Genomic DNA, 59,923 nt, shown 5'->3' with positions numbered 1-59,923 from the left:
CTTAAGTTCCAAGAGTGCACTGAAAATGTGCCCAACCTGAGGGTCAAACCTACCTGCTGACGTGGAATTTGTGTTTGTGAGAGCCTAGTGATTTTCCTCACATCTGAATGTCTTCATTGCAAAAGGAAACGTTTTTCTTTGCAAAAATACTTTACAATATTCTGACTTCAATTAAGTGCATTAAAATCAAATTTCTCAGTTGCATCCCTGAAATCCATCGAAAGCCCGGGAGAGAAAATCAAGTGCTTCAGGATCAAGAGCTAAGCGGGGGAGGACAAAGTGAGGCTTCTTCACTAGGAGTCAAGCCAAAGTCAACTGATTTGGTCTCCAATGGAGAACGGAACTCGGTTCACCAGCGATGTGAGGACGCGGCCCAGAGGAGGCGGACTTTCTCTTCATGGTGCCTTCAGATAGGAAATCTAGGATTTTCTTTCCCTTTAATCAACTTCCAACTCTCCCTTTCTATTTCTTCAAGACCTTTTTCGGATCCCTGGCTGCGAAGGACCTAAGGGGCCAGTGCCCTTCCCTACCGGTCCCTCCTTCACTAGGTGTCTTCAGAACCCAAACTCACCCAGAACATTACTGCCCGCTTCAGACAGCGAGAGGACCAAGGAGGGCTGTGGGTGGGGTGGGAACCACAGAGTCACGTGCGCCTGCGCTCGTGGGTTCCTAGCAAATTGAATAAATGCCCCCAGAAGCTTCTCTGCAGGTCAGAGGGAAGGGGAGGGTGGCTGCCGACCTGGCGGGAGAAGCTTCAAGAAGCGTCGGGATGACCTGGCCCTGTCCCTGGGCCTTGAAGACAGGCCTGGCCAGGCTGATTTTGACGGGTAGGCCCAAAGAAAAGGTTCAAGGGTGGCCCAAACCCTGACCCCGAGATTAAGGCTCTTAAATGTCTGACGGTTTTGAGAATCATCAGTAGAATCGATCCTGCCTGTATCAGGAGAGTCCATTGCCAAAATTCAGACACCAAGAAAGAGAAAGATTGGGCAGATCAAAATCTGTAATTAACCAAACAGGAAACATAAGTTTTCTGACAAATTGGATGTGTGCTGTGAGAAAAAGACTAGCCACAAGGAGAACCTGGTGTTTTGGCTTGAGTGTAGGGAAGAATGGAGTTGCCACCAACAATGGTGCGTTGAAACGGCAGGTGCATCAGGCTGTAGATGTGAAGGAATTAAAAATATTTTACCCCAAAATACACTTCTTGGACATATTTTGAGATGCCTCTTCAGAAAGCCAGCTGCAGAGGTAGCCTTGCAAAGTTGTCTTTTGTCGAGGAGATTTGCATCTGTAGGGAATCTGCATTGATACAGCCATGTCTTTCCTTGCGCAGATCTAGGAAAGATTAACAGAGAGTCTGACACCTGTAAAGGTCTGAAAGAAACTTTTAGGGTTTATTCGTTCTGAGAGCTGCTACCTGTAAGGCTTCATTTACATATTAAGACCACCTTCGCTAGCCGAGCCTCATTTTCTCTCCCTCCCATCACTTGTCTTGCCCACAATAATTGGATATACCTCTGACTCTGGTTTACCTGGTTTTAGCCATGCTTTGAGCCATCATTCATTCTGTTACCTCGAGATGGTATATAAGCTTCTGCATCCCATTGTGGGTAGGGGAGGGTAATCACTCTGTGACTCTCCCTATGCACATGTTGGTACATTTTATGCCTTTTCTCCAATTAATCTGCCTTTTGTGACTTGATTTTTGAGTGAAACTTCAGAGGGTTATGAGGGAGGGTTTCCATTGGCCCCTACAGTTTTGGAGCTGTAAGCAGGATAGGAAAGCTCTGCTCTTCTGGAAGCTGCAGTGAAGAACCCAGAATCTGATCAGCTGTCATAAGGGTAAGAGTTTTTTTTACCAGCCAGGCTCCCGGCCTCCTTCTCTGTGTGGAATCTCATCAAGTGGACAGTAAAAATCACTGTTTCTTTCTTTTCCCTCTCCAAAATCTTGATTAATTGGAGAAAAGGATTTGTGTGACTAGTCTTGGGTGTAGTGACTGTGGTGTGCTTTTTGGTACTTTGTGTACCAATTCTTATTGTTTAATCCCTTTCTTCCCTGAAATTGTCTGTTCCTTTGTCTTTGTCTCTATGTGTTATTCTGTCATAAAAGGGGGTACCGGTTGAGGTTCCTTCTCATCTTATTTTATGTGCTTGAGAGCTTGACTTGTGACCAAGTGGGTGCGCTTTCTCTCGGTTTCCACTATCTGGAAAGAGGTGGTAACTTTCAGGTCATACTAGGAGGCCTGTCTGAAAATGGCTGGGAACCCCAGCACCCTTTTTGTTCTGACCATGTCAAGATCTTGGGGTTTGTCTTAAGAAGTCCCATCCCTTTGAGGCTTTTGTCATCTCAACTCTTGTTGCCTGGTTCGTTCTAGGAAAGCTCAATCCCAAGATGGCCTACATGGTATTATAGATTCAAGGTCTGTGACTGGAAGCCCCCATAAATTTGTGGGTTACTGGAGGCAAACATCATCCTTACCCATCTGTGGTCTACTCTTTGCATTGAACTTTTTTCTTGCAGGGGAATCTTTGGGATTGCCTCTTCTATGCCCTTCCCAGGAAGTTAACCTGGAAAATGACATCCTGGGCTTTCCACAAAGGAGCTATTTGGTTGAATTGCTATTGCAATAATTACACCATTGGAAATTCTAATTGCCAATGTCCTGAAGATGAATCCCTTAAATTAGACACGTGAATTTAAAAAAAAAAGATTTTAGAGATCTCTTATTTTGACAGTTGATAGGAAGATCAAATTAAAACAAACACACATAGTAGTGTCATGGCTACCCTGAAAAATTCTCTTGACAATATTATGTGTGTTGTGTAGGGAAAAAATTTCTCTTGACTAAATTAAAGAGCAAAATTTGATCCAAAACAAAGTTAAAATTCTTCATAAGCTCAAACTGCCTGCTCTGGATCCCTTCCAGGATTCCCAGTAAAGTCTGCTCCACCTTGCAGTTCGGTACTGAACTTCTGTGGTTTGCTGCCATAGCCTGGGCTCCATTTCCAGTCAGGAACCCAGTTTATTTTGGCTTGATATTTCTGTGACTTTGGACTTTTTGGAATATCCATTTATTGATCCTTTTCCCTTTCACAGGCAGCTTTTGTTTGTTTGTTTATGAAGACAGAGTCTCACTCTATCACCCAGGCTGGAGTGCAATGGTGAGATCTTGGCTTACTGCAACCTCTGCCTCCCAGGTTCAAGTGATTCTCCCACCTCGGTCTCTCAAGTAGCTGGGATTACAGTCACCCACCACCACGCCTGGCTAATTTTTGTATTTTTAATAGAGACAGGGTTTTGCCATGTTGGCCAGGCTGATCTTGAGTTCCTGACCTCAAGTGATCTGCCTGCGTCAGTCACCCAAAGTGTTGGGATTATAGATATGAGCCACCCCTCCTGGTTGTTGGCAGCTTTTGATTTCCTGTCCATCCAGCTTCCAAGGTTTCTGATGAGAAATCTGTTGATAATCTTATTAAAGATTTCTTGCATGTGACCAGTTGCTTTTCTCTTACCAATTTAAAGATTCTCTGTCTTTGACTTTTGAAAGTTTGATTATAATGTGTTTTGGTGTAGGTCTCTTTAAGTGTATCTTACTTGGAGTTTGTTAGGCTACTGTGTTTGTATTCTTGTCTTTCATCAAATTTGGGAAGTTTTCAGCCATTATTTCTTCAAATATTCTCTTTTGTTCTTCTCTCCTTCTTCTTTAGATATTCCACAATGCGAGGCTGGGAGCGGTAACTCATGCCTGTAATCCCAGCATTTTGGGAGGCTGAAGTGGGAGGATCACCTGAGGTCAGGAGTTTGAGACCAGCCTGAACAACATGGAGAAACCCCATCTCTACTAAAAATACAAAATTAGCCAGGCATGGTGGTGCACGCCTGCAATCCCAGCTACTCGGGAGGCTGAGGTGGGAGAATTGCTTGAAACCAGGACGCAGAAGTTGCGGTGAGCTGTGATCATGCCATTGCATTCCAGTCTGGGTAGCAAAAATGAAACTCCATCCCCCCTCCCATCCCCCCAAAACAACAACAACAACAAAGAAATTCCACAATGCATATGTTGGTCCACTTGATTTTCACTTAGGCTCTGTTCACTTTTCTTCAATCTTTTTTTATTTCTGTTCCTCAGACTGGATGATTTCCATTGCCTTATCTAAAGGTTCACTGATTGTTTCTTCTGCCTGCTCAGCTTTCTTCAAATTTGACTTTGAATCCATCTAGTTAATATTTTATCGAAGCAGAAATTATTTCAGAAAAGCCTCCTTCACATTGCAGCCATTGGACATGATAATACATGTGATGTGCTGCCATTTGTTGAGAATCATGTGAAAATTAAGCTTCTGCCCCATCACAGTAAAGTTCCAGCCCTGAGTCCCCACGGTTTTCTCCCTAGGCTAAGATAGAAAGGAAGAACATGAAATGTGCAGAGAGCATTCTCTTAAGCAAACATATATAACCTGCCTAAATTGTAATTATTTCCTGGAACAGGATGCACCTCTAACTTCTACAGGCAGATCATAGATTTCATTGTCCAGCTGTATAATGAATTCCTCTTCTCAGAGAAGAATACCAGAGACTCCCCTCAGCTTGCCTGAATCAAAATTCCAGAGGTAAGCAGTGAAAGGCCACAATATGAAGTCACTCTCAGATGAGTTCCTTCTCTTGTCACACCCCACAGCAGAAACAAAAGAGGACGGGGAGGCCAGAGCTGCTCAAAGCCTTATAACCCACAATTCTCATAGTTATTCTCAACTTAGAGAGGGCTGCTTTCTAGATGCTCCCCCTCCAGGCCCGCAGACTGCTAGGCTCCAGGAATAAGTAGCTCTGAGAAATATACTATTTAGCTGCAAGCCACACTCCACTATTGCAAATTGGAGAAAAGAAGCACAAACGTAAAAGGTGAAAAGATTTAAGAGAACAACATGGGGAAATCCCATCTCTACTAAAAATACAAAAATTAGCCAGGCATGATGGCATGTGCCTATAGGCCCAGCTACTTAGGAGGCTGAGGCAGGAGAGTCATTTGAACCCAGGAGGTGGAGGTTGCAGTGAGCCAAGATTGTGCCACTGCACACTAGCCTGGGTGACAGAGAAAAACTCCATCTCAAAAAAAAAAAAAAAAAAAAAAAAAGAAAAAAGAAAGACAGAAAGAAAAGATTTAAGAGAACAAATATTTTAATTGAATACATTTTGTCAAGATTAAATCAACTTTCCCCTAGAGTACTGAAAGAATAAGCAATCATAATTTAGATTCTAAGTTACTGGCCTTTGAGAAAATGTGAAAACCAAAAAGGTGCCATAAGCCTAAAAAGGAGCAAAAGTCCTAATTTTTAAACTGATGACAATAAAGCACTAAAAAATTAAATCATCATAGTTCATCTTGGTCCTTGGCAAAATACAAATGTATTGATTCAAATTATAATATCTTAGCTACCCTATTGTGCATAGCTCTTACCACTGAGGAGAAAAACCAAACCCAAACAAAAGTGTGTTCAAGTTGGCAAAAATGTTTACAAATCTGCAAAATCTCTTCAGCCTATCCCTTAAACTCCAGACTTGGTATTTACTAAGTTCTGCTGTGTACAATACCCACCTTAATATCCATTCTTGCACAAGTTCTGTTAGGTATAAGCCAAGATGACATGAGAATTTTTTTTTTTACCCTCTCATGCCTATGTTTGCTTTTGCTTCTGAAGACCCTTCTGAGTAAGGACTATCCTCATACTACTGGAGTCACTTAGTCACAAGCTTTCCTGAGGCTCAGAGCTGGCAATACCTGGGAGTTTATGTCAATTCCACAGCACCCAGCAACCCTGCCTGCAAAATATTGACCCATGATTGACAGGTGCAGGTGCATGAAAGCCCAGCTCCTTGACCTGAGGGGCACCTTTGTGGTGAATTAGCTTTAGGAAAAGGGAAACCAGAGACCAACTTTGTAAAAATGCAGACAGATAAATAGAAAGAAATCTTTGCCTTGGAAGTCCAGTTGAGAAAGAGAGTGATTTACTTGAGAATCTGAACACAGAGACAAAAATCTTTACTTTCTCATGGGAAAGAAGCCTGTGGTGAAAGAGAAACAAAGAGGAAGGTAGGAAATAGGGTAGGTCTACTCAGTAGCTTCAAACCACTCTGTCATATTATAAAGCCTGGTGAGGTTTTAACTAACACAAGTGCCTGGACTCTACACATAGAGATTCTGATTGAAATGCTTCCAGGTGGGTGGAAGCCACTAGTAGTCTTAAAAAGCTCCCAAGTAATTTTACCATGTGACTAGAAACGAAAAGGACAATCTATACTAGAATCTGAAGTAACCAGTATTGAAGTGCCCCAAATGTGCAGCTACCTCATAGAAAAGGCTTAACACCACCCATTGATGGAATTTGCCTTCGTCTCTCCATGGTCTTGTCTGCATAGCATGGAAAATAGAGAAGAGATAAAGAGGTAGATGGAGAGATTGAACCTGTAATTTGCCTGTGTAGAGCAGTTTCTCAACCTTTTCTGACCACAAGATGCAGTGAGAAATATACAATTATTTGTGATCAGTTTTGTTTTTTTTTTTTTTTTTGAGATGGAGTCTTCCTCTGTTGCCCAGGCTGGAGTGCATTGGCATGATCTCAACTCACCGCAAGCTCCGCCCTCCTGGGTTCACACCATTCCCCTGCCTTAGCGTCCTGAGTTGCTGGGACTACAGGCACCCACCACCACGCCCAGCTAATTTTTTTTTTTTTTTGTACTTTTAGTGGAGACGGGGTTTCACCGTGTTAGGCAGGATGGTCTCGAGCTCCTGACCTCCTGATCCGCCCGCCTCAGCCTCCCAAAGTGCTGGGATTACAGGCGTGAGCCACCGCACCTGGCCAACAATTCTTTTTTTAAAATGAACAGAGCATCAGTGAATGATAGTGCAAGTTTAAGACACCTAATAGACAAGTTAAAGGAGTCCTCCAGGCAGAAGGAAACTGACACCGGATGAAAATCTGGATGAAAAAGAAAAGACACTAGAAATGACATCTACATAGGCAAATATATAATTTTAACATCTGACTGTTTAGCCGGGCACAATGGCGCACGCCTGTAATTGTGACACTTTGGGAGGCCGAGGCAGGCGGATCACTTGAGGTCAGGAGTTCGAGACCAGCCTGGCCAATATGGTGAACCTTCCTCTCTACTAAAAATTCAAAAATTAGTCAGATGTGGTGGCCCAAGCCTGTAATCTCTGCTACTCAGGGGTCTGAGTCAGGAGAATCGCTCAAACCCAGAAAGCAGAGGTTGCAGTGAGCCAAGACTGTGCCACTGCACTCCAGCCTGTCTGATAGAATAAGACTCGTCTTAAAATTACCACCACCACCACCAACAAAAAAAACCAAATACAAACAAAAACACATCTGACTCTTGAAACAAAAGTAATAGAGATGGATTGTAAGGTTTATAACAGGTGTAAAGTAGAATGCATGACAATAGCATAAAGGCAGGGAGTGGAGTTATGTGAAGAGGTATGATGCCACTTGAAGACAGACCGTGATGGGTTAATTTTTGTGGAAAGCAAGGCAGAATTTTTGAAGTTTGTTTCTTCAAATACTTTCAGTTTCCCACACACACAACCTAGTTTGTTATGCAGAGATCTTATTTTCTAGGAGACTTGGAGGGGGACCTTCTGCTTTGTGTCTTCATGGGATGCACAAGACACTAGGGAACAGTGTTTCACTTTTCAATACAGTGATAGGTCTGAAGAGATAGATAAACCTGCAATTTTTGTTTTTAATGAGATGGGATTGTCACTGGTCTTGAACTTCTGAGCTCAGTGGAGACTTCCCCTACGTCGGCCTATGGAAGTGTTAGGATTAATAGGCGTGAGGCACTGCGCCTGGCCACAACCACCGACATTTAAAATCACGTCCCTGGGTGGGCCCGAACCACCAACCTTCTGGTTAACAGCAGAACGCCCTAACCAATTGCGCCACAGAGACAACATCAACTGCTTGCTCTATATAGATTAAGCAATCACTAAACCCTAGGGGTTGCCATTTGCTTTCTGCAGGACAACTGTGCAGACTACAAAGCTTCGGAAAACCGGGGAGGCTGAGTCGACTAATCGTGTTGTTGCTCGTTAGAAACGCGTGCATTGCGTGACTCTGAAGTCAGAAGGGCGGCCGAATGTCCTTCACCCTGCGTTGACCCTCGCCTGCTTCAGAAGCCAGTGCCTCTGGAAATGCCTGGATCTGCGACCCCAGCCTGAGCCAAGTAGGGCGCAAGGGAAGCCGAACTCCCCGACGGCTCTCATGGTAGCTCATTCTGTTTTTTTGCGCCGCCTTCAAACAATCATCTGCTCCGCTTGCTCTCCCTTCACTCAACTGGGCTTCAGTAGACGGGGTCGGTGGGGCGGGAGCGGGAAAGAGGCAGGGGAGTCAAAAGGAAAAACGTGAAAAGGAGGAGGGAGAAGCAGGGGAGACCAGGATGACACAATGGGACAGCCCAGGATGCCCGTGCAGAGGGCACCGGCTGGATGCAGAGAAGATGGGACATGTATCAGAATGGAGAGGGGGAAACCGGGAGAAGATGTGAGAGAAAATCACAAGAACCTGTAGCTGCCCGAGAATGAAGTAAAAATCGCATAATGTCTTTACATTAATAAAAAAAAATCGGGGGACAAGGCGCGGTGGCTCACTCCTGTAATCCCAGCACTTTGGGAGGCCGAGGTGGGTGGATCACTCACTTGAAATCAGGAGTTCGAGACCAGCCGGGCAAACATGGTGAAAGCCCGTCTCTACTACAAATACAAAAATTAGCTGGGCGTGGTGGCGCACGCTTGTAGTCTCGGCTACTCAGGAGGCTGAGGCAGGAGAATCGCTTGAACCTGAGAGGTGGAGGTAGCAGTGAGCCCAGATCGTGCCACTGCCCTCCATTCTGGGCGACAAAGCGAAATTCTGTCTCTCAAAAAATATATATAAATAAATAAAAGAGGGGTGGGGAAGCAAAACGATGGGCAGTAGGTGTGGGGCGCCTTGGGATTCTATACTGGTTAGTAGTCTGCGTTGTGCCTGCAGCAACCTCTGTTCTAATCTGAATCCTGGTACAGTCAGACTCTATCTTGGACCCAAGGGGGGCGAACCCACGTGTCTTTTGGTTTGCTTTTCATTCCTGCACCAGTTGGCGGCCTTTATCTGCAGCCAGAAAGCCGGAAAGCAGGGTTTACCACTGGCCCCACAGCGCCATACTGTCTGGGGAAAAGAAGGAAACCCAAGAGAACACAAACAATGTCCCAAAGAGAAACTTTCCAAGTGCTCTATGCCTCACCGTTTAGCAGAAAATATCAAGCAACTCTCAACCTAGCTGGCCTGTAGCTTCCACGAGTGAAATAATGCATTTATTGCGGTCTTTCTGGTTGAGATATTTCAAATATTTGATGGAGCTTTTAATGAGAGAGAGAGACACTCTTGACTGTGGAAGAAAAAATGAGGGGATGTGAAGATGAGGCGACTTTAGGACAGAAAAAAAAAAGAGACAAGGCAGCCATGTAAACGTTTTCCGGTGGGCGTGAGGCGATGTCAGTCTTGAACCCCCTTATGTCAGGTAAAGAGCGCAGCCTCTTCCAGCACAAACACCGTTTCCCACACTGAGGAAATCACAGAGATCAGCAACTCTAGAGTGAGATGAAGAAGCTTCACTCTGGGAGAACCCCCTTCGTGACCACGGTCTCTCCCCTGCCAGGTAAGTGGAAAGGAGCACATGGTCTGCAGGAACAGCACAGCCTCCTCGCCCTGGCCGGTCGCTCAGGGTCACCACCCTCCCCACTGCCGCCCCTCGCCATTCTTCCAAACCACTCTCCACCAAAAATTCCACCGACGGTCACCCCACAAGACAACCCAGGCCGCCTCTCAGCAGCGGCTCCGGCCCCGCAGCCACCGCGCCCTCTCACCCCCGCGGTTCTGCCCGCTGCCTCTGTGCACTTCACCTCCCTGGCTCCCGCTGTCCCCTGAGCTTACAGTGGACTCGGGGTTCTTTGAACCCCTCTTGGGAGAACTGAATGGAAAAGGGGGAGCGTGCGCAAGTGCTCGGTAGAGTGTAGACATCGTGGGATTTCACTGTGGTACCATCGCTTCGACGTCTTAGTGCTGATTTTTACACCTGCCTTCTGCTTAGGGCACGGCAGCAGTTTTCCATCTGTGCCTGCTCCACCTGCTGTCCTTGTTGGGTCAGCGAACATCGCCTCCCTCTACCGCTCAATCAGCAAACGGGACCGCCCTCGAGGACCTCACCCGCCGCTCACCCCCTAACAAATTCGCTGGCATCGCCTCCGGTCGCCTCTTCCGAAGGCCTAACGAGCGCGTTAGCTGCCAACGGAGGTGAGGAGGCTCCGCTGACTGGCCGGTGCCCGTGTCCGGGGCTGGCACAAACGCCATGACTTGGCTTGGCCTCTCTCTTAGTTATTCGCAGCTCAGCCCGATAGGCGCCTCCGAAGTGGCGACGGAAAGAGGGTGAGCTCATTGGGTGCAGCTCCACGGGGGCTGGCATCTCTGCACGGCTGTGTACACCTGAGCGAGAAGCTCGGTCGTTCTCTAAAGCCGCTTCCGCGGATGAGGGATACGGAGATAAACAGGAGCGGTGTGTCGTAAGAGGTGGTCCAGCAGGACTTGCCCTCCTTCACCCAGCTTTGCCCCTCGCTGCGGAGACTGTTCTGCCTCTGGCCCTTGGAGCAGGCCGGCTGACAGCCTAGTGAAGGAAGATTCCTGCGGGAGGGCGGCCAGTGCAAAACAATTCCCTGACCGGGAATCGAACCCGGGCCGCGGCGGTGAAAGCGCCGAATCCTAGCCACTAGACCACCAGGGACACACGGGAGGGAGCTTTCTCTCCTTTCTTCGGCCAGAAGCGACACTTTCCTGAGCTCTGGAAGGACTTGGGCCTTTTGAGGGTCGCTCTTTGCTCCTGGAGTCTCTCACAAGGCCATTCCCTCCCTGCTTTCTTCAAAAAAAGAGCCTGCAGGCGACACACCGAGGGCTCCGTGAGGGACACCGAATCCCGAGTCCTGGAGCGAGTTGCAGCGACCCGGCCGCAGCTCACCACTGAACTAGAGATGCGCCTTTGCGAGGCGGCAGCAAGTGACCAGCCGGTCGTGGGTCGCCAGGTCCGGAGCCGCGCACCAGGTTGCCAGGAGGAGGCGGGAGACGGGAGGCGCCCGGGGTGAGACGGGGGCACCCGCTGCATCATAAAGGACCCAGACGCCAGCACCCTCAACATCATAAGGAATCAGACGGATGCGGAACCGAGACGGGCTGGATGGGAAACTCTTTCCAGGAAGGCTCCGGGGCCCTCAGCTGGTCTCCGACCTTCCCCTGCCACCTGTGACACCTGGCATTTTCCCACCTTAGGCGATGGCAACACCACCCTTCTGTTTGCTCAGGGCAAAACTTCCAGAGTTCCGTCTGACGCTGGAGTTTTTTCCTCCGATCCAAGAGCCAACTGGTCATCAATTCGTTATTTCCCGTCGGCTAAGTGCGTGGGCATTGAGCTTCACGCGAGTCTCTCCACCTCTGCGGAATGGCTACTTCGGGGAAGGGGAGGGGCCCTCCGGTGGATTGTAAGGCGTTTAGCAGCATCCGTCGCCTCCGCTGACTAGATAGATGCCAGGGGGTTAACATTCTCCCTCCCCGCTTCCCCTAGTCGTGACCTAGTGTCCCAGCAAGGATGGGAGAGGAGTGTAAGGGCGAAGTTGCCCCCTCTTGAGAACCACTGATGCGCGTTGTCCTGCTCTCTGAGCTTGTGGAGAGGACTCTCCAGATGAAGGCTCAGGGGTCGATCCAGCTTGAGACCCCCTCGCTCCTCCGCACAGTCGGACCTTAGGATTGGAGGTTTTTAACATCTCCACATCATGAGATTGGAAACCTTTAGGTCTTCTCTTCCGCTCTGTCCTCCAAATCGGACTCTTCCGAGCCTGTTGACCAGGGCCAGCCAGGCAGAGGCTGGGTTCGCTCAAGGGGGCTCCTTTCGGCCCTCCTGGAGCTTCAGGCCTCTTTCGGTTGCAGAGAAGCTTTATGGGCCACTTCCTTCGGCATCCCCGGGGGCAGGTGCGCAGTGCCCCGGGAAGAAGACGGTTTGACTGCGGTTCTCGCCCCCCGGCGCCCAACCTCCACCCCGGTGCGCGCGCTCTTCCAGGCTCCTGCTGGTTCCACTCGCCGGGAGTTAGGTCTCGGGTCAGCCTGAGCTCCCCAGACGCCGAGTCCCGGAAGGACACGTAGGGGAAACCGGCTGCTCACTTTGGTCCTGTCCACAACGGACCCCTTTCTGCCGGGAAAGAAAGGCGGCGAGTCCTGTCCTGTTGGGTAGGCAGAAGAGAGAGCAAAGGGAAGACAAGAAAAATCCTGGGAGGTTTCAGGATCTAAAGTTACCATGAAGTCGACCTAACCTCCTCTGGAGTTCCTCCTGGTCCTCCCGTGGTTGGCGATGGTGAATGGAGTTTCCCTCTCCAGTTTGCCAAGGCAGACAAAGCCGACACAATGGGCCTGTCCACTGTCTTCTTTCATATACACAAAATGTCAGCTCTTCCTGTTTCTAACTGGCTACATCATGCCTGATGACCAGCTTAGCAAATTAGAGACCCTCCATGGGACTCCATCTCTGTCTTAGTTGGGCTTCTGTAACACTGTACCATCAACTGGGTGGCTGATTCACAACAGAAATTGATTTCTCACAGTTCTGGAGGTTGGAAGTCCGAGATCAAGGTGCTGACATGGTAGGGTTATGGTGAGGGCCTTTTGTCCTGGTTGTAGACTGCCACCTTCTCATTGTACCCTCAGGGGGTAGAAAGAGGGCGAGAGAGCTCCCCGGGGTCCCTTTATAAGGGCATTAGTCCCATTCAGACTAATGGGACTAAATCGAGACTCTGTACTGAGTGTTGTGGATTTTTTGCATGTTCATCCTCCCCGCAGACAACTGGAGATGTATTGTCCCTAGAGGGTACAATAGGGAATCTTCAGTCACAAGTCAGCAACCAGCATATGTGAGTGAGAGGATGTGTCCCACTCAGAAATGAGAGTGTATTAGTCCATTTTCACACTGCTGCCAAATACATAACAGAGTTCGGGACGAAAAAGAGGTTTAATTGGACTTACATTTCCATATGACTGGGGAGGCCTCAGAATCATGGCGGGAGGTAAAAGGCACTTCTTACATGGCAGCAGCAAGAGAAAATGAGGAAGAAGCAAAAGCAGAAATCCCTGATAAACCCATCAGATAGTGAGACTTATTCACTATCAGGAGAATAGCACAGGAAAGACCCACCCCTATGATTCAATGACCTTCTCTTAGGTCCCTCCCACAACACATGGGAATTGTGGGAGGTACAATTCAAGTTGAGATTTGGGTGAGGGCACGGCCAAACCATATCAGAAATGGATGAAGGGACAACATATCCTGATGTGTGTGATGGTTTTATGAGTGATTACCTATTTCAAAATTTATTGCAATGTGTAAAAAAGAACAAGGACTTGTATTATCTGACTTTAAGGCTTACTATAAGCTATTATAGACAAGGCATCAGGAGTGACAAATAGATAAACAGACTGAGTTAAGAGACTTGAAACTGAACCACAGCTTTATGGTCAATAAATGGGTTTTCAATAAAAGCAGTTCAATAAGAGAAAATAAATCATTTCAATTAATGGATTTGTATATGGATGTGGGGAGACCAACAATGTTATTCTCCCTCACGCTACACACAAAAGTACTTTCAGGTGCATTATACACCAAAACTTAAAAGGTAAAGATATAAAGCATTTCAAGCATACTTTGTGACTTGTTGGTAGGCAAAGATTACCCTACCAACAAGCAGGACACAGAAAAAAAAAATATAAGAAAGACATGATAAATGAGACTTCATCAACATTAGCCACACCTTCTCATCCAAAGATACCACTAAGAAAGTGAAAAGGCAAGCAAGCCACAGACAGAGACAAAATAGCCACAAAACGTATCTGATCTCCACACCCTGTAATTAGAATTATAGTGGTCTGGTACGCTGCACCCAGTTCCTGCTGGAGTATTTTCTGTGGAGGCTCATGCCTGTCATCACAGCTACTTGGGAGGCGGAGGTGGGAGAATTGCTTGAACCCAGGAGGCGGAGGTTGCAGTGAGCCAAGATCGTGCCACTGCACTCCAGCCTGGGAGACAGAGCGAGACTCCATCTCAAAAAAAAAAAAAAAAAAGTAAAGAAAAAAGAAAAAGAAACTGACAATGCTTCTCGTGGTAACTTGGTGGCCAACAAAAAAAAAAAAAAAAAAAAAAAAAAAGAAAAGAAAGAAAAACATTGTATATATAAAAAGAAAAAGAAGCTGATAATGTTGCTTGCCTCCAAGGACGGAATGGGAATATCTGGGGTCAGAGGTGAGAGGGAGCCATTTTACTGTGTACCCTTTTGAAATGTGAATGTGTGACTTAATCTAAAGTAAAATATAAAAATTTAAATGCTACTTACAAAATTTTTTGTTTGTTTGTTTGTTTTTCAGATGGAGTCTGGCTCTGTTGCCCAGGCTGGAGTGCACTGGTGCAATCTCAGCTCTCTGCAACCTCCGCCTCTCCAGTTCAAGCGATTCTCCTGCCTCAGCCTCCGAAGTAGCTGGAATTACAGATGCATGTCACGACACCCAGCTAATTTTTGTATTTTTAGAAGAGATGGGGTTTCACCCTGCTGGCCACGTTGGTCTTGAACTCCTGACCTCAGGTGATCCACCCGCCTCAGCCTCCAAAAGTGCTGGGATTACAGGCATGAGCCATGACGCCTGGCCTTAAAATACATTTCTAATGTATTTTAAGGCCAGGCGTGGTGGCCCATTTCTTGAGACATAGCAAGACCCTGTCTCAAAAAAAAAAAAAAAAAATTACATGGGTATAGTGGTGAACACTTATAGTCCCAGCTACTTGGGAGGCTGAGGTGGGAGGATCACTTGAGCCTGGAAGATCAAGCCTAACATGAGTTGTGATTGTGCCACTGCACTCCAGCCTGGGTGACGGAGAGAGACTTTCTAAAAAAAAAAAAACGTATTTTAAGTCCATAATACAGGTTAAATCCTTTCCTTTCCTTTCCTGAAGGAAATGTACCACTGGTTATCAAATAGTAAGGAGGGAAAGTACCTCATTGTAGAATTCTAATTAATATACACAGGAGTGACTAAATGAGAAGCTCACTTTTGCAGCCTCTGATGAGTGGGTTGGATCTTGAAAAGAGAGACACCAGGCATAGGGGCATTCTGCTAGAACACATTCTACTTATGGTTTCTTGATAAAAAAAAAAAAAAGCAACTGGAAGAACCTGAATCTGACCTAGCTTTAGATCCAACATCCAATTTACAGGAAATACATGGAATAAAGAAACATGTTAATTGACACCATAAAGATGCAACCAGCAAAATCCAGACCATGAGAATCTCCAAGGACAACTAGCCCAGTTTCCTGAACAAATAAGTTAAAAGGGACGTAAAAGACAAAACATGGTCTGGGCACAGTGGCTCAGTCTTCTAATCCCAGCACTTTGGGAGACCAAGGTAGGTGGATCACCTGAGGTCAAGACCAGCCTGGCCAACATGGTGAAGCCCCCATCTCTACTAAAACTACAGAAGTTAGCTGGGCGTGGTGGCGCACTCCTGTAATCCCAGCTACTCAGGAGGCTGAAGCCATAGAATTGCTGAACCCAGGAGGCAGAGGTTGTAGTGAGCCAAGATCCTGCCACTGCACTCCAGCCTGGGCAACAAAGTGAGACTCCATCTCAAAACAACAACAACAACAACAACAACAACAACAACAAAAAACAAAGCAACCATTCACACTTTGTGAATGTCTATGGATCCGGATTCAAACAAATTGTAAAGAAAAAACTAAGGCAAGACTATCTGTGACTTTTTATTCATTTATTTATTTAGAGACAGAGTTTCACTCTGTCACCCAGGCTGGAGTGCAGTGGTGTGATCTCGACTCACTGAAACCTCCGCCTCCTGGGTTCAAGTGAGTCTGGTGCCTCAGCCTCCCCAGTAGCTGGGATTACAGGCGTGTGTCACCACACATGGATAATTTTTGTATTTTTAGTAGAGATGGGGGGTTTCACCATGTTGGCCAGGCTGGTCTCGAACTCTAGACCTCAGATGATCTGCCCTCCTTGGCCTCCCGAAGTACTGGGATTATAGCTGTGAGCCACCGCACCTTGCCTATCTGTGACATTTATGAGACATATGGAAAATGTAGACACTGGCTATTTGATGATATTAAGAAAAGATTATTAAACCAGGTGTAGTTTCTCATGCCTGTAATCCCAGCAACTTGGGAGGCCAAGGCAGGAGGATCACTTGGGCACAGAAGTTCAAGACCAACTTGGGCAACAAAGTGAGACCTCGACTCTACAAGAAATAAAAAAATCGGCAAGCCTGGTGGCATGCACCTGTGGTCCCAGCTGCACAGGACCTGAGGTAGGAGGATTGCTTCAGACCAGGAGGCTGAGGCTGTAGTGAGACATAAGGAAAAGAAAAGATTACTAGCTAAAATGTTTTTAACACACTGAATGAAACACCTTGGCCTCCTGCCTTGGGGCTGTCTCCACGGCCTCCCCAACACTACTGTTGAGCTGACTGCTCACACCGATCAGACACCCCTGCTCAAAGATCAGGCAGGCCCAAGCTCCCCCGCTGAGGCAGGCTCTCCTTTCCCTGTACCAGCTTTTTGTTGCAAACCCCTGGCTGCCATGGGCTCCCATCTCCATGCCTTTGCTCATGCCTTGCTCCTGCTTGGAGTGCCTGCTGCTCTGCTTCAACCGTACCCATCCCTTGATGCTAAGTGCAAATTCCATCTCCACAAATCGGTTTTTCTGACCTCCCCACCCCTCCCATCCTTCTGAGCCTCGAGGACATTTCCTCTGTCCCACGTACATATCACTAACCACTCACATCCTCAGTCTAGAATTTTGGGGATCTACATCTTTTCATCACTAGAGGCTGTGAGGTCCTTGGTAGCAAAGCTGAATATTCTAGTGGATTAAAATCAGGAACTTTGGCATGGCATGGTGGCTCATGCCTATAATCCCAGCACTTTGGGAGGCTAAGGCTCCGCCTGAGCTCAGGGGTTCGAGACCAGCCTGGGCAACATGGTGAAACCCCGACTCTACTAAAATACAAAAAAAAATTATCCAGGCATGGCAGCATGCACCTGTTATCCCAGCAACTCGGGAGGCTGAGCCAGGAGAATTGCTTGAACCCAGGAGGTGGAGGTTGCAGTGATCCACGATTGTGTCACTGCATTCCAGCCTGGTGACACAGCAAGACTCCATGTCAAAAAAAAAAAAAAAAAAGTCAGGAACTTGAAACTCCGACTCAGCCACTTATGTATTACTGAGTGACCTCAGGAAGATCACTCAACCTCTCTGCACCTCAATGTCCTCATCTATAAAATGGGAATGAACACAATTCCTACCTCACAGGGAAGCTATGAATATTAGTTGAAATGAAATATACAAAGAGCCTAGCCCAGAGTAAACATCTAATAAATGCTGACTGCCACGACTGTGGTAATGGTTATTACAAGTGGCCTCTGTGTCCTCACAGGCCCTTGTACACAGTAGGTGTATTGAGTTGAACTGAAATTCAACTGAATTGAGCTGGATGGAAAGAGCAGGGCTGTCTCTCTGCTGCTGCCCCATCCCCGGCCAGGCCTCACCTCTCAGTGAACATCTTCACCTCACTGATCAACCGCCAGAACCCCACCACCTGCCTCCAGAGGAGGAGCAGGTGACTGTGCTCGTTGCTGAAGTAGGCATTGAAGGACTGGAGGGAAGACATGCCGAGGGAAGTGTTGGTGTGAGAGCGGGTTTACTCCCTCCCCCTGCTTCCCTCATCTCCGACCATCCCAGGAGGCACCGTCGTTCAGAGAGTGGGTCTTCCTGTGGGCCTGTACACGGAGCTGTGTTGCAGCGGCCACGCTCAGCTTCCCAAGCCTCATGGCTCCCTCCTGCACAGGGACCTGGGTTTCAAGTCCTCTTTTGGCTGCAAGAGGCAGCAAGGAAGGGCAAAAATGCAAGGGACCTAGCTTTGCATCCCAGCTGCCAGTTGCATGACTGTGGGAAGGTTACTCAACCACTGTTTATGTATTTATTCATTTGAAGACAGAGTCTTGCTTTGTTGTCCAGGATGGAGTGCAGTGGCATGATCTCTCAGCCTCTCGAATAGCTAGGACGACAGGTGTGTGCCACCACGCCAGGCTAATTTTTGTATTTGTAGTAGAGATGAGGTTTCACTATGTTGGCCAGACTGCTCTCGAACTCCTGACTTCAGGTGATCTGCCTGCCTCAGCCTCCCAAAGTGCTGGGATTACAGGCATGAGCCACCGTGACCGGCCTTAACCTCTCTTTAAAATGAGGAGGATGATAGCACATACCACACGCAGTTATCACGAGGAGTAAAGGTCAATTCACACGGTACACATGGTACATGCTACACATTGATAAAGACCAACTATTGTGATGACGTCTATTTACTTCTGCTAACATGCTCCCTTAGACAGTGCTCCCTCTCCCTCTCCAGGCTTCTGAGTCCTCCCTCCTCTGCAGTGCCACTTCCTCTTGATTCCAGCTGGCCTCCCTGCACCCCCATGCCCACCTCCTCCTCGCACCTCCATGCCGCCTCCCACTGCTCCAGCTCCTTGCGGCTGCGTGTCCAGTCACTGGTCACCTTTCGTATCTCCTCACTCAGAGCCTGGTTGGCCAAACCTGCCTGGTCCAGCTGTTCTCGGAGCATGGCATTCACCTGGACCAGGCTGGCACTCCTGAGTGGGGCACAGGGGATCAGTAGGCGCTCGCCCAGCGGGCCATCCTGCCAGCCCTGGCCCTCCCTGCTGTTCCTCCTCCAGCCAGATGAGGGCACTCCCCATGTCTTGGCTGTGCTCTGTGTCCTGGGTGGGAGGGAGGCTAAAGCACCAGGCTGGGCAGGTGGAGGACAGGGTCTGCCCCTACCCCACACTGGCCCCACCCTCAGCCGCTGCTGCTCCAGCTCTCCGGATCTCTCCAACAGCTGCTACAGCTCCGAGGACCTCTTCTCGTACTGGAGAATCTGAGGATTGGGAGCTGATGGTGAGCCCCAGGGGTGGGGGCAGGGCAAAGTCAACACGTGGTAGGGAAAGAGCAGGAATGGGTGGCCTTGAACTTGCCCTGCAGCTGCTGCACAAGCTGGGCCTGCCGCTGCTGGCCCTCCTGGTAGGCCTGCAGCTTGCGCCGGTAGGAGGCCTGCTCCTCCTGCAGCTGCCTCCACGATTCCACGCTCTGCAGGACCAGCCCCCTGCGCTCTTGCGTCTCCAGCTCCCCAGATTCCAGCCACAGAGTCTGCTCCAGCTGCAGGGAAGGGTCATGGGTGAGAGTCCTGGGCCTCCTGGGAAGGCAGGCTCAGGCCTCTGTAGGGGGTGGCAGGCTGGGCCCAGACCCACAATGCCTTGTAGGCTGATAGCCTGGCACCCTGGGGAGCAGGCACATGTGGGCAAGCCCAGGGGCAGTGCACGTGTGCATGAGGCGATGCAGCCATGCACAGACATGCAGATGGGGCCTGTGTGGACACATGCAGGTGAGCCCACAAAACCCAAACCATGCAGGCAAAGCTCAAACGTGCACCTGGGTCAACCTCAGGGTCCTCAGTACACCATGTACCTCTCCTCCAGAACACTTAGCCCTGTCATGGTTTCTGTTTATTACACTGATGCCTGGGTCTCCCCACCATGCCCCCATCCCAATGTGAGCTCAGAAAGCCTCGATTTTTTCTTCCTCATTGTACCTTAGCACTAGAATGGTGGCTGTGGAATGGCATGGCTCACGCTCAGTAAATATTTCTTGCCATGGTGAATTAATGGCATGAGCTCATGGGAATACATTCAAACAGAGGTGTCAATCCACCTATGCATATCTGAGCTTAAAGATATGCACACACATAACACATACAGGCAACCTCAAACATCCCCAGGGGAACATGAAGGAACCCACTCATATGCACGGCATTAAGATTTGTAAGAGGTGAACACAGATGTTGCCCTATACAGTGCCTGCATATTAATGCCCCCTTCTGGCTGGTGCAGTGGCTCATGCCTGTAATCCCAGCACTTTGGGAGGTCAAGTCAGGTGGATCACTTGAAGTCAGGAGTTCGAGACCAGCGTGGCCAACATGATGAAATCCGGTCTCAACTAAAAATCCAAAAATCAGCCGGGTGTGGTGGCATGCCCCTGTAATCCCAGTTACTCAGGAGGCTGAGGCAGGAGAATCTCTTCAACTTGGGAGGCAGAGGTTGAAGTCAGCCGAGGTCGCTCCACTGCACTCCACCCCGGGCGACAGAGCAAGACTCCATCTTTTATTTATTTATTTATTTATTTATTTGTCTCATAGACTGAGCGAGGGGACCCCGACCGGCGGAGGGACGGCTGCGCCCTGCAGGCCGCTGCGTCCGCGCAGGCCCCGGCCTCATGTCATGCCCCGGCCCGCGACAATCCGGGCAGGATGGGACGCAGGACTCGGCGGGGCATCCGCGGAGCCCGTCGGGAATGCTCTCTTGGCCTCCAGCGCCGGGCAGCGGTGGGTACGGTACCCGCAGTGCCCACAGCACCCCTAGCCCGGGGACGTGGCTCCAGCCCTCCCCCAGGCGGGCGGCCTCCTTCGCGGGGAGCACGTTGCCTGGGGAACATGGCGAAACTTCAACTCTTAAAAAAACAAAACAACCACCACAACAGCAAAAACAAGAACAGAAATTAGCTGGCTGTGGTGACGCATGCCTCTGCTACTCCAGAGGCTGAGGTGGGAGGATCGCGTCAACCAAGATGCCACGAGATACAGTAAGACTGTCTCTCAGAGAAAAAGTCAAACAAATAAAAAAAGAGGCCTTGTAAGAGGTGACCCTGGGGACAGTGGAAAAACACTAAGGTTTTCAAGTGCTGTTAAAAGCCACTAGGCCTTGGGGACCATTGAGCAATCTACAAAGCAAGGAAGCCTAGATCCCTGAGCGCCGCCTGCCTAGTACCACCACAGATAACAGGAGAGACCTCCCCCACAGAGACTGAAATTTGTCTCCTGAGGAAACAAGTGACTACAGACATCTGTCCCAGGACAGGAAACAAGAAAACAAGGTCTCACAAAAACAGAAACAGCTGACCACACCATACAATCACTGAGACGGCGCCTGCGACTATAGGCAAAAAAAAAAAAAAAAAAAAAATCCATCTGTTATTCATACCATGAAAGACCAGGGGAAAATGTGAACGCAGTCCCCTACTACTGTTGTGGGAATCAGGAGAACGGAGAGACCAATAAGTAGAACAGGAAGATTTATTGACTGCACTCAGGCACAGCAGATTAAAATCCAAAGGCTGAGCCCTGAACAAAGACAGGGCTTGACTTTATACACACTTCTGAAAGGGTGTCAGCTAGTTTGAATGGCACGGCAGAAATTTGATGGCACGAAACTCGTGGGGCAGGCAAGAGGGCTTACAGAAGCAGAAGAAAGGCAGCTAATCAAACTGTGACAGGTCTTGCAATGCAAGTATAGCTGGTGACCTTGCAGCTGCACTGAAGGGAAATCAGGAACTTAACAAAACTTGTATAATTAGAAATGGAAAGGGGGAAAGAGAAGATAGTGAAGGGATTTGTTGTTTTTACCTCTTATCCTTGTTAGAGGTGGACTGTGTTGAGAGAGTCTCCAGAACTCATTCCTTGGGGCTCTGACTTTTCAGATAGTGTAATTAAGAATCTGCTAGGGCTCTATCTATTGCAGGTCTTGGAGTCAGCCAAGTACAGGAAAACTTGTGTTTTCCTTTTAACTTCTGCCTTATTACTACAAGTTGTGCAACACACCATGCCTGGTTTTCATCAGCAATGTTTCCTGAGGTTACAGAAAGATTTCTAATCCCGGGAGGAAACACTCCCTTGAAGCAAAAGTGTTCTCCCCCAAAAAATGCAAGGAGCTATCTTCTTGATAGCCAGGCACATAATTCTCAGGTTTTGCCCCACAGAATCTCTATCTAAAATAGAGCAGTGGTCATGCCTAGTGAAAAATTTGAGGGAACTCGCCCAACGTTGGGTTTCTTCAGAGCCATACATATAGATATAACCAAAAATCCTAAAAGACACTGCCCTTCATCATTCCATGCTGTTAGACATTTATAGGACCATGGATGGTGATATCGCTTATATGTGATCATATAAATCTTTTCTCTCCTTTCTGTAGTGTGGTTTAAACTTAATCCTTAAAGGACATGTATTTGAATTTTTCAGCTGGTTAGAAACCCGAATATACCAGTCAAAGAAAACTGCTCCTTACATGCTACAGATTTAGTTTTCTTCCTGTACTAAGATGTCTTTCAGATATAGTAAGTTTGTTAAAGCCAAGAGCTCCTATGTAACGAAGTTTGGTGGGAGGGGGGACATTGAGTAGTAAGATCACTCTTGTAATAGAGATGCCACTCTTGCAGATATTGACAACTATTGGGGCCATAAAATTTTTACCAAACATTGGAAAGAGAAGATCTGAACAACTTATCATTGCTGCAGTCTCAAATATCACGAAATACCATTATCTCAGGACAATAAATAGACAATAAAGAAGACTCACAGACCAGATTAGTTGTCATGTATCACCAAACAGGGACTGGATCCTTGTCAACACGACCCAACAGAGATTGTCCCGAGAAATTCACTTCATAACCTCAAAACCAAAAACCCACACTGATGGCAAAAAAATAACCATGCAAATAATGAGAGAGAAAGAGAGACAGAGAGCGACCTGTCCTATAGCCATACTCAGTGGGTAAAAGCCAAAGAGCTCAATTTCTGCTCACGATACTTAATGGAACATAGGGAACATGAGCCAATAGCTCAATGGGTGCAGATCTGCACCAAGTGCCTGTTGGACGCAGGATTCTACTGTCTCCAATAATATGTCTCAGATGGACTAATTTTTTTTCTTTTTTTGAGACAGAGTCTCGCTCTGTTGCCCAGGCTGGGGTGCAATGGCGCGATCTCGGCTCACTGTAACCTCCCCCTCCCGGGTTCAAGCGATTCTCCTGCCTCAGCCTCCCGAGTAGTTGAGATTACAGACACTCATCACCGCGCCCCGCAATTTCTTTCTTTCTCTTTTTTTTTTTTTTTTGTATTTTTAGTAGAGACAGAGTTTCACCATGTTGGTCAGGCTGGTCTCGAACTCCTGACCTCAGTTGATCAAAAGTAGGTGAGGTCAGAAAACATACCCTGGGAGAGGCTGGCACAATGCCCAGAACCGCCATCGCTAGGCCTGTGGTTTTCTTCTGTAGTGGAATACTAGTATTCATGTAGTTTAGGGACCAAACCAATTAGATAATTCTGGGAGTTAAAAAGAGATGCATTTACAGTGCTATTTGAGAAGGGGTATTAAGGAATTTGCCAGGGCACTGACGCGTGTCAGGCATAAACCACAGGTTAAGAGAGAGCTAAGTATTTTCTGTCCATGAAGGTGATAAGCGAGGGCCTGAAGAAAGAGGGACGGGGGAGGACACTGGCCCCAGAAATAGGAAAGGGCTGCTTGGGGGTGGGAAGGATGGGTCGGGGTGCTATCTAGAAAGTTGCCTGGTAATGGATGTAGGATGTGGGAGCGAGACATCAAACATGAAGCTGTCGCTTAAATAAAGTCTGAAAAAAGACTAGATACGTAAACGGCAGGAGATAGTAAGTAGGGAAACTGGACCTGGCTCCTCATAAAACTTCCCTCCTTCTATCTCAAGGAGAATCGCAGCGCATTTCGGCCAAGACAGGTTAGACTGCGGTTCTGACGTGCGGGCCTCGAGGAATATGCGCTAGGGCACCTGGCGGCGGGTAGAGCCTTTCCCCTACGCAAAGTAAGCCTGTTATGTCTACAACCCAACCGGGACACTGAGAGCCCCAAAGGCCCTGCTTTCTTCCCAGAGAACAGCGCCCTACTGAGTAGTTTCTACCTGGCTCTAAGAGGTGAGAACACATTCCCAGCTGGCACAGAAATTCTACAATCTCCTGTGGGGGCTGAGCTTGGAAGCAGAAGCTGTGTAGGAGGTGACTTGGGGGGTAGGAAAAAACACGAAGATTTTCAGAGAGCGTGAGAAACCAAGAGACTGGAGAACGCGGACCAATCCCCGCAAAAAGCAGCCCCGGTAGAAAGGGAAGAGCTGAGCGATCTTCACCCTTGTTAGCTTGTGTTACAACGCCAATAAGGCTGATGCTCGCTTTTTCTCCTACCGCGGACAGGAGACCTGTTACTTTCCATTGCACTGCTTTCCACTGTAGGATTAACGCTTAAGTCTAAAACGCTAACCAAGGTACAAACAAAGAGAAAAAAAAAATTACCCTTAAAGTACAGTCTGTTCTTCAAACTATATAAAGTCAGGGGAAAGCGCGAACGCAGTCCCCCACTACCACAAATTATGCAGTCGAGTTTCTCACATTTGGGGAAATCGCAGGAGTCAGCACATCCTGAGTGCAATGGATAAGCCTCGCCCTGGGAAAACCACCTTCGTGATCATGGTATCTCCCCTGCCAGGTAAGTATGAGATTTTCTGCCTCTGCCCCGCCACAGCCTCATACGCCTCACTCTTTACACACACGGTCACTTCCCCTGCGCACTCCCGAGACCTTGCCAGCCCTCATACACCGCTGGGATTCTCAGTTCTGATCGGCGGTCCTAAACCCGTTCCCACGGCACGGGAACTCCTTCGTGGCGAAGCAGCAAGTGGCGAAGCAGCAGCCCCTGTGCTACCTCATCTACATAGAAGTCGCCCTATCCGTGATGTCACCCACAGTGCTTTGCCCAGTCCCCGTCTGCCTTTCTGCCACTCAACCGACCAATCCGCTGCCAGAGCCGGCAAGGGGAAATGACGTCTGCCTCTCCCTTTTTCTCTCCCTTCCCTGCATGTGCTCTCTCCCAAAGAAGCTGGTCTTTAGCATGTGTTGAGAAGCAACTTTTCGGAGGACAGAGGGAGCTGGGGGGAACCCTTCTTCAAAGAATGGCTTTTAATTCTCAAACTAGAGTGTTTCAGATTACAGAAGAAACTTGTTCTCTTCGCATCCTTATCCTTGTGATGTAGCATTCCACTTGCAATTGGAAGCCGTTTAATATCAGAGACAAACCATATTTATGAAAGTAAAGAGGCTGCTCAGATGACTGCAAACCAGCCTTCCTTACTGGTTTTATCACTGGTAATGTTATAAAGACAGTTGTCCAGTTTCATCAATCTTGTAGGTTTGTTTTTTTTTTTTTTGATGTTGTTGGTTTTTTTTTTTTTCCAAATTCAGTATTGTAGAAAAATATGCTGCCCCAGAAGAGATGATTGGACACTCTCAAGCATGGTGTTGGACTTTGTCACCTCCTGCACAGCCATCTCCATACCTTAGTGCTTACCTCATGTTAGTTTTTTATATTCTGCAAAGACAAAACCAAAATCATCCAAATTTGACGCAAATACCTGGGATACATCTTATTTGAGAAGTTTAACAAATGTCTGGATCATCTTTTCTTATATATTACGCAGGAAACACTGTGAAGTAAGCAAAGTTGGAATGCTCAAGTCAATAACCATTTGAATATTTACAAGTAGATTTGAGACAGGAATACTACCGGGTGGTCACAGGATAACAAATTCTAGGCAGCAGATTTACATGACTTGAGGCTATGGGCTGTTAAGATGCTGAAAAACCAGGGTGTGGACCAAGCTGGGTAAGACTGAGTGGACCCGATGTGGTGCTGGATTTGATGGAGGTTTTACCTAGGCCCTCATTATATGCTCATTAACATACTAAATCATACACCCACCGGTGCCATGATAGTTCTGAGACCAATATTTGATGTAAAAATGGATGGCACCACGGTTCCGAGAAATCTCCACCTTTACCCAGGAATTTTCATGAATATTCCACTCCTTGGTTAAAGAAACCCATCAAGATGAAACCCCAGAACCCATTGTTCTCTCTCGAGTATGCCCGAACTCCCCTTTCTTGAGTGTGTACTTTTTGCTTTGCAATAAATCTCTTCTTTCACTATTTGCTGGCTCATCTTTGACTTTGTTCTCGAGATGGTGTCAAGAGCCTGGACACCACTGCTGGGGTCGAGATCCCACCAGTGTCCGGGGACCTCCCCCAGCCCACCAGTATCAGATTCTATTCCGTTGTTCAAATCACAAAACATCGAGTGGAGAGTTCTCCTTGGAGACCATAAAGTGAAGATTCTGCGGTGTGGTGGCCAGTTAGGCCACTGGAAGCTTGGCAAAATATTGAAAATGAGGGATTAGGTGACAGGGTAGTAACTGCTGAATACTAAATACTTGATCCAGGCCCCATTCCCTGGAGATTGACAGGGAGACACATTGTCCAGGTGGTAATGGAGAAATACTTTCTGGGTATCTGACCAGCCTTTGTGGAAAGTACTGGCACCGTCCTGCAGATGTAGCTGCCTGATGGGTTCTTCCTGCCGAATGTACACACAAAATCAATTCAAGGAGACCATGGCACTGCAGGAAACAGTTTCATTGACACAGGCCAGCCACGACATGTGGGAGACAGAGTTATTACTCAAACCAATCTCACTGAAGGCTTGGAGGTAAGGGGTTTTTCAAAGATAGTTTGTTGGGGAGGGGGCTAGGGCTTGTGCGGTGCTGATTGTTGGGGATGAAATCACAGGGGTGTGGAAAATGGCCTTTCTGCATGGAGTCAGCTTCTGGGTGGGGGCTAAGGGACTGGTTGATTTTCGGGCCAGATGGTGCCATCCAATGGTCAGAAATGCAAAAGCCTGAAAAGACATCTCAAGAGGCCAATCTTGGGTTCTACAATAGTGACGTTCTTCACAGCAGTAATTGGGGAAGCTGCGAATCTTGTGACTTCTGGAATAATGGCTGGTAATTATTTAACGAGGCATACATCTTAGCAGGAATCAGGCCCCTTTCATCCTCCTAACTTGGCGATCTTTCATTAGTTTTACAGGGGTAATTTAGTTTTGGGGAAGGTTATCATTTAAGCCAGCCTTTTTGGCTGTCTCCAACCTTTTTGTCACCAGGGATTGGTTTCGTGGAAGATACTTTTTCCATGGAAGGGGGTGGTGGATGGTTTCCAGATGAAACTGTTCCATCTCAGGTCATCAGGCATTAGTTACAGTCTCATAAGGAGTGCAAAATCTGGATCACTCACATGAGCAGTTGCCTATAGGGCACGAGCTCTGATGAGCATCTAATGCTCATGCTGATCTGACAAGAGGCAGAGCTCAGGTGGTAATGCTTGAAAGCCTGCAGCTCACCTCCTGCTGTTCAGCTGGATTCCTAACAGGCCATGGGCCAGTACCTGTCTTGTGGCCCTGGAGGTTGGGGACCCCTGATTTAAAGTATAAACTCGATTTTTCCCAAAATTAGCTTGGGAGTAATTGCATAGGAATGAGCAAAGACAGCTAGCCGGTGAGGCTAGAACCAAGATGGAGTCTGCCATGTCAGCTTTCTCTTATTGTCATAATTTTGCAAAGGTAGTTTCTGAGGGACTACACTGGACACTTGTTAAAAACATGAGACAGATTTTGTTGTATGTACTACAGTAGGCAGAAGAGACCAGCAGAGAACTGTGCTGAACCTCAAATACAGCAGGAGGAGTTGAAGATTATAGCCAATTGGCAAGATAAGAAAGTCGGTGGATGGAAAATTACTAAGAGGAACTTGATTAGCTATCAAAGGTGATTGCGAAGACTCTTGCTAAACTAGACTCAACTGTATTGTTTCCTAAAATTGGACTTGGCAGGCGAAGAAGTAACAGAGAAAAGGGCTCAGAGGAAACTACTAAGGTTTGGTCAAAGATTGGAGTCCTTGTCAACTCTACATTGAAGCTTCTGCAAATAAACAAAGACCAACCAAATGAAAAAAAGCAAAGGCTATTTATTCCGAGCTGGCTATAGCAGGGAGTCAGTCACTGTTATTTGCATTTTGGCAGAGACTTGAAGGCAGTCACAAGGGTCGGAAAGCTTTTTAAAAAGAAAGGCTTCAGGGGCCGGGCACGGTGGCTCATGCATGTAATCTCAGCACTTTGGGAGGCCCAGGTGGGAGGTCACGAGGTCAGGAGATCAAGACCATCCTGACTAACATGGTGAAACCCCAACTCTTCTAAAAAATTTACAAACAATTAGCCAGGCATGGTGGCAGTCACCTAGAGTCCCAGCTACTCCAGAGGCTGAGGCAGGAGAATGGCATGAACCTGAGAGGTGAAGCTTGCAGTGAATCAAGATCATGCCACTGCACTCCAGCCTGGGTGACTGAGTGAGACTGTGTCTCAAAAAAACAAACAAACAAACAAACAAAGAAAAGCTTCAGGTATGCTTGGATTGGAGGCTGTCAGCATGGTGAAGCTCTTGATAGATGAAGGAAATAAAAATATTTTACCCCAGAATATATTCCTTTGGCATATTTTAAGATGCTGTCAGAGAGCCAGCAAACAGAAGTAACTCTGCAAAACTGTCTTTTGTAGGGGAAATTTACACCTGCAGAGAATCTGCATTAATCCAGCCTTATCTTCTCAGGATTGAGAAATAAAAATAAGCCCTAGGCCCTACAACCAACTGAATGGACTCCCTCTTGGCTGACAGGACTGCAGAGAAACCTCGAAAGTGGTTTCTGGATGTGGCAGGCTAGGAGGTTAGACATGCCACCTTAAAACTTCCTCTCACTACCTGCCATTATAAGGCAGGAGAACAGCAGTGGGAATTGGAAGTTGGATAAAAGGCAGAGAGAGTGAAAGTAGAAAGAAAAGCAAGGTGATGGTGTGGGAGAGCAAGAAGCAAGATAAAAGGCAGAAGTTGAGCAGCCAAAACAAAAGGTAAGATTTAAAAAAGCAAGCAAGGCTGGGCACGGTGGCTCATGTCTGTAATCCCAGCACTTTGGGAGGCCAAGGCCGGCAGATAACTTGAGGTCAGGAGTTTGAGACCAGCCTGGCCAACATGGTGAAACCCTGTCTCTACTAAAAATACAAAAAATTAGCTGGGCATGGTGGTGCACTCCTGTACTCCCAGCTAATTGGGAGGCTGAGACAGTAGCATCACTTGAACCCACGAGGCAGTGGTTGCAGTGAGCCGAGATTGCACCACTGCACTCCAGCCTGGGCAACATAATGAGACTCTGTCTCAAAAAAAAAAAAAGAAAAGCAAGCAAGGACCCCACGGCTGGCGAGATCCAAACGAGTAAACTGGCAGCTCCTCAGAGATACGCATGTGCATTAGAAAAAAAAAGTATCCTTAACATGACTCCATATCATAATCAGCTCATTAAAACTCATGCATATGGACTGCATATCATGCATGTACTTAAAATTATGGGATGGAGGCAATGTGCAAGCACACAAGGGCCAAAGCAACTAAACAACCCATCTATCAATCAAAAGGCAAACACTGGCTAATGATTAGACATCCTTGTGAAGGGAAGAAAAAAAGCCACACATACAAAGACCCAAAGTACACCAAACTAATACTGATCTCACATCCCAGAGGTCAGCCCACTCTCCCCACTCCGAGAGTGTTACTGTGCTTAATCAATTTTTGCTTTGCTTTGCTGCTTTGTGTGTCATGTACAGTTCTTTGGGACACCAAGAGCCTGGAAATGCACGGCACCATCTTGTAAGAATTAGGATTTTTTTCCTAAGGTTTAACAAACCTAGCCTTTGGAAAGATTTGCTTCACTACTGTTATCAACCCACAGCCTGATGCTTTCCCTCCCTTTTGTGGTTTTGACAAAACAAGCAAGCAGCATTCCCTCCTGATAAGAGACCACCGACCTAGGAATAATTCTGGCCAGACTACAGAGGACGTACAGCGACGGTTTTCATGTCCTCTGCCTCAGCTTTTGACATCAGAGGGCCACAAACTCCACTCTCAGATGATTGCTAATGCCACCATTTTATGCACATGGGCCCCATGGAGAGGCACGCAGCTCAACTGCACATCTGCACATTTTCCTCTTATAAACATTTATATTGGAATATTATTTGGTGCTGCTCCCATGAAAGATACATTTGCAGAATGGACTCAAATTAGAAGCATTATGTAAGCAATATAATGTAGCAATGGCGCATCCAGCTTTCTACAATACAGAAATGTCGGCAGTGTAAACATTTCCACAATGACCAAAGATATGTGTACAAGAATGGTGACTGCAGCGTTCTTTGTGATCCTAAAACCATGAAACTAACGTCATCTCAAAAACATTTTTTTTTTTTTGAGATAGAGTCTCACTGTAATGCCCAGGCTGGAGTGTAGTGGTGCCATCTCAGCTCATTGCAGATTCCACCTCCCAAGTTCATAGGATTCCCCTGTCTCAGCCTCTCAAGTAGCTGGGATTATAGGTGCATGCCACCACACCTGGCTAACAAAAACATTTTGAAAAGGGTTAAATAAATCATGCATAAACTGAGGAAAAATATTGTTTTCAAAAATGATGGAGAAGATCACTATCGTGATGAATGATTCCACTGGTCACATTATTGATAGAGCAATCAGGAAACCCAGGCTCATCCTAGAGGTAATAGTGGATCCCGACTACTAAAATATGAAAAAATGGAGGTTTGTAAATTACTCGTTTAAGCGTATAAGGGACTGAATTAGAATTTTATCACAGCAGAAGTGGGTTCCTAGGTCTCTGTTTCAGGATTCCTTAGTTACACAGGTGTAAACCCGGCATTTCAGGAGATACCTGGTTAAGAATCTGGTCGGGAAGGTGGGGGCTCTTGACATGCATCTGTCAGAAATTCGTCGCTTGGGACTTCGAGAAGATAAAATCTTCCCCATTTATCTAGTGATTGACAATGCGTGAATGCTTCAAAAGTTCCAATAAGCGTCCCTGGGTGGGCTTGAACCACCAACCTTTCGGTTAACAGCCGAACGCGCTAACCGATTGCGCCACAGAGACAAGCGCTTCCGACTCTACTGGGCATATAGGAAGGGCGCACTCACTGAACTTCCTCCGTTCCGTCTATTCTCAGGGCCCGCCCGGCAGGACCACTGAGCAAGGCCTTGGAAAACCAGAGAGATTAGAGCGGTGAGTCGCGCCGGTCACGTTGGACACCTGCGCGTTAGGAGATTCTGGAGCCAGAAGAACAGCCGAATTGCCTTCGCCCGCCCTGCCCCTCCCCTGCTTCAGAAGCTTCCAGAAACCCCCCGGTCGGCGACCCAGCCAGAGCCGCCTGGGGGCCCAAGGGAAGCTGAACGCCCTGTGGCCTCCGGGGAAGGTTCCTCCCGTTCTTTGTGCCGCCTTCACCCATTGAAGGAGCCTGTGCCCACCCTGCCCAGTCGCTGTGGGGGCCGCTGAGGAGCTTCCGCTGCCATCTTCAGATCTTGTTTTCCTCACAGGGGCTCCACCAGGGCAGGGATGGTGGTGAGGGTCGCTCGTGGGTCCCCTGGGGGGAGCAGGGTCTGGTACTCACCAGGGCTCACGACTAGGACTTGTCGAATGAATTGATCGTGGCCTTTAGCTTTTAGTCCTTTGAAGAGCCCTAAGAGCGGAAATCAACAGATTTTTTTCCATGGGGAAGTTCCTTTTACAAAGCGTTGATTTCTCGGCACCCCGCAGGGCGGGCAACTGGCAGGGCCTCCGTGGCACCTTCTGCGCGGTGGAGCCGCGGGGGCTCAGCTGGGCGGTGGTCCGGCCGTGGGGCTGTAAGGAGATAGCAGGTAAAGGGAAAAGCAAAAGGTGGGAAAGAAGACGGGGAGCGGTGGACCAGACATCCAGACCTCCTGAAATGCGCATGCAGAGGCACAGGCGGAATCTTCTGGAAGTGAGAATTGTTTTTGTTTGTTTGTTTATTGTAGCAGAATGGGGAAATGGAGAGAGAACCTGAAAGAGCCCCAAACTCGAGGACCTATTGCTCCCGAAGAATAACATCTTCCAGAAGAACCAGACAGAAATCTAGGCGTCTGGGAACCCTGAAATCCTTGCAGGAGTAGCATCATCATGACCCTCTGTGTTCCTTTTGGCAAAGGACTTGCCTCCATTGTTTGTTTGTTCAATTGTCTGTCTGTTAAATAAATAAAACCCTTTTCATATATCTTTGAAATTATGTTGGTTTTATTATTTTATGATTATAAATAATGCTGCAGTCATCATTCTTGTACACTCTCATTGGCCACTGGTGTATTTCTATAGGGTGGATGCCTAGAGGGTAGTTGTTCCAGCATGGTGTTTCCATAGCTTTTATTTCATTCCATTTTCTTTCCTTTGTTGCTTTATTAGCTATAACCCTTTTCTTATTTCAGGGGCTGCTTTAGGGTTTCTGGGATACATCTTTAATTTACCATAGTCTGCTTTCTACTATCACTATGCCTTCCTTTCTGGCCTTTATCCTAGTGTTATGTATTTTTACTTTATGCACTGTAAGCTTTAAAAAGTGATTCATTCTTACTTTTATTTATTACATCAAATATTTTTTGAAAGATTTAAACTATAAGAAAACGTGTAGTACATGCTTTCTAAATGCCATCTCCAATATTCGTTTCTCTGAGTAGGTCCACATTTTTATCTGGTATCCTTTTGCTTCTGCCCGGAGAACCCTTAAGATTTCTTGTAGTGTTGGTTGGTGAATTCTTTTAGCTTTTGTATGTTTTTGAATGTCCTTATTTCATTCACAGTTTTGAAATTTTATTTTTGCATAGAATTCTAGGTTAACTTTTTTTCTCCGGGTACTTTAAAAATGTTGCCATTTAGGAAGCATTGTCATTTAAAATATCTTTCTTTCCTATGTTTGTAAATATGGCGTAAAGCCGGTTTCTTCTGCTGGTTATACAATTTTCAGAATGCGTATTTAAATTTAAAATATTAAATTGTACTAAAAACCTAAAAATATGAATCATGAATGTCCTAGATTCATCTTAAGTTCCAATGGTGCACTGAAAATGTGCCCAACCTGAGGGTCAAACCTACCTGCTGACGTGGAATTTGTGTTTGTGAGAGCCTAGTGATTTTCCTCACATCTGAATGTCTTCATTGCAAAAGGAAACGTTTTTCTTTGCAAAAATACTTTAAAATATTCGGACTTCAATTAAGTGCATTAAAAACAAATTTCTCAGTTGCATCCCTGAAATCCATCGAAAGCCCGGGAGAGAAAATCAAGTGCTTCAGGATCAAGAGCTAAACGGGGGAGGACAAAGCATGGCTTCTTCACTAGGAGTCAAGCCAAAGTCAACTGATTTGGTCTCCAATGGAGAATGGAACTCGGTTCACCAGCGATGTGAGGACACGGCCCAGAGGAGGCGGACTTTCTCTTCATGGTGCCTTCAGATAGGAAATCTAGGATTTTCTTTCCCTTTGATCTACTTCCAACTCTCCCTTTCTATTTCTTCAAGACCTTTTTCGGATCCCTGGCTACGAAGGACCTAAGGGGCCAGTGCCCTTCCCTACCGGTCCCTCCTTCACTAGGTGTCTTCAGAACCCAAACTCACCCGGAACGTTACTGCCCGCTTCAGACAGCGAGAGGACCAAGGAGGGCTGTGGGTGGGGTGGGAACCACAGAGTCACGCGCACCTGCGCCCGTGGGTTCCTAGCAAATTGAATAAATGCCCCCTGAAGCTTCTCTGCAGGTCAGAGGGAAGGGGAGGGTGGCTGCCGACCTGGCGGGAGAAGCTTCAAGAAGCGTCAGGGTGACCTGGCCCTGTCCCTGGGCCTTGAAGACAGGCCTGGCCAGGCTGATTTTGACGGGTAGGCCCAAAGAAAAGGTTCAAGGGTGGCCCAAACCCTGACCCCGAGATTAAGGCTCTTAAATGTCTGACGGTTTTGAGAATCGTCAGTAGAATCGATCCTGCCTGTATCAGGAGACTCCATTGCCAAAATTCAGACACCAAGAAAGAGAAAGTTTGGGCAGTTCAAAATCTGTAATTAACCAAACAGGAAACATAAGTTTTCTGACAAATTGGATGTGTGCTGTGAGAAAAAGACTAGCCTCAAGGAGAACCTGGTTTTTTGGCTTGAGTGTAGGGTAGAATGGAGTTGCCACCAACAATGGTGCATTGAATCGGCAGGTGCATCAGGCTGTAGATGTGAAGGAATTAAAAATATTTTACCCCAAAATACACGTCTTTGACATATTTTGAGATGTCTCTTCAGAAAGCCAGCTGCAGAGGTAGCCTTGCAAAGTTGTCTTTTGTCGAGGAGATTTGCATCTGTAGGGAATCTGCATTGATACAGCCATGTCTTTCCTTGCGCAGATCTAGGAAAGATTAACAGAGAGTCTGACACCTGTAAAGGTCTGAAAGAAACTTTTAGGGTTTATTCTTTCTGAGAACTTCAACCTGTAAGGTTTCATTTACGTATTAAGACCACCTTTGCTAACCGAGCGTCATTTTCTCTCCCTCCCATCACTTGTCTTGCCCACAATAATTGGGTATACCTCTGACTCTGATTGCACCTGGTTTTGGCCATGCTTTGAGCCATCATTCATTCTGTTACCTCGAGATGGTATATAAGCTTCTACGTCCCATTGTGGGTAGGGGAGGGTAATCACTCTGTGACTCTCCCCATGCACATGTTAGTACATTTTATGCCTTTTCTCCAATTAATCTGCCTTTTGTGACTTGATTTTTGAGTGAAACTTCAGAGGGTTATGAGGGAGGGTTTCCATTGGCCCCTACAGTTTTGGAGCTGTAAGCAGGATAGGAAAGCTCTGCTCTTCTGGAAGCTGCAGTGAAGAACCCAGAATCTGATCAGCTGTCATAAGGGTAAGAATTTTTTTTACCTGCCAGGCTCCCGGCCTCCTTCTCTGTGTGGAATCTCATCAAGTGGACAGTAAAAATCACTGTTTCTTTCTTTTCCCTCTCCAAAATCTTGATTAATTGGAGAAAAGGATTTGTGTGACTAGTCTTTGGTGTAGTGACTCTGGTGTGCTTTTTGGTACTTTGTGTACCAATTCTTATTGTTTAATCCCTTTCTTCCCTGAAATTGTCTGTTCCTTTGTCTTTGTCTCTATGTGTTATTCTGTCATAAAAGGGGGTACCGGTTGAGGTTCCTTCTCATCTTACTTTATGTCCTTGAGAGCTTGACTTGTGACCAAGTAGGAGCACTTTCTCTCGGTTTCCACTATCTGTAAAGAGGTGGTATCTTTCAGGTCATACTAGGAGGCCTGTCTGAAAATGGCTGGGAACCCCAGCACCCTTTTTGTTCTGACCATGTCAAGATCTTGGGGTTTGTCTTAAGAAGTCCCATCCCTTTGAGGCTTTTGTCATCTCAACTCTTGTTGCCTGGTTCGTTCTAGGAAAGCTCAATCCCAAGATGGCCTACATGGTATTATAGAGTCACAGGTCTGTGACTGGAAGTCTCCACAAATTTGTGTGTTACTGGAGGCAAACATCATCCTTACCCATCTGTGGTCTACTCTTTGCATTGAACTTTTTTCTTGCAGGGGAATCTTTGGGATTGCCTCTTCTATGCCCTTCCCTGGAAGTTAACCTGGAAAATGACATCCTGGGCTTTCCACAAAGAGCTATTTGGTTGAATTGCTATTGCAATAATTACACCATTGGAAATTCTAATTCCCAATGGCCTGAAGATGAATCCCTAATATTAGACACCTGAATTAAAAAAAAAAGATTTTAGAGATCTCTTATTTTAACAGTTGATAGGAAGATCAAATTAAAACAAACACACATAGTAGTGTCATGGCTACCCTGAAAAATTCTCTTGACAATATTATGTGTGTTGTGTAGGGAAAAAATTTCTCTTGACTAAATTAAAGAGCAAAATTTTATCCAAAACATAGTTAAAATTCTTCATAAGCTCAAACTGCCTGCTCTGGATCCCTTCCAGGATTCACAGTAAAGTCTGCTCCACCTTGCAGTTCGGTACTGAACTTCTGTGGTTTGCTGCCATAGCCTGGGCTCCATTTCCAGTCAGGAACCCAGTTTATTTTGGCTTGATGTTTCTGTGACTTTGGACTTTTTGGAATACCCATTTATTGATCCTTTTCCCTTTCACAGGCAGCTTTTGTTTGTTTGTTTATGAAGACAGAGTCTCACTCTATCACCCAGGCTGGAGTGCAGTGGTGAGATCTTGGCTTACTGCAACCTCTGCCTCCCAGGTTCAAGTGATTCTCCCACCTCGGTCTCTCAAGTAGCTGGGATTAGAGTCACCCACCACCACGCCTGGCTAATTTTTGTATTTTTAATAGAGACAGGGTTTTGCCATGTTGGCCAGCTGATCTTGAGCTCCTGACCTCAAGTGATCTGTCTGCTTCAGTCACCCAAAGTGTTGGGATTATAGATATGAGCCACCCCTCCTGGTTGTTGGCAGCTTTTGATTTCCTGTCCTTCCAGCTTGCAAAGTTTCTGATGAGAAATCTGTTGATAATCTTATTAAAGATTTCTTGCATGTGACCAGTTGCTTTTCTCTTACCAATTTAAAGATTCTCTGTCTTTGACTTTTGAAAGTTTGATTATAATGTGTTTGGTGTAGGTCTCTTTAAGTGTATCTTACTTGGAGTTTGTTAGGCTACAGTGTTTATATTCTTGTCTTTCATCAAATTTGGGATGTTTTCAGCCATTATTTCTTCAAATATTCTCTTTTGCCCTTCTCTCCCTCTTCTTTAGAAATTCCACAATGTGAGCCTGGGAGCGGTAGCTCATGCCTGTAATCCCAGCATTTTGGGAGGCTGAGGTGGGAGGATCACCTGAGGTCAGGAGTTTGAGACCAGCCTGAACAACATGGAGAAACCCCATCTCTACTAAAAATACAAAATTAGCCAGGCATGGTGGTGCATGCCTGCAATCCCAGCTACTCGGGAAGCTGAGGTGGGAGAATTGCTTGAAACCAGGAGGCAGAGATTCTGGTGAGCTGTGATCATGCCATTGCATTCCAGTCTGGGCAGCAAAAATGAAACTCCATCCCCCCTCCCACCCCCCAAAACAACAACAACAGCAAAGAAATTCCACAATGCAAATGTTTGTCCACTTGATGGTCACTTAGGCTCTGTTCACTTTTCTTCAATCTTTTTTTATTTCTGTTCCTCAGACTGGATGATTTCCATTGCCTTATCTTCAGGTTCACTGATTGTTTCTTCTGCCTGCTCAGCTTTCTTCAAATTTGACTTTGAATCCATCTAGTTAATATTTTATCAAGGCAGAAACTATTTCGGAAAAGCCTCCTTCACATTGCAGCCATTGGACATGATAATACATGTGATGTGCTGCCATTTGTTGAGAATCATGTGAAAATTAAGCTTCTGCCCCATCACAGTAAAGTTCCAGCCCTGAGTCCCCACGGTTTTCTCCCTAGGCTAAGATAGAAAGGAAGAACATGAAATGTGCAGAGAGCATTCTCTTAAGCAAACATATATAACTTGCCTAAATTGTAATTACTTCCTGGAACAGGATGCACCTCTAACTTCTACAGGCAGATCATAGATTCCATTGTCCAGGTGTATAATGAATTCTTCTTCTCAGAGAAGAATACCAGAGACTCCCCCCAGCTTGCCTGAATCAAATTTCCAGAGGTAAGCAGTGAAATGCCACAATATGAAGTCACTCTCAGATGAGTTCCTTCTCTTGTCACACCACACAGTAGAAACAAAAGAGGACGGGTAGGCCAGAGCTGCTCAAAGCCTTATAACCCACAATTCTCATAGTTATTCTCAACTTAGAGAGGGCTGCTTTCTAGATGCTCCCCCTCCAGGCCCGCAGACTGCTAGGCTCCAGGAATAAGTAGCTCTGAGAAATATACTATTTAGCTGCAAGCCACACTCCACCATTGCAAATTGGAGAAAAGAAGCACAAACGTAAAAGGTGAAAAGATTTAAGAGAACATGGTGAAACCCCGTCTCTACTAAAAATACAAAAATTAGCCAGGTGTGATGGCATGTGCCTATAGGCCCAGCTACTCAGGAGGCTGAGGCAAGAGAGTCATTTGAACCCAGGAGGTGGAGGTTGCAGTGAGCCAAGATTGTGCCACTGCACACTAGCCTGTGTGACAGAGAAAGACTCCATCTCAAAAAAAAAAAAAAAAAAAAAAAAAAAAAAAGAAATAAAAGATTTAAGAGAACAAATATTTTAATTGAATACATTTTGTCAAGATTAAATCAACTTTCCCCTAGAGTACTGAAAGAATAAGCAACCATAATTTAGATTCTAAGTTACTGGCCTTTGAGAAAATGTGAAAACCAAAAAGGTGCCATAAGCCTAAAAAGGAGCAAATGTCCTAATTTTCAAACTGATGAAAATAAAGTACTAAAAAATTGAAATCATCATAGTTCATCTTGGTCCTTGGCAAAATACAAATGTATTGATTCAAATTATAATATCTTAGCTACCCTATTGTGCGTAGCTCTTACCACTGAGGAGAAAAACCAAACCCAAACAAAAGTGTGTTCAAGTTGGCAAAAATGTTTACAAATCTGCAAAATCTCTTCAGCCTATCCCTTAAACTCCAGACTTGGTATTTGCTAAGTTCTGCTGTGTACAATACCCACCTTAATATCCATTCTTGCACAAGTTCTGTTAGGTATAAGCCAAGATGACATGAGATTTTTTTTTTTTTACCCTCTCATGCCTATGTTTGCTTTTGATTCTGAAGACCCTTCTGAGTAAGGATTATCCTCAGACTACTGGAGTCACTTAGTCACAAGCTTTCCTGAGGCTCAGAGCTAGCAATACCTGGGAGTTTATGTCAATTCCACAGCACCCAGCAACCCTGCCTGCAAAATATTGACCCATGATTGCCAGGTGCAGGTGCATGAAAGCCCAGCTCCTTGACCTGAGGGGCACCTTTGTGGTGAATTAGCTTTGGGAAAAGGGAAACCAGAGACCAACTTTGTAAAAATGCAGACAGATAAATAGAAAGAAATCTTTGCCTTGGAAGTCCATTTGAGAAAGAGAGTGATTTACTTGAGACTCTGAAAACAGAGATGAAAATCTTTACTTTCTCATGGGAAAGAAGCTTATGGTGAAAGAGAAAGAAAGGGGAAGGTAAGAAATAGGGTAGGTCTACTCAGTAGCTTCAAACCACTCTGTCATATTATAAAGCCTGGTGAGGTTTTAACTAACACAAGTGCCTGGACTCTACACATAGAGATTCTGATTGAAATGCTTCCAGGTGGGTGGAAGCCACTAGTAGTCTTAAAAAGCTCCCAAGTAATTTTACCACGTGGCTAGAGAGGAAAAGGACAATCTATACTAGAATCTGAAGTAACCAGTATTGAAGTGCCCCAAATGTGCAGCTACCTCATAGAAAAGGCTTAACACCACCCATTGATGGAATTTGCCTTCCTCTCTCCATGGTCTTGTCTGCATAGCATGGAAAATAGAGAAGAGATAAAGAGGTAGATGGAGAGATTGAACCTGTAATTTGCCTGTGTAGAGCAGTTTCTCAACCTTTTCTGACCACAAGATGCAGTGAGAAATATACAATTATTTGTGATCAGTTTTTTTTGTTTTGTTTTGTTTTGTTTTTTTTTTTTTGAGATGGAGTCTTCCTCTGTTGCCCAGGCTGGAGTGCATTGGCATGATCTCAACTCACTGCAAGCTTCGCCCTCCTGGGTTCACACCATTCCCCTGCCTTAGCGTCCTGAGTTGCTGGGACTACAGGCACCCACCACCATGCCCAGCTAATTTTTTTTTTTTGTAGTTTAGTGGAGACGGGGTTTCACCGTGTTAGCCAGGATGGTCTCAATCTCCCTACCTCATGATCCACCTGCCTCAGCCTCCCAAAATGCTGGGATTACAGGCATGAGCCACTGCACCTGGCCTGTGATCAGCTTTTTAAAAATCTTTTACTATGTGTAATCCACCCTACCTAGAATTTAAATAAAGCCTATGGTAGTAAACAGTCCACTTTATTGATTTCACAACCCCCAAGTGGTTCAGAATTGCAATTAGTAAATTTTTACTTTTCACCATATGTGGTGTCTGGCACCTGTAATCACAGCACTTTGGGAGGATCACTTGAGGTCGGGAGTTTGAGACCACCCTGACCAACATGGAGGAACCCTGTCTCTACTAAACATACAAAAAAAAAAAAATTAGCTGGGCGTGGTGGTGCATGCCTGTAATCACCCCTACTTGGGAGGCTGAGGCAGGAGAATTTCTTGAACACCAGGGCGTGGAGGTTGTGGTGAGTCGAGATTGCACCATTGCACTCCAGCCTGGGAAACAAGAGTGAAACTGTCTAAAAAAAAAAAAAGAAAATAAATAAATTTTTACTTTTGCTCAGCTTTTTTTTCAAGCAAAATCCCAAAAGAACATTTACTATAAACATCTTTCTGTGAATCCTTATTTCTGTCCCAGACACCATGACCCAATAATCTCTAGAACCTGTTAGTGTTATCCAGATTGAAGCCTTCCCTCTAACTGCTCCTAAACTCTGTGATGTAGTGGAAAAGGTTTGAGGTCTCGATTGTCATCCCAGATTTTTCACCTACAGATCATACGGCCTTAGCCTCTTGACACCATTGTCTGCTCACGGCCAAAGATGGAACTGTACTTGGGTGGTATCTGAGCACCCTGTTGGCTTTGACATTCTAGGGCTCTTCCCCTGGCACGACTCTCTTATTTTAAAGGAATAGGATGTGGACTTAGGAGGGTTATTTCTCTGCAAACTATCCTCTCTTTCTTATGAGAAGCTGTTTCTGAATGTGCATATTTGAGGCTAAGCAAATCCCTTCCTGGGGGGTTGAAAGACCCTTATTTCTCTCCAGAGGAGTATTATGGAGTCAATTGATGCTGAGGCGGTGGTAGAGACCTAGCTAACTCATCTGCAGTGGCTTTGAGCAAGGCTTTTAGAATCATAAGGTGGGCGGTGTCCTGTGTCCTACACCACAGGCCAGCTAGTTCATTTCAGGAGACTTTTTTTTCAATGTATTATTACTATCTTCTTCTAGACTGTAGTTCACTACTGGAGATTATCCACTTAGTTGCACTCAGTTTGCACCTGGCCTGTATCACCATTTAGCTCTCACTCCAGCCTCAGGTATCAGCAAGACCTCACCAAAGATTATTGTTTAGTTGTATGTGTGTGTGTTTTTGTTTGTTTCAGGTAACAACTAATGTTGGAACTATGAAAAGCTCTTCTCTACTTTTAACAAAGCTTAGTTACAAACAGTTCCCCAGTTGATGAGAAAAACTAAAACAACAGAACATTTGAAAGTCCAAATCTGTAAGCTCACCTCTGAGAACTGAATTTTACAGTCACTCCAGATTTGTACTCCAAATGCATAGTTTGATCGTAGAAATCACATCCCTTCCATCTGCAAATGTGATAACTGCCCAAGAGACAATGATGCCTAGATTCATAGATAATCCCCTTTCCCCCATCCTATATATAACTGGATTCAATAGCAGCTGGAGGAAAATGGAAAGAACTTGGAATCAAGATTAAGTTAGAATAACACTGCTGTAGACAGTTTATCAGCTCTTCAGCATATGTCCATTTTCCTTGAAGCATGAGCCTTTCAAAACCTCTGACAATAAAGTTTATTTTACACCCATTCCCTTGCCCATGATTTTTTCATACAAATCACAATTATGAAACTTTCTTGCTCCAGCTAAAAGCAGGAAACTCAATCATGAATGTGTCCACTACATGTATCCCACAGAATGAAAGCAACCAGTCTGAATGCATCACTTGATTCCAAAATTCAATGTTAGCACTCAGTGGTGCAACTACATGTATCTCCAACTCTGGAAGCCACAGGCAAGATATTCCTGTTTCCTTGCACGGAAACAGATCTATAAGCGTGTGGCAGTCTCACACATGTACATTCCTGGGAAACCCGAGGAAACAATGATAGTGACGCAGGGCAGGCAAGCCCCAAAACTGAAAGAGTTTTGCTAATGTCACGATTGGCTTTCTGTTATTCGAAGACTGAGATCTCCATGAGGAGTGAAGATAGGTAAGGCTGAGGCATGACCTCACTGGGTCACCTTAGCTGTGAAGGGAGGTCAGTTGTCACCTTGCAAACCTTTTGGTAATCCAAATCTTGGAATGATTTCTTTGAGAATTTAGACACTTCCAATACTTTTCCTGTCCTCATGGGGAAAGCTTCTATCCACCTGGTGAAAGTGTCTATAAATACTAGCAAATCTTGTAGTCCCCTGTAAGGTGGCATGTGGGTTAAGTCTGTCTGCCAGTCTTTGCCATGGTCTGTTCCTTGGTGTTTTACAGGTTTAAGCAGGGATTGGGATATGGGGTGGCTTCCTGAGTGGTAACCCTTTTTATAGTTTGGAACAGTCCCTTCCCCAAGAATATTTAGGAAACTAATTTGAATGGAAAATCTTGTCCCAAATGTGAGGAATCATGAAAATGTTTAATTATTTCCCTTTTGTCAGCCTCAGGGATAGAGTTTGTTCTTTTCTAGCAACCATCCAGCGGGTTCTCACTGGAAGCCTTTTACTCAGTTCCTTTAATTTCCTTAGGGGTATAGTATGGTGTCACTGACATGGATGGAGTACCTGGTAGTAGCACAGCAGCTTGAAATACCAGGGTTTCCTTAGCTGTGGCCTTAGTTGCTCTTTCCACAAGGGAATTTCTTCTAATAATAAAAGTGTCTCCCTTCTGGTGTCCCCTGCAGTGAATAATTGTTATTTCTTTGGGAGTTGGACAGCATCTAAAAGTTCCAAGATCTGAGTAAAGTTGTATGGGGGATCCCTTGGCTCTTGATAGTCCCCTTTCCTTCCCTACGGCTGCATGAGCATGGAGCACCAGGAACCCATATTTAGAGTCAGTCAACACATTGACTCTTGAGGTTTTTGGGTTTTTTTTCTTCTTTTTTTGAAACGGAGTCTTGCTCTGTCGCCCAGGCTGGAGTGCATTGGCATGATCTCAGCTCATCGCAAACTCTGCCTCTCAGGTTCAAGGGATTCTCATGCCCCAGCCTCTCGAGTAGCTGGGATTACAGGTGCCCACCACCACACCTGGCTAATTTTTGTATTTTTAGGGGAGACGGGGTTTCGCCATGTTGCCTAGGCCGGTCTCAAACTCCCAACTTCAGGTGATCCACCCACCTCGGCCTCCCAAAGTGCTGGGATTACAGGCATGAGCCACTGTGCCCAGCTTAAGTCTTTTTATAGTTGGAAGGCCCTAATTACAGCGGCTAATTCTGCTTTCTGAGAAGAAGTCTGAGAAGGTAAATCCTTGGCCTCAGTGACTTCTTGTTGGCTAAACTTCCTTTCTTCCTCCCTCATGAATAAAGCTATTTCCATCTCTAAACCTCTCAACATTGGGGTTAGACAAGAGCTTGTCTTCAAGGTTGGGCCTTCTAGAGTAAAGCTCTTCCGTGGTTTACAGGAGTCAATGAGTTGCGGATCTGTTTCTTGAGACGTCAGGTCCAGCAACAGAGTAGCAGGGTTTAAAAATCAGCATACTTTCAGGGTAACATCTGGGGTGTCAAGCAGAAGGGTCTGATATTTAAGTAACTGGCCACCTGTTAGCCATTGGTGTACTTTTACCTCTAGGACCCTCTGGTCTGTACTTCATGGGGTGGCAGGAGGTGGGGGTGGTGTGGTATGGCATCTAATTGTTGTCCCAAGGTAAACTTACTTGTTTCTTCTAACAATAGAGTGACCGTAGCCACAGATCTCAAGCTTCCTGGTCACCCAGCTGCCACCTGGTCTAGCTGTTTAGAGAAATAAGCCACTGGTCCAAAGTAATTCCTCAGCCTTTGAGTTAGAACATCCAAAGCTGTCCCTTGTTATTCATCCACATAGAGGGTAAAAGGTTTTCTAAGTTCGAGAGTCCTGAGGCAAGGGATGTCTCTGGCTTTTCTTTTAAGGCTAAGAATGCCTTTTGACAGGTTCCAAGCTCCGCCTCCTGGGTTCACACCATTCTCCCGCCTCCTGAGTAGCTGGGATTACAGGCGCCCGCCATCACGGCCAGTTAATTTTTTGTATTTTTAGTAGAGACGGGGTTTCACCGTGTTAGCCAGGATGGTCTCAATCTCCTGACCTCCTGATCCGCCCGCCTCAGCCTCCCAAAGTGCTGGGATTACAGGCGTGAGCCACCGCATCTGGCCAACAATTCTTTTTTTTAAATGAACAGAGCATCAGTGAATGATAGTGCAAGTTTAAGACACCTAATAGACAAGTTAAAGGAGTCCTCCAGGCAGAATGAAACTGACACCGGATGAAAATCTGGATGAAAAAGAAAAGACACTAGAAATGACATCTACGTAGGCAAATATATAATTTTAACATCTGACTGTTTAGCCGGGCACGATGGCTCACGCCTGTAATTCCAGCACTTTGGGAGGCCGAGGTAGGTGGATCACTTGAGGTCAGGAGTTCGAGACCAGCCTGGCCAATATGGTGAACCTTCCTCTCTACTAAAAATTCAAAAATTAGTCAGATGTGGTGGCCCAAGCCTGTAATCTCTGCTCCTCAGGGGTCTGAGTCAGGAGAATCACTCGAACCCAGAAAGTAGAGGTTGCAGGGAGCTAAGACTGTGCCATAGCACTCCAGCCTGTCTGATAGAATAAGACTCGTCTTAAAATTACCACCACCACCAACAACAAAAACAAACAAACAAACAAACAAAAACACATCTGACTCTTGAATCAAAAGTAACAGAGATGGATTGTAAGGTTTATAACAGGTGTAAAGTAAAATGCATGACAATAGCATAAAGGCAGGGAGAGGAGTTATGTGAAGAGGTATGATGCCACTTGAAGACAGACTGTGATGGGTTAATTTTTGTGGAAAGCAAGGCAGAATTTTTGAAGTTTATTTCTTCAAATACTTTCAGTTTCCCACACACACAACCTAGTTTGTTATGCAGAGATCTTATTTTCTAGGAGGCTTGGAGGGGGACCTTCTGCTTTGTGTCCTCTAGGGATGCACAGGACACAAGGGAACAGTCTTTCACTTTTCAATACAGTGATAGTTCTTAGGAGATAGATACAACTGCATTTTTTTTTTTTAATGAGATGGGATTCTTACTGGTCTTGAACTTCTGAGCTCAGTGGAGGCTTCCCCTACGTCGGCCTATCAAAGTGTTAGGATTAATAGGCGTGAGGTACTGCGCCTGGCCACAACCACCGACATTTAAAATCACGTCCATGGGTGGGCTCGAACCACCAACTTTCCGGTTAAGAGCAGAATGCGCTAACCAATTGCGCCACAGAGACAACATCAACAGCTTACTTCCATCTCTATATAGATTAAGCAATCACTAAACCCTAGGGGTTGCCATTCGCTTTCTGCAGGACAACTGTGCAGACTACAAAGCTTCGGAAAACCGGAGAGGCTGAGTCGACTAATCGTGTTGTTGCTCGTTAGAAACGCGTGCATTGAGTGACTGAAGTCAGAAGGGCGGCTGAATGTCCTTCACCCTGCGTTGACCCTCGCCTGCTTCAGAAGCCAGTGCGTCTGGAAATGCCTGGATCTGCGACCCCAGCCTGAGCCAAGTAGGGCCCAAGGGAAGCCGAACTCCCCGACGGCTCTCATGGTAGCTCTTTCTGTTTTTTTGCGCCGCCTTCAGGCAATCATCTGCTCCGCTTGCTCTCCCTTCACTGAACTGGGCTTCAGTAGACGGGGTCGGTGGGGCGGGAGCGGGAAAGAGGCAGGGGAGTCAAAAGGGAAAAGGTGAAAAAGAGGAGGGAGAAGCAGAGGAGACCAGGATGACACAATGGGACAGCTCAGGATGCCCGTGCAGAGGGCACCGGCTAGATGCAGAGAAGATGGGACATGTATCAGAATGGAGAGGGGGAAACGGGGAGAAGATGTGAGAGAAAATAACAAGACCCTGTAGCTGCCCAAGAATGAAGTAAAAATCGCATAATGTCTTTACATTAATAAAAAAAAATCGGGGGACCAGGCGCGGTGGCTCACGCCTGTAATCCCAGCACTTTGGGAGGCCGAGGTGGGTGGATCACTCACTTGAAGTCAGGAGTTCCAGACCAGCCGGGCAAAAATGGTGAAAACCCGTCTCTACTACAAATACAAAAATTAGCTGGGCTTGGTGGCGCACGCTTGTAGTCTCGGCTACTCAGGAGGCTGAGGCAGGAGAATCGCTTGAACCTGAGAGGCGGAGGTAGCAGTGAGCCGAGATCTTGCCACTGCCCTCCAGCCTGGGCGACAAAGCGAAATTCTGTCTCTCAAAAATATATATAAATAAATAAAAGAGGGGTGGGGATGCAAAACGACGGGCAGTAGGTGTGGGGCGCCTTGGGATTCTATACTGGTTAGTAGTCTGCGTTGTGCCTGCAGCAACCTCTGTTCTAATCCGAATCCTGGTACAGTCAGACGCTATCTTGGACCCAAGGGGGGCGAACCCACGTGTCTTTTGGTTTGCTTTTCATTCCTGCACCAGTTGCAGCCTTTATCTGCAGCCAGAAAGCCGGAAAGCAGGGTTTACCGCTGGCCCCACAGCGCCATACTGTCTGGGGAAAAGAAGGAAACCCAAGAGTACACAAACAACCGCCCAAAGAGAAACCTTCGAAGTGCTCTATGCCTCACCGTTTATCAGAAAACATCAAGCAACTCTCAACCTAGCTGGCCTGTAGCTTCCACGAATGAGATAATGCATTTATTGCAGTCTTTCTGGTTGAGATATTTCAAATATTTGATGGAGCTTTTAATGAGAGAGAGAGACACTCTCGAGTGTGGAAGAAAAAATGAGGGGATGTGAAGATGAGGCGACTTTAGGACAGAAAAAAAAAGAGACAAGGCAGCCATGTAAACGTTTTCGGGTGGGCGTGAGGCGATGTCAGTCTTGAACCCCCTTATGTCAGGTAAAGAGCGCAGCCTCTTCCAGCACAAACACCGTTTCCCACACTGAGGAAATCACAGGGATCAGCAACTCTAGAGTGAGATGAAGAAGCTTCACTCTGGGAGAACCCCCTTCGTGACCACGGTCTCTCCCCTGCCAGGTAAGTGGAAAGGAGCACATGGTCTGCAGGAACAGCACAGCCTCCTCGCCCTGGCCGGTCGCTCAGGGTCACCACCCTCCCCACTGCCGCCCCTCGCCATTCTTCCAAACCACTCTCCACCAAAGATTCCACCGACGGTCACCCCACAAGACAACCCAGGCCGCCTCTCAGCAGCGGCTCCGGCCCCGCAGCCACCGCGCCCTCTCACCCCCGCGGTTCTGCCCGCTGCCTCTGTGCACTTCACCTCCCTGGCTCCCGCTGTCCCCTGAGCTTACAGTGGACTCTGGGTTCTTCCGAACCCCTCCTGGGAGTACTGAATGGAAAAGGGGGAGCGTGCGCAAGTGCTCGGTTGAGTGTAGACATCGTGGGATTTCACTGTGGTACCATCGCTTCGACGTCTTAGTGCTGATTTTTACACCTGCCTTCTGCTTAGGGCACGGCAGCAGTTTTCCATCTGTGCCTGCTCAACCTGCTGTCCTTGTTGGGTCAGCGAACATCGCCTCCCTCTACCGCTCAATCAGCAAACGGGACCGCCCTCGAGGACCTCACCCGCCGCTCACCCCCCTAACAAATTCGCTGGCATCGCCTCCGGTCGCCTCCTCCGAAGGCCTAACGAGCGCGTTAGCTGCCAATGGAGGTGAGGAGGCTCTGCTGACTGGCCGGTGCCCGTGTCCAGGGCTGGCACAAACGCCATGACTTGGCTTGGCCTCTCTCTTAGTTATTCGCAGCTCAGCCCGATAGGCGCCTCCGAAGTGGCGACGGGAAAGAGGGTGAGCTCATTGGGTGCAGCTCCACGGGGGCTGGCATCTCTGCACGGCTGTGTACACCTGAGCGAGACCCTCAATCGCTCTCTGAAGCCGCTTCCGCGGATGAGGGACACGGAGATAAATAGGAGTGGTGTGTGGTTCACCAGGACTTGCCCTCCTTCGCCCGGCTTTGCCCCTCGCTGCGGAGACTGTTCTGCCTCTGGCCCTTGGAGCAGGCCGGCTGACAGCCTAGTGAAGGAAGATTCCTGCGGGAGGGCGGCCAGTGCAAAACAATTCCCTGACCGGGAATCGAACCCGGGCCGCGGCGGTGAAAGCGCCGAATCCTAGCCACTAGACCACCAGGGACACACGGGAGGGAGCTTTCTCTCCTTTCTTCGGCCAGAAGTGACACTTTCCCTGAGCTCTGGGAGGACTTGGGCCTTGTGAGGGTCGCTCTTTGCTCTCGGAGTCTCTCACAAGGCCATTCCCTCCCTGCTTCCTTCAAAAAAAGAGCCTGCAGGCGACACACCGAGGGCTCCGTGAGGGACACCGAATCCCGAGTCCTGGAGCGAGTTGCAGCGACCCGGCCGCAGCTCACCACTGAACTAGAGATGCGCCTTTGCGAGGCGGCAGCAAGTGACCAGCCGGTCGTGGGTCACCAGGTCCGGAGCCGCGCACCAGGTTGCCAGGAGGAGGCGGGAGACGGGAGGCGCCCGGGGTGAGACGGGGGCACCCTCTGCATCATAAAGGACCCAGACGCCAGCACCCTCAACATCATAAGGAATCAGACGGATGCGGAGCCGAGACGGGCTGGATGGGAAACTCTTTCCAGGAAGGCTCCGGGGCCCTCAGCTGGTCTCGGACCTTCCCCTGCAACCTGTGACACCTGCCATTTTCCCACCTTAGGCGATGGCAACGCCACCCTTCCGTTGGCTCCGGGCAAAACTTCCAGAGTTCCCTCTGACGCTTGAGTTTTTTCCTCCGATCCAAGAGCCAACGGGTCATCAATTCGTGATTTCCCGTCTGCTAAGTGCGTGGGCATTGAGCTTCACGCGAGTCTCTCCACCTCTGCGGAATGGCTACCTCGGGGTAGGGGAGGGGCCCTCCGGTGGACTGTAAGGTGTTTAGCAGCATCCGTCGCCTCCGCTGACTAGATAGATGCCAGGGGGTTAACATTCTCCCTCCCCGCTTCCCCTAGTCGTGACCTAGTGTCCCAGCCGGGATGGGAGAGGCGTATAAGGGCGCAGTTGCCCCCTCTTGAGAACCACTGATGCGCGTCGTCCTGCTCTGAGCTTGTGCAGAGGACTCTCCAGATGAAGGCTCAGGGGTTGATCCAGCATGAGACCCCCTCGCTCCCCCGCAGAGTCGGACCTTAGGATTGGAGGCTTTTAACATCTCCACATCATGAGATTCGAAACCTTTAGGTGTTTTCTTCCGTTCTGTCCTCCAAATCGGCCTCTTCTGAGCCTGTTGACCAGGGCCAGCCAGGCAGAGGCTGGGTTCGCTCAACGAGGCTCCTCTCGGCCCTCCTGGAGCTTCAGGCCTCTTTCGGTTGCAGAGAAGCTTTATGGGCCACTTCCTTTGGCATCCCCGGGGGCAGGTGCGCAGTGCCCCGGGAAGAATAGGGTTTGACTGCGATTCTCGACCCCGGGCGCCCAACCTCCACCCCGGTGCGCGCGCTCTTCCAGGCTCCTGCTGGTTCCACTCGCCGGGAGTTAGGTCTCGGGTCAGCCTGAGCTCCCCAGACGCCCAGGCCGGGAAGGACACGTAGGGGAAACCGGCTGCTCACTTTGGTCCTGTCCGCAACGGACCGCTTTCTGCCGGGAAAGAAAGGCGGCGAGTCCTGTCCTGTTGGGTAGACAGAAGAGAGAGCAAAGGGAAGACAAGAAAAATCCTGGGAGGTTTCAGGATCTAAAGTTACCATGAAGTCGACCTAACCTCCTCTGGAGTTCCTCCCGGTCCTCCCGTGGCTGGCGATGGTGAATGGAGTTTCCGTCTCCAGTTTGCCAAGGCGGACAAAGCCGACACAATGGGCCTGTCCACTGTCTTCTTTCATATACACAAAATGTCAGCTCTTCCTGTTTCCAACTGGCAACATCATGCCTGATGACCAGCTTAGCAAATTAGAGACCCTCCATGGGACTCCATCTCTGTCTTAGTTGGGTTTCTGTAACACTGTACCATCAACTGGGTGGCTGATTCACAACAGAAATTGATTTCTCACAGTTCTGGAGGCTGGACGTCGGAGATCAGCGTTCCAACATGGTAGGGTTATGGTGAGGGCCTTTTGTCGTGGTTGCAGACTGCCACCTTCTCATTGTACCCTCAGGAGGCAGAAAGAGGGCGAGAGAGCTCCCCGGGGTCCCTTTTATAAGGACATTAGTGCCATTCAGACTAATGGGACTAAATCGAGACTCTGTACTGAGTGTTGTGGATTTTTTGCATGTTCATCCTCCCCGCAGACAACTGGAGATGTATTGTCCCTAGAGGGTACAATAGAGAATCTTCAGTCACAAGTCAGCAACCAGCATATGTGAGTGAGAGCATGTGTCCCACTCAGAAATGAGAGTGTATTAGTCCATTTTCACGCTGCTGCCAAGTACATAACAGAGTTCGGGACGAAAAAGAGGTTTAATTGGACTTACATTTCCATATGACTGGGGAGGCCTCAGAATCATGGCGGGCGGTAAAAGGCACTTCTTACATGGCAGCAGCAAGAGAAAATGAGGAAGAAGCAAAAGCAGAAACCCCTGATAAACCCATCAGATAGTGAGACTTATTCACTATCAGGAGAATAGCACAGGAAAGACCCACCCCTATGATTCAATGACCTCCTCCTAGGTCCCTCCCACAACACATGGGAATTCTGGGAGGTACAATTCAAGTTGAGATTTGGGTGAGGACACGGCCAAACCATATCAGAAACAGATGAAGTGACAGCATATCCTGATGTGTGTGATGGTTTTATGAGTGATTACCTATTTCAAAATTTATTGCAATGTGTAAAAAAGAACAAGGACTTGTATTATCTGACTTTAAGGCTTACTATAAGCTATTATAGACAAGGCATCAGGAGTGACAAATAGATAAACAGACTGAGTTAAGAGACTTGAAACTGAACCACAGCTATACGGTCAATAAATGGGTTTTCAATAAAAGCAGTTCAATAAAAGAAAATAAATCATTTCAATTAGTGGACTTTTATATGGATGTGGGGAGACCAACAATGTTATTCTCCCTCACACTACACACAAAAGTAATTTCAGGTGCATTATACACCAAAACTTAAAAGGTAAAGATATAAAGCATTTCAAGGATACTTTGTGACTTGTTGGTAGGCAAAGATTACCCTACCAACAAGCAGGACACAGAAAAAAAAATATATAAGAAAGACATGATAAATGAGACTTCATCAACATTAGCCACACCTTCTCATCAAAAGATACCACTAAGAAAGTGAAAAGGCAAGCAAGCCACAGACAGAGACAAAATAGTCACAAAACGTATCTGACCTCCTCACCCTGTAGTTACAATTATAGTGGTCTGGTACACTGCACCCAGTTTCTGCTGGAGTATTTTCTGGGTGTCTCTAATGAGTAAGAGAGGGCCCTATGGGATATTCCTTCAGTTCCCAGATGAACAGTGGGAAAGACTCCACGTTGACCTATCTCGGGGGCCTAAAAATACAGGTCCTATAGGAGGGTAGAGGATACCTGGACCCTGACCCAGACCCCTGGATGGGCTGTGCCAAGAGACCCAGCAAGGGAAGGGATTTCCTCCTTCCTCAGGTTCTCTGTTCTTCTGTGGTTAGACGACCTGAACCCAACTCCCTCCCCAAGCACTGGAGATGGGCTTTTCCAAGGGCTGGGGATCTTGCTGTCCTGAGGACAGCTGAGCAAGGGGGTCGAGGAGGAGCTTGGGTGGTGGAGGAGAGGAAACCGGGTAAGATGCATGAAGCAGTTGGCTATACCAGGCACAGAGAGGACCCGCTGGGACCCAAGAGCCTGCATGTGAAGCCAGGCCTTGGGCTACCTCATTCCACAAAGGGGTGCCTACTTCCATGGGGTCTTCAAAGGGACTGTGGAAAGAGAGGCCTTCAGCCCACACCTCCGAATGCTTTTCCACCACAGCATGCCCAGTGGCCTTTATCCTGCTGGTGTGGAACCGTCAGACCCCTGCAGGGGTGCAGAGCCTCTGTACTGGGCGGCATTCCAGTCTGAGTGCCAGAGCTCAGAGGGCAGGCCCCGGAGCAAGCAGAGAGGAGGGCACCTTTTGGAAAGAACGTGTGGGACAAGAGCGATGGCTCATCCATTTAGGTTCCTCACAAAATGAGAGTCAGGAAGATCAGGGCGCAGACTTGATTTCCCACGCAGGGCTGAAAGCAGACAACCAGAGGGAGAGCAGCACCTGGGCCGATGAGGTAGAAGACAGAAGACCTCAGTGTACTCCTGCCCTCAACCTCACCCCCTCCCACCCACATCCTCCATGCTCCCTGATCACCTTCCTCAGAAGTGTAATAGGAATTCAGATTCCCCCTGGCCTGGTTGCTGCGGGAGGCACAGCAGCCTGATGGAGCCTGAGGCAGGTGTGGGAAGATGTGGATTGTCTAACTGGAGGTTGGGAGTTCAGGGTGCAGAAGGAGAAGCTTGGAGTGCAGGATTTGGTGGTATGTGTGTGGCAGTAGGCAAAAGAAAGAGACAGCTAAGCCACTTGAAATACCATGAGAATTCAAATTTAGAAAATTCCCGGGGAAGTATGCATGCAGGCACTCACGAGATCCAAAAAACAGCTGCCGCGTAACTGCATGTTGCAAGCAAGCCCTAAATTGCTGATTTTGAAACAGCCTGATGGGTTCACAAAGACAATTTCTGAATAGTCTTAAGAGCAGAGGTGCACTCAAGCCACTGTGCCCTGCAGCTCAGGATCCCAGTAAGTTCTTTAAGGAGTAAGTCTTACTTCCATTTATGGAAGATTTTTGGAGTTGTCCTTGGTCACCCCCAAGAATGTTTTGGTTAGGAGTAGAATTTTAGATGTCATCAATTTAAAAATTAAAACTGAAACTCTGGAACTCATAGAGAGATAAAATTAAGAGAATCCATTCACTATCCTGAGTAGAAAGATTTCTTATAGAACATAACAGGCTTTAAATATAAAGAAAAAAATATGGCAAAATTTCATCAAATTAAATGCTTTCAGAACTAAAATTAAAATCTGAAGCCACCCAACCAGCTGGACAGACCGCTTCTTGGCCAAGGAGACCCCAGAGAAGTCTTAAATAGTGAGTTCCTGCCCAGTATTTGGAAGCTCAGACACCTCTCTTATACTGTCTCCCTTTTGTGGTGTAGACAAAACTGACCAGCATTATTGTTAAAATAGAGATCCCAAGACTGACAGAACAGACTCCTTACAGCAGTAAGATACCATATTATAAACAAGACCTAAGGCCACACCAGGCAAGGTGGAGTCATGCGCCCCTCAATTTAAAGAATAAACTATGTTCTAATTGCCACAGGTTTTTTTTCTTCTTCCTTTTTTTCTCTAGCTAAACAAGCACTGACCTTGAGATAAGCAATGCTGAAGCACTTGCAGCTCACCCATTACCATAAACTGACTGAGCCCTCCCTACACAAGCCATAACTACAGCTTTGATTGGACAAGAGACTGATTTCAGCAACTTTCCCTTGATAAGAGACCACTGGCTGTGGACTGGTTCTGGACAGTTTACAGAGGCTGTGCACTTGATTGCCTTTGTGTCCCTGCTTCACTTTTTGAAGCATAGGGCCTAATTATAAAGTATTTAAATGTTGTCTCCACTCCGAAGTGAATATGGGTTGCATGTAACAGGCATATTTACTCAGCATGCATGCAGCAGGATCCCTTCACGAATATTCAGAGCTCCTCCTATTCCCTGTTGAATATGTATATGTGGCCCACCAGATCAACATAAATCCCTGTTCCCCACTCCCCTCCTTGGAAACCTACTTTTTGGGTTTCAGCAGGAGGGTATGCCTCCCAGTCTGTTAGAATGGCCACCTTGCAGGCTGTAACTCTTTATAAAAAATAAAATCTCTCTTCTAAATCTATAAATTGTGTGATTTTTCAGTTGACAGCTTTCAGTCAGACTTTTCACTGACTGGGAAAAGTCATTTGCAACATATTTATTTTTAAAATGACTCCTCAGGATACAAACTTCTTGTGCAAAAATCACAGGCATTCTTATACACCAATAACAGACAAACAGAGAGCAAAATCATGAGGGAACTCCCATTCACAATTGCCTCAAAGTGAATAAAATACCTAGGAATCCAACTTACAAGGGATGTGAAGGACCTCTTCAAGGAGACCTACAAAACACTGCTCAATGAAATAAAAGAGGATACAAACAAATGGAAGAACATTCCATGCTCATGGGTAGGAAGAATCAATATCATGAAAATGGTCATACTGCCCAAGGTAATTTATAGATTCAATGCCATCCTCATCAAGCTACCAATGACTTTCTTCACAGAATTGGAAAAAACTACTTTAAAGTTCATATGGAACCAGAAAAGAGCCCGCATTGCCAAGTCAATCCTAAGCCAAAAGAACAAAGCTGGAGGCATCACGTTACCTGACTTCAAACTATACTACAAGGCTACAGTAACCAAAACGACATGGTACTGGTACCAAAACAGAGATATAGACCAATGGAGGAGAACAGAGCCCTCAGAAATAATGCCAAACATCTACAACTATCTGATCTTTGACAAACCTGACAAAAACAAGCAATGGGGAAAGGATTCCCTATTTAATAAATGGTGCTGGGAAAACTGGCTAGCCATATGTTGAAAGCTGAAACTGGATCCCTTCCTTACACCTTATACAAAAATTAATTCAAGATGGATTAAAGACTTAAATGTCAGACCTAAAACCATAAAAACCCTAGAAGAAAACCTAGGCAATACCATTCAGGACATAGGCATGGGCAAAAACTTCATGTCTAAAACACCAAAAGCAATGGCAATAGAAGCCAAAATTGACAAATGGGATCTAATTAAACTTAAGGGCTTCTGCACAGCAAAAGAAACTATCATCAGAGTGAACAGGCAATCTACAGAATGGGAGAAAATTTTTGCAATCTACTCATCTGTAGATTCATCAGAATCTACAAAGAACTCAAACAAATTTACAAGAAAAAACCAAACAACTCCATAAACAAGTGGGCAAAGGATATGAACAGACACTTCTCAAAAGAAGACATTTATGCAGCCAAAAGACACATGAAAAAATGCCCATCATCAGTGGCCACCAGGGAAACGCAAATCAAAAGCACAACGAGATACCATCTCACACCAGTTAGAATGGTGATCATTAAAAAGTCAGGAAGCAACAGGTGCTGGAGAAGATGTGGAGAAATAGGAACACTTTTACACTGTTGGTGGGACTGTAAACTAGTTCAACCATTGTGGAAGTCAGTGTGGTGATTCCTCAGGGATCTAGAACTAGAAATACCATTTGACCCAGCCATCCCATTACTGGGTATATACCCAAAGAATTATAAATCAAGCTGCTATAAAGACACATGCACACATATGTTTATTGCGGCACTATTCACAAAAGCATAGACTTGGAACCAACCCTAATGTCCAACAATGATAGATTGGATTAAGAAAATGTGGCACATATAAACCATGGAATACTGAGCATCCATAAAAAATGATGAGTTCATGTCCTTTGTAGGGACATGGATGAAGCTGGAAACCATCATTCTCAGCAAACTATCGCAAGGACAAAAAACCAAACACTGCATGTTCTCACTCATAGGTGGGAATTGAACAATGAGAACACTTGGACACAAGAAGGGGAACATCACACACCGGGGATGGTTGTGGGGTAGGGGGAGGGACAGCATTAGGAGATATGCCTAATGTAAATGATGAGTTAATGGGTGTAGCACACCAACATGGCACGTGTATACATATGTAACAAACCTGCACGTTGTGCACATGTACCCTAAAACTTAAAGTATAATAAAAAAAGTCAAAAAAGACTCAATTCTTGAATATATAAGAGAACTTTTGTAAATCAGTAATATAGAGCTGAGCCAAATAAAATAGGGCAAAATATTCAAATAGGCCTTTGCAAAGGAGAGTTTCTTATATGCTGGAAGCCATAAGAAAATATGCTTCATAGGATTGCTCATTAGGCAAATACAAATTAATTCCACACTGAGATAGCACTAACCACTCACCAGTGTATGGATACCTTTTTTTTTTTTTTTTTTTTTCTGAGACAGGGTCTCATTCTGTCACCCAACCTGGAGTGCAATGGTGCGATCTTGACTCACTGCAACATCCCCCTCCTGAGTAGCTGGGACTACAGGTGCATGCCACCATGTCCGGCTAATTTTTGTATTTTGAGTAGAGACAGGGTTTCGCCATGTTGGCCAGACTGGTCTGAGAGCATAGCTACATTTAACAAAGTTAGTACACCAAATGCTGACAAGAATTTGGTGCCATTTCACCTGTCATCGCTGGTGAAAAAAGCATTCTAGAAGACTGGCAATTTATACTAAGGTTAAACTTATACTCAGGTCATGACCCAGCAATTGAAGGACTTCCATGAATCTCAAGTGCACAAAAAGACTGTTATAAGAATATTGAGCACAAGAATTCAATAACCCCAAAATTGAGATGTGATCTATGAAACTACGTGGATATATCTCATGAGTATAATGAACGTAACTGCAGAAAAAAGGCCAGGTACAAAAGATATATGTACATTCACTCATGTGAACTTTAAGAACAGGCAATTGTAACCTATGGGAATAGACATCAGAATAGTGATTAACTAAGAGGACACAGGGTGGGAATCGCCTGGACAGGGGCTCTAACAGGCCTTTCTCAGATGATGGCAATTTTCTCTAACTTGAGCTGGGTGGTGATGACGTTGATCAAAACTAAACAAATTGCCCTAAAGATTTGTGCAGTTTATGTGAACTGTAGTTTCTTTACTGTTCTCATTGCTTGAACCTGGGAGACACAGGTTGCAGTGAGCCAAGATTGAGCCATGGCACTCCAGCCTGCGTGACAGAACAAGACTACATCTCAAAAATAATAATAATAGTAATAATTTACTGTTCTCATAAAAATTAGCGGTTGGGGAATGGAGGCAAGCCGGTGCAGACCATGACAACTAGTTTAGATTTTATTGTAAACTCATTAAAAACTCGTTCTCGTTTTGTGTTTTTAAAAAATTCCACTGATACAGCCGTTTTCTCTACTGAAAAAGACTATAACCGCATTATTTCATCAGTGGAAGCTACAGACAAAGGGCCCTTGAGAGGCGGCATCTTCACCTATGGGAATTTTTCCTGCTCAATTGTGAGACAAAGAGCATGTCCAAGTTTTCCTATTGGCCAGGCCACCCCCTAGTTTCTGCACTGTGGGCTAAACTCCAGAAGCTGGCGCCCTTCAGGGCCAGAGGTTTACTCTGCTCTCTGGAGGCTGCTAGGATGAAAGGCAAAGCAAACGACAGGTCTATTAGCCACAATCGCAGGATAGAAAACACTACTGTGACCCAGATTAGAACCGAGGTTATGGCAACCACAACTACAAGTATTAACCACTACACAACCACAAAGCCTGCTGACAACCATTGCACTTCTTATATTTTTTTAATGTAAAAACACTCACACTATTTTATCTGCTTTATTCTTGGATGTCTGCAGATTTTCTTGCTTTTCTGTCTTTCATGCGCTTCTCCCTTTCTCTCCCCATTCTGCTGCATAATTTAAAAAAAATCTCATCTCTCAGAATCCAGCCACTGCCTCTACAACAAGCCTCCTGGGAGGTCTCTTTGTCCCATTGACATCTCTGCCTTCTTTCGCTCCTTTTTTTTTTTCTTTTTTGACGGAGTCTCGCTCTGTCGTCTAGGCTGGAGTGCAGTAGCGCAGCGCAATCTTGGCTCACTGCAACCTCCGCGTCCTGGGTTCAAGCGATTCTCCTGCCTCAGTCTCCCAAGTAGCTGGAATAGCAGGTGCATGCCACCACATTCGGCTAACTTTCGTATTTTTAGTAGAGACGGGATTTCTCCATGTTAGCCAGGCTGGTCTTGAACTCTTGACCTCAAGCGATCCATCCGCCTCGGCCTCACAAAATGCTGGGATTACAGGCGTGAGCCACTGTGCCCGGCCAAATTTCAGGCCAACACCTGTTGACACACATTGCCAGACACACGGAATCCCTCGCGGAACACCGATGGGCCCACAAAACACGCGGAGGCCGCGGTCGCTGACGATGTTAGCAAATTCGGTTCACAGTGTCTGGGGTACATCCCTGAGGGTCCACCGGCCACCTCTGCGCAAGGACTAGTCTCCGCCGCTCCCCTCATCTCCACGCAGATTCTTGCCCACACACCTCCCCTTTCTTTGGGCCGCTGACGCCTCTTGGACCTCTGAGGTGACTGTCCTGCCTGCAGCTTCTCTCCTTCCAAGAGCGTCATTTCTTGATCCTCTCCATAGGGGCTCAACGGTAAGCCCAAGGTCCAGCACGCGAATCAGGAACCTGATGGTTCTTCGGGTTTGCAGGGATCCTTCCAGTGAATAGACGAAAGTAACAGGTATCAGTATCAAAACTGCAGTGACTCGCCAGAAACACTTCATGCTTGCCATCTTGCTAAGCTGTTTGAGTGTAACAACTGCACGGGGTCCTGGGTTTGTCTCCCGCCGCTTTTTCTTGAGTGTTGCCCTCACTTTACCTTCTGGTGGCCAAGTCCCTAAATGCACTATTAGGTTATGCAGTATAATTTTCAGCGTAAAACACAGGTAAAGAGCCATAGGGAACTGAAAAACACCCACTTGCATTGGCCGGGAATTGAACCCGGGTCTCTCGCGTGGGAGGCGAGAATTCTACCACTGAACCACCAATGCCTCTCCGTGGTAACAGCCTGGAGGATAAGAGAAAAGAGTATCCACAAAGACTTAGAAACTGTTCCAAGCGGGTTTTTCAAGAGTCGACTAAAAGCTAACAAAGACATCCAAACCAAATATGTTTTTATAGGAAACTTTTACTAGACAACGTTATAAATATCAAAATAGCTCATTTGTCGGATCAAACTCTTAACTCTGAAAAAGGTCTTTCTTTCTACCTGCATTACAAACCCCTATAATAAAACATCAGAAATTCATTCATGTTTCTTTTTTCTAATCCTAAATCTTCCATCGTCAACCTCAAACTGCTACCTTAGAGGTTCTGAGAAGGTAACCTAACTGGTAGTTTAGGTAAGTAAAGTTCAAATCCAGGGAGGAAATAAAAAGCAAAGCACAATTAGAAGAAAGAGGAAAGAAAAGGACAGAAGCAAGGTAGAAATAATGAAGAAACAAAGCTTGGTCCACTAAGTTAGTCTTTTGTCGCTGGTGTTTTTGGCAAAAGAGTAATGATCGGTCTCGTAATCATTATAATACTATTATTTGTCTGCTTGAAGACGTATGAAGCATTTGAAGGATATGCGATATGAAAAGCTGAAGAGCGCTTGCCGTCAATGTTTCATTGTTTGGGAGGATCCCATTTCCTGAGTTAATATGCTTTGATGTATTAGCTATGTAAGGAGTAGACTACTTTAAGGAAATATTGACGATCAAAATATTAACATATTAGTCTTTTGGTGAAGTTTAAATACTAGAGAGATTTCTTTCCTCAATTTTCCCTGGAAACATTCAACTGAGAAGAAAAATCCAGAGTTTTCCCCACGTGTTGGGTCTGGGAGTCATTATGACTTTTTCAAAGACAGGAGCTGTGACATGGAATCATGCTTCTTCTCTAGCTGAGAAGCCAAGCTAAGTCCAGGCTGCCATCTTTTGGGGCAGGGAGGGCAGATCCACAGTGCGAGAGAAGCTTCTTTGAACTGGTGGGAGAAGAGACCACCAGCTCCAGGAAGCAGAATTTCTTTCCACAGGAGGAGCCTGCATTTGCCATTGATAATCTCCCCTTCAGATAACCTAGGCTTTAGTTGGGACAAGATATCTCTAAGTCAGGGATTGTGTACTCTCATCTCTAGCAGCCCCATTGAAGCTGGCAAGTGCTTTATCAGCAGGGGTTCAATAAATGTTGAATGTAAAACATGGCTGATTACTTTTTATTTTCAATCCAACAAACCTCCATTTCCGGTGAGAAAATCTTGCCAAAACCAACCAAGCAAATGCATAAAAGTATATGAAAAAGAAAATGAAAGCGTCCCTGCCTCCCAATCCCACTTGCTGGGTGTCAGCTATTATTTATTTCATGGAGGAAGGGGGCGAGGCACCCAGGAAGTCCCAAGTCCTGTTCTGACAATCATCTGGCCTCCCTGGGCAAAGGGAAAAG

General features: G+C 46.5%; 2 protein-coding genes, 1 long non-coding RNA gene, 6 other non-coding genes and 1 pseudogene across 9 annotated transcripts; 3 read left to right on the top strand and 7 right to left on the bottom strand.

The window, feature by feature from the left end:
• Positions 1-10,753: 10,753 nt before the first annotated feature.
• TRNAE-UUC (transfer RNA glutamic acid (anticodon UUC)) lies at positions 10,754-10,825 on the bottom strand. The gene has a single exon. It is a non-coding gene; the product is annotated as a tRNA-Glu (tRNA).
• Positions 10,826-24,379: 13,554 nt separating this feature from the next.
• LOC112130795 (U1 spliceosomal RNA) lies at positions 24,380-24,543 on the bottom strand. The gene has a single exon (XR_002913001.2). It is a non-coding gene; the product is annotated as a U1 spliceosomal RNA (small nuclear RNA).
• A 1,578-nt stretch (positions 24,544-26,121) lies between these two features.
• Positions 26,122-32,061, top strand: LOC129059693 (uncharacterized). Its single transcript, XR_008525713.2, has 3 exons — positions 26,122-26,587; positions 30,988-31,043; positions 31,814-32,061. It is a non-coding gene; the product is annotated as an uncharacterized LOC129059693 (long non-coding RNA).
• Positions 30,841-30,914, bottom strand: TRNAN-GUU (transfer RNA asparagine (anticodon GUU)). The gene has a single exon. It is a non-coding gene; the product is annotated as a tRNA-Asn (tRNA).
• A 12,958-nt stretch (positions 32,062-45,019) lies between the features above and the next one.
• TRNAN-GUU (transfer RNA asparagine (anticodon GUU)) lies at positions 45,020-45,093 on the bottom strand. The gene has a single exon. It is a non-coding gene; the product is annotated as a tRNA-Lys (tRNA).
• Positions 45,094-46,854: 1,761 nt separating this feature from the next.
• LOC112132665 (uncharacterized) lies at positions 46,855-47,622 on the top strand. The gene has a single exon (XM_054556395.2). The coding sequence runs from the start codon at positions 46,855-46,857 to the stop codon at positions 47,530-47,532; it is 678 nt and encodes a 225-aa protein (XP_054412370.1). The 3' UTR covers positions 47,533-47,622.
• Positions 47,623-47,876: 254 nt separating this feature from the next.
• On the bottom strand, positions 47,877-47,948 carry TRNAE-UUC (transfer RNA glutamic acid (anticodon UUC)). Its single transcript has one exon. It is a non-coding gene; the product is annotated as a tRNA-Glu (tRNA).
• LOC112132666 (uncharacterized) lies at positions 47,946-49,638 on the bottom strand (annotated as a pseudogene).
• A 2,004-nt stretch (positions 49,639-51,642) lies between these two features.
• LOC100455643 (FAM231A/C-like protein) lies at positions 51,643-52,152 on the top strand. The gene has a single exon (XM_002832511.2). The coding sequence runs from the start codon at positions 51,643-51,645 to the stop codon at positions 52,150-52,152; it is 510 nt and encodes a 169-aa protein (XP_002832557.2).
• A 6,268-nt stretch (positions 52,153-58,420) lies between these two features.
• On the bottom strand, positions 58,421-58,491 carry TRNAG-CCC (transfer RNA glycine (anticodon CCC)). The gene has a single exon. It is a non-coding gene; the product is annotated as a tRNA-Gly (tRNA).
• Between the last annotated feature and the right edge of the window lie 1,432 nt (positions 58,492-59,923).

The sequence above is a fragment of the Pongo abelii genome, chromosome 1 (genome assembly GCF_028885655.2).
Source record: "Pongo abelii isolate AG06213 chromosome 1, NHGRI_mPonAbe1-v2.0_pri, whole genome shotgun sequence".
Classification (NCBI taxonomy): Eukaryota; Metazoa; Chordata; class Mammalia; order Primates; family Hominidae; genus Pongo; species Pongo abelii.
Note: the sequence above shows the minus strand (reverse complement) of the source record. Positions and strands in the feature narration are given on the sequence as shown.

Excerpts from the sequence above, each read along its gene's own strand:
- LOC100455643 (XM_002832511.2), top strand. The coding sequence starts at position 51,643 with ATGGGGTCTTCAAAGGGACTGTGGAAAGAGAGGCCTTCAGCCCACACC.
- LOC112132665 (XM_054556395.2), top strand. The coding sequence starts at position 46,855 with ATGGTCTGCAGGAACAGCACAGCCTCCTCGCCCTGGCCGGTCGCTCAG.